Here is a 71,973-nt window from a genome sequence, read left to right on the forward strand (position 1 = left end):
AATTTCCCAGCCTGCTGGCATGTTTAATTTGAATTTGCGGTGCCATCTTGTCCTTGCGGCCATCGTGTGCATTAACAACCGCAAGAGAGATCCCATTTCTAAACACGAATATGGCGCCATGAATAAAGGGAACCTCCCTAAACGATAATGTTGTGGGATGCAGTACACTTGCACATTTGCAATTGTTCATCACAGTGAATGTGTATGGAAAGCATCCACGATCCTTGCAAATACAAAAAGCTAATCGTTATTGCAAATGTTATATTTTTATATATGCCACTGCCTTATCTATAAGTGGATTCAATGTAATTTTATTTAATGGATATGTGCATTAACATTTAATTAACGATTGAATTAAGTTCATCTGCTGAGGATAATTATTTAAAAGAATTACTGCTTAGTTGAATACAAAAAAAATATAGTTGCTACTTTTGACTAATTCTGCTAAATGGGTTTTGGTAGAGCCTATTTAAGCCTGAAAGCATTTGGGAAATATGGAGGGAAAAAAAACGATTTAACTAAATGACCTAAAATGAGCCTGGCACATATGTCCGTCTCTAATTGACCTCAAAAGCTCATCTAATTATACAAAAAATATATTAACATTTGAATCACTTGACCGTCCTCGGGTGTTCAGATACTATCCGGCAGATGTTATTGGCACACGAATTGCCTTAGTAAACAAGCCAGTGGAAATGCACTCAGAGAAGGCATAATAGATTTCATAATTAATTGTAAATAGAATAAAAAATTATTGTGATGTGGGCCAAAGCCACGCAATTTCGATGCACAAAAGAACATGTAATGTCGCCGTGAGACATCTTCATTGTTGTCACATTCTCATACAATCTAAGTTTATAGACCTACATGTGTATGCAATCCACAGCACTCCTTATTGAACCTGAGTATGTATATAATGTACGTATGTAAGCAGGCTGGAAGTGATATTATATTAGTCTTTCGGTAAAGTCACGTAGTCACGTAGATAGGTGTCTCGATAGGCTGGAAGTGGTAGTTTGATGGATAATACACTGCAATACTCTCAGAAATATCGGGTCAATACCTTTTACGGCTAGCTTGCGTCAGTCTAAAATGAGTAAGCAGTATTTATTTTAGTATCCATCTGATGAACAATATGTATTTCCATATGTAGACCAGGACCTGTTTAACATTGCCTATTGGCATGCAATATATTTGTTGCAACATTTTCAGTAAAAAAATATATACGGTATGTATTTAACCACATTTGGGAGTTGAAGCCACCTCTGTGGAACGAGCAATTCAGCGGCATGGAACCACGTGAGAAACATGGAAAAGTTCATGAAAATAACGTCAACTAATTGGACAAGCATCTGGCAACGTGGAAAGCCACTCGAGTAATCGACCCCCTCATCTTCAATGTGGCCATGTGATTTCAAGACTGCAGTGGATTGTTTGGTGTGACCCAGCCCAAAGTCTTACGGGAACAAGTGGGCAGATAATACGAAGTCCTTCACATTCTCAGGCATGCTCTCCATACAGCTTGTTAGGTAGCAGCAATAATATTCGAGTATATATGCTAAAACAAAAAAACAATGTTTTAAGAGGAATATGTCACGAGTTAAAATTGTAGTCACGGGTCAAGTCAGCGATTCTTTCCATTTTGGGGAATTGTGCAATCGTCAGGCTCCAAAAGAGGACTGGTTCCTGGAATAGCAGTAATGTGTCGTAAACCCACCTCCACCCGACACAGCCAATCAGTAAGGTTCGTCACGTGATCAAAAACTTGCCAATTAGTTTCTGCTTCGGTGTGTTGGAGAGTACACCCACAACATGTGAAGAGGAGTCGGAGACTGGTTTACGCACTGGTTTATTCACAGCCCCACTCGTTCCTCAAACCAACCCCCGAACATGCGTCTCGCAGCCCCTTTTAAACCCTCTATCCCCGCCCTCGTTCCCGATCTACAGCCTCCTGGTCTCGCACGCCGGGTCCGTGTGACGTCAGTGCCCTTTAACCCTTGACCCCCGTCTAATGTATTACCCGTGCGTGTGATTGGTGCGTGCTATGCTGAGTGTGGAGATTTCATGTCTGCGTGGTGCGAGTGCGTGAGTATGACTCGAAGATCCCTTACGCATGTATAGCATGAGCAGGGTGGAATTTGCATGACTCTCTCAGGATTATCATGATAAGAGAAGTGCATACAGGCATTTACACCAGGCCGTATAAATTTTGATATTGTGAAATATGAATTTTAATTGAAGATTGAGATATGTACTCCGTACTCCTAAATTAAATGAAACATTTTTTGTAAGCAGGTGTGATACTATCGATGCTCATTATATATTTGTCCAGGGGAACTTCTGAAACGGCAAATGTATATACGAGACAAAGAGGTGCACTTCAGTAATACCTTCACGAAATTACCAGGCAGCTGTAAGATTCAAACCTTTACCACCGTGTAAACTGGCTCCGTGGAAATAGTATGCACAAATGTCGCAATATGTTCATAAAGCTAGAGAAAATAAAGACGATGATAATGGAAAGAACGTTTGCCAAAAACAGAAATCAAGAATTGGACAGGATGAGAAAATAATGTAATGCAAATAGAATCATAATGTAATGAATGAGGATTGTAACAACAACAAAAAGTGACATTTAATACTGCAGTTACACGTGACCTTGAAAACCAAGGCTATTTTCTTTTTGCACTCATTTGTTTGTTCATGCAGGAAGCCATTCCCCATGCAAAATAAACTCATTATGCTGTTTAGTTGCTTTAGTTCCATTCACACTCTGTTGGAAATATTTGTTATAAGTGCCATGCAACTTTGCCGTTGTAATAAACAAACACAGCCATGTAACTCATCGGTGCGACACAAGAATCAGGGTACTCGTGTACAAATGCGTGCACGCGAATGCAAAGATGAACACCAATACTTGTTTATAAAAAAAAAATTCAGATAACCCCTGCAGCGTTTAAAACAGAATGTTGGGGCTAGTGACATTCGCAAACAAAGACGAAGATACCCCTATCGCCTTAACGTACTGTTGGGGCACACACACAGAGTCTCACATATACACTCTTAAATAAATAAATACACACGCACACCCGTGTATTCACACAAACTCGCACGTGCACTCACAGTGTGTGGGCAAAAATAAAACGTTACGTACCATTCATTTTGTTTCTTATCAGGGTTCAACAGACTGAGACTGGTCGCCAAGTCCTTTCTGCATTGGCAGGGGCCACATGGTTAGAGCTCCTGGTGGAGTATTGCTGCTAAGGCCTTGTTGTCATACAGGCTGGGTTTCGGGCATCAGTGACTTCACCGCAGCTTTCCTACCACACCTCCCGTCATGCCCGCGCTTGCGAAAGGCAACCGCGGAGCGCTGTGCTGATGTGTGCAAACGCTTCTCCGCGTGCGGTTCTCTTGATGCTGGAGGTCATGGGGTCATTAAAAATATATATATATACATACAGGGTGGCCCAAACGTCAGGACAGATAGGGGTAATTTAATTTTTGTTCAACCACCAGGCATATAAAAAAAAACATTTTAATTGTTTATTCTTTAAGGTGATATTTCATCAGAATGTCTAATGATACATGGCACCGAGCTCTAACCTTGAAATGACAAGCGTGATCATAAGTGACGCTAAAACAGCTCGATCACTGTCCAGTAAATAATATCTGCGTGTATCTTTTTCGTGTCTTTGTTTAACAAATCTGGTTTTACCACCCAGCTTATGAGTATTACCTGCTTTAAATTCCCTTGTGATGTACTCGTTATGGCGGACAAGGATAGCAAATTTAATGTGTTGGCCATGTCATACTGTCTTATCTTGTATGTACGTACGTTGAACTTTTTTCGCACCGTAGGTAGCCAGCAGCGCTAATCGGAGGTGCGGGGAAGGACAACAAACTAAACACAAAAAGCAGTTCTCACGAAATGAGTTTCCAATCTAGATGATTTCAAAGTTCATAGCTCCCGGTGGCTTCCTAATATCGGAAGGAAGAGCGTTCCAGACGGCCGCAGAGACGCATCTGAAAGCGCGCGAAGCGGCGACCGTCATTTGTCCGATGGTTATCCAAAAGCCGCTTTGAGAGTGACTGCAGTTCCCGCGATGATGGTTCATGCCCCTTGACGCGATATTCGTCTTCGTCATCTTACAGTGCATGCCACCGATTGGCTGCTATGCATGCGAATTCGGAATGCGTACCTGCGGGCGTGTGTCTAGAATGCAGTGGGTCCTTCAGTGAAATTGTCGCGCGAGCTGCAAACATAATCTTATACCTCGCCTCGATGGATCATGCAACGACGTACGCCTCTAGCAACGACGAAGATGTGTCAGGATGTTTGGTGGCAACGATCCGCTTCAGTCGAAAAGTGTTGCACTCGTTAAATCAACTTTTTATCATGCGTGGTCATACTCCCAACTGCACCACGTCAACTTGTAACTGCAACTAATTGCCTCGTTGTGATTGATATGCATTTTGTTATCCGTGTTCATCCATAGTTTACTTGTTTTTTTTTAACGAATAATTCTACGGTTAAGACCATCGATTGTATTATGAATGTTCCATCACTTTCAGGTCACCCCATGTAGCTATACGGGTGTTGGGATAATATGATGAATTTACTGCTTCTAGGAGACCACTTCAGGGTTACTCTCATGCGCACAAAGGCTCCGATAAAAGGAAGAATCATATTGCAGAAAATTGGATTCAGGGGGACCGATTGTCGTTATTTATCGGTCCCCCTGAATCATGGAGGGTGAAGAGAGCTGGGAGTGGAGGGGAATAAGTTGATTACTGTGTACACGACTATAGGAATGTTACACGGATAAACTTCCACCGCACTGCCTCAAGTAAAGAGGGAGTCTGCTAAGAAGCCTCCACTGATGACGTGCGGAATGAATGCGCCCACTAAAATAAATTACTTTGTGAACGACCGTGACCAATTGAGATCATCTTCAACATCACCAGCTGCATTGAAATGCATGTTTGGTTCGCGTGCATGAAAGGGCACTGTGGTTCATGGTAATTAAATACCAGGAAAAAATGTCTCCCACTAGTTTAGCACACACACAAACACACTTTCACACACACACACTTTCACAGACACACTCACTTTCTCCCAAAGAACATTTTGAACTATGTTTACTTTGCATAATGTTTGATGCCTCAGGGAAACAAAACACTGCACTTTATATTTAAAAAAAATTATTCGGTGGAGAGGATCCAAAATGTGAACATTGACAAAACCACTTACTTAGCTAGCTCTGTCCAATATTTTGTACTTTAAATTAATGTTGATTAATGTAGTTACTATGATCCTCAAATTAATCATTTGGCAGGACCCCGGGGTCCCGCAAAAATCAGGTCAATAATAATTATTATTTTTCAGTCCGCCCCCAATCGTGATCCCGACAGCAACGCGCCGCCCGCCCAGACTCGTGCCAACAAGCGCCAGCAGGCGGCGGTCAACACGATGGGCGCCACCCCACCGGCCAAACGCGAGCCCCGGGGGGCGTCCGCCGCAGTCGCGCGCGGCGACGACGCCCTCCGGTCAGCCGTCGATCCTCAGCTTCTTTGCCAAGGCGAGCCCCGCCCCCCCAGGCCGGTGAATTTAACGTGTTCATGTAATTTTTCAACTTTGTACGAAACTTAGTGCCCCGAGTAGCTCTCGACGAAGCCAATCGATTGACCACTAGTTTTGTTGTTGTCGGTAAGGCAACAAGACTCGTGTCGCTACGAGGTTTTTCCCACCCCGGGGCAGTGATGGGACCCCGGGCTCCCGCCAATTGCTTCAAATGTGCGATACTTTAATAAATTTAAGACTACTCCTGGTCTACGTGAAAATAATCTTAACCTCTTCTTCATGATACAACCAACATTTTAGCTATTCAGGTCACGTATTGAAATAATAGTCATAATACATACATGCACAGAGGTGCAGTATTGAGTCTATGGGCAGTGTTAATTTATCGGCATATGTATGTTGAACGTCTTTCGCACCGTATGTAGCCAACCATGCTAATTAGAGGTGCAGTGTTGAGTCGATGGGCAGTGTTAGTGCTTCACCGTTCCATCCCCATTTGCTTTTATCCGTATTGTTATTAGCCTATTTTTGTTTTGGGAGAAGGCCAGTTTCGAATTGATATTTGAGCATTGTGCTTTGTGGTTTTACAATGGATGTTGGTTGGACAGAATCCGTTTCTTTTGCACAAAAGGTGCAAAGGAAGAGGGGGCCCTTTGATTTGGCTTGAATAGTTATGTCACTGAAGGAAACGGTGATGGATGGATAACTTGGTGCTAAAAAATTACAATTGTTATAATAAGACTGTAATGAAATATTCTGTGTCCTGGGAGCCTGGCGCAATATGGAGCCCTATTGCTCTGAGTTGTAGTGTGTTGGCAATCGACTATGGAAACCGGGATTAGAGTAAGCTCTCAAACGCTGTTTCAAAAGTTATGGAAAACTGATATTGTGATCGTAATAGTATGAGAATGAATGTGGTATCATTTTGTGTAACTTTATTTGTTGCTGTTGTTACATGATCGATTCTACACAGGGATTACTTTAGCAAGCGCATTGTTTTCCGGGTGGCTGGTGGACCTGAGTAGGCATTGGGCTCATAGCAAACGCCTTATTGAGACTTAAAGCTTTCGTGACTGCAGGAATTCATATTCTTTGGGTCTTTTGGTAAAGTCACGTAGATAGGTTCAAAGAAAACAACAAAAAATACTACGACGTTTCGATCACAACAAACTAAAACATTTTTTTTTCCTGATGACGACCGCTTGTGTTGCGATCGAAACGTCGTAGCTTTTTGTTATATTGTTATTTTCTTTGATCCTATCTACGTGACTTCACCGACAGACCCAAATAATATGCCTTATTGAGAGTTATACTCAATGCGGTTTTGCTGGGTGTGGAAATATGTCCAGGTTGCAATTCTCTGGTTATACCCAACCTGTACTATTCGAGTCAAGGTATGAAGATAAAAAAGATGAGACTCCAGAACTTATAACCGTCAATAGAACGTCAAATCATATCAGGGAATGGTCTTTGAAGAGAGACATCAGAAGCACAACGCAACAGTGGTTCTTGCAGCCTCTGTTACCCAACACTTGACATTGCTCATTCACACTATATACATAATTGTTCACTGCATGTTAGTCATCTGACTTACAGGTTATATATTTAGAAATGTGTATTTCTCAGCATGAACATAAGCGAAAAAAATACAATTTACACTCTTTGAAATTTCACCGAATGCTGTAGTTGAGCATTTAGAGTAATGTTCTTAATAAATCAATTTCCATCATACACCTACACGTAAAACATATACTGTATATTTGTAGCCTATCAGCCTATGGGCCTTTAAGACTGATGCTAAGCAGGAGTGTTTGCTTAAACAGCAACATTCTAAACCAGTTTGGGAAACAAATACTTAGCATGCTCTACAAGAGCATGTGGCGAAGTTTGACACAGTGTTGGAGGATATTTTGTGCCCAGTGCCAATGACGCAGAGGAAGGGCACTTACCAATACTGTTTGGTATGGATTCCTGCAGAACCACAAGCTTCAAATCACTTACCAATACTCTTTGGTATGGATAACTGCAGAACCAAAAGCTTCAAATCACTTAGCAAAAGCGTCTGCTAAACCAACAGCAGTGCTTGCTGGCGAGACACAGATGGTATTAGCCGATTATCAATTATAGATTTAAAACAAATTCACGTGAATATACGGAAAGGAAGTTGATTTCTTTCAAACACTGTAACACTTTTATTCATATTAATTGAATTACTATATGAGGCCAAGCTGAAATCAGGGTAAGAACTTCCTGTACATAACTCCCTGACCGCATGGGTTTAAGCCGAAGATTGACAGGGATGCTGGCTCAATGCTCTCACACAAACATTAGCCAGCTGATTTATGCGGCTACCTCATGATATAATCTTAAACATAATGTTGGCTTCTGACACCACTTTAAGACAAAATACAACCTACTTTAGGTCTTTTAAAAGTACATTCTAAAAACATTCGAATAATTGTCTTTCAAGCTTTGACAAAATGTGTGATGGCTTAGTGATGCCATTTGCCACACACAAGCTTTACAAATATAATACGTTGACCTTGCGATGTGTTCTACTGATAGCAAAGTGTAAAAAAAAAACCCTGTAAAAAAAGTAATGAAAGAAGATATCGTATGCCGCCTACTATGGCTGCCTTGTTTTTAAAGCGCCGAACCGTAAATGTGTTTAAAACATAACCGAGAGGGATTTTAATGCTATGAAATACCACGCACATACACACACGGTATGTGCAGCATAAGAGGGATCACTCAGTACAACACCCTTGCATCTCAGGCCACCGAGGAGAGTGGTGTTGAGGAGGCCGTGGGCTGGAGTGTGGGGACACACACCACAACGTCCAGCTTACAAGGGAGTGTAGCCGCGATTGTGAGAGATGGGGAACAGATGATGTGTGGGTGAATAATTTACACATCACAATCCGGTAATTAACAGGCAGACGTAGTATGCTCTATTGACTGTCAGGCGTAACCGTATGATGTTTGTGATTTTTTGAGAAATATAAATGACTATAAGAGCCGAAGGTTATTTTTTTAACATGATGTGATAATGTCTGATGTCAAATTAATTATTAAGACCCTGGTACAACCGTGTACAAAAGTTCGTTACTTTGTACAGTTGTCATAGGCCAATAATCTGCATTGAAATTAATTATCGTAAAAAATATATTTGTGGTTGGATCGTAATAGTTACGTATGTCTTCACCGAAATATGAAGGTAATTAAAGTCGCTGAACTGCGACCATGTTAAATAGTGGACTTGGTGTGTTAAGAAACAGACCAAGCGGTCACACGGGTTGATTGCATCAGACCAAATGAAACAATTTCAAAAACAGCTCCTCCAAAAAGAGACAAGAAACACATCTTTAAGTCTATCACCAATGTAGCCCCAACGTTGTTATCCAAAAGCATGGGCCAAAGGAACGTCCTCCCAGAACTATTTCAAGTCAGCAGAGTCTTACATCTAGTCAGGGATTGGCCCTAGAAGATGACATCACACAACTAATGTACTTCTGGAGAAACCTCAAGAGGCCTCTCTCATCAAACATTTATACAGCACCCTTCTTTTATGCAATAAAAGTGTGGTTTGCAGCATTTCAATTATTTAATGTGGAAATTTACATTTTATCTCTCAGACTCTGGGATGCAACGAATGACACACACAAAAAAATATGCAAATGTGCACGATGGTTTCTGGGTAATGAATTAGTGGTTGGGCTGAATCTAAAAACCTCACAAACATTACCTATCTGGCTCAAACTATGGGGGCACTGCTTTCATTCGACCACAGCATCTCCAGGATCTGAAAGGCTCCAGTATTCTGACAAGAGCATTACTCCCCCTGAGCCACCAAGCCACCTCAAAGCCACCAAAGTCCTACAGATCGTGGGGTGGCGTACGTTCTCCCGCCACAGTACATCAGACAATCTTTGTGGTTCCAAGCCCTGCTTAACAATAATATGTTTAGCATTATGGGCTGCTTCGTCTGAATCAGCGCTGTTGCTTACACTGGTAGCGACTTGTGTTTTTCGCCTTTGCCCCTGTTCAGACATCACCGGTCAACTTCACTCGCGTTTTCAGACGGGAATTCGGTAGATTCGAAGCTTTCGTGACTGCAGGAATTACTCTTTGGTTCTTTCGGTAAAGTCTTGGTGTGTGTCTTTGCGTGTGTGTGTGTCTCTTTCTGCATGTGTGTCTGCCTGTGTTGTTCCGTGTCTGTGTTTCCTTGGTGTGTGTCACGCTCGGTGTGTCTCTGTGTGTGTGTCTCTCCGCACGCGTGTCTGACTGTTATTTCCGTGACCGTGTTTTATCATTCATTTTTACCTGATGATGGTTGCTTGTGTTGCAACCGAAACGTCGTATTCTATTATAATGTAATTTCATTTCTACGTGACTTTTCCCAATTAGCCAAAGAGGGGTTTCGTTAGTTGAATGGTTAAAGAATGTGACGGGACATTCTGAGATGGGCCACTCACGTATATTTTTCCTGTGCTTTCCCATGTGATAGACAGTAGATGTGGTATGGAGAGTGCTTGCGGCACCGCTCTCCGCTCACACCAACAGCACTCGCTATTCCCATTTCCACAGTTATCTTCCACACTATCGTCTCACCCATAATTCCAGCGTCTCATCAGCGCTGAATTAATTAGATTCAATTTAGCACTCCATATTACGTTCGATGCCACATTCGAAATGACTGTTTCGCTGTACGCGATCATTTTGTATTCATCCCATTATCGTTAAACGGGAAATCGCATTGGTCTATTTTTGTTTTAAAAGGCATTTTCCAAAATTATGACCATTACAGTTATGAAATTGTTTCGGCCTCCTAACAAAATCCATTTCTTCTGAGGTGGCTCGCAAAAAAAGTGATTGCCAGATGCCAAAAGTCAATTCTGGATTTTGTAAAAAAAATCTGTTGTACACGAGGCAGCGATATAATGGGATGCCACTGCCTCCTCGGGTAAACTAACTTCCACTCCTTTCCTCGTAGATTTTGTACCACCAATATATGTACATATGTGTGTTGGACTTTTATCGCACCGTACAAAGCCAACCATGCTAATCGGAGGTGCGGGGGAAGGTCAACAAACTAAACTAAAAAAAGCAGTTCTAAAGAAATTGGTTTTCAATCTGGAATTTTATGACCTGCAAATATAAATGTTGTGCAGAATTTAGTGGATTTAAAATATTGTACGTAATTGACAGAAATATACATAAATAAATACAATAATAATCTTACCAAGTTTGAAGAGCACATTTACCAAACCAAATGTTATTTTTTATTTTAAAAAAAATAACGCTTCACTGTTACACACAAATGTGTTAATTTTTTTGCATACATGCAAATTATTCATACTTACATTACCGCATTTGGGCAGTGAACATACTGCAGTTCTGTTGTTCCAGTTTTGGCAGAAGTGTTTGCAAAATTAACTATTTTGCAGAGTCTATTGTTTTTTGTTCAAGTTGGCACTGAGACCTGATGAATATATTTTGCGTCCGCTGAATCTGGTTCTGTTATTTTTTCATAGCTTTCCCTGTCAGATATAGACTGGGCGCAATGGGCTCTGAACTGGCAAAGAATCAATGTATTGTAATTAAATATATTATTATTCATATTGCCACAGTCCATCGTGCATTGATCAAGAAGGAAAGGTCACGTTGTGGAAGACTATGAAGGGTCCATTCGATTTTTTTCTCTCCAAGCAAAGCAAAAAAAAAACCCAGCGCAATCCTGCAATATGCAGCAACGTGTTAAACGTGCAATTAAATGTGAACGGAAAGCAATAGGGTGAAGAATAAGTTGACAGAATTCCGGCTTTTTCCGGTGACACCGCGTCTGAGATACTGCTGCTCAAAGGTGCTACTGTGTAGTGAAAGGGTCAAGGAAAGGGCAGGGAATAAAAAACCAGTGCAGAACTTGGGCTTTGGAACTCTCAGGCGACAACGTCCCTCAGATCCGGTAGAAATGCCCGGAGGTTTTGGAAGCAAAACGGAAGCAAATTTTTTAACGAGTCAAATTGACAGTACCATCAGGCCGTGTTCCAGACAAGACACGCGGCTGGGACAGATTGTGCAAGCGAACTTTTTTTGTTTGGTTTGCAAATGTGCAAGGGAATTACACTGAGCTGAAATTACATGCGTTTTCACTATTAAAATATTAATTCCCTCTTTCTGTTACGCTGAGTAATGCGGTCGTATGTTAACGTTGTGTGTGCGTGTGTGTTCGTATATGGCTTTGGCATAAGCGTCGTGGTGACGTCACCGCCACTTAGTGGCGAATGTTGTTGTTGTTGTTCGTATATAACATCACTACTAGGGAAACAAAGGCGTTCGGGCGTGGTGTTGATCACCCACCCACTAATGTATTGTGCTGGCCTCCATAGGCGCTCGCAAACAGCACTTGCTATACTTGCTATACGGGATGATCTTTGCTTGGTTGAGATTGTAAATCGACTAAAGAATCCAATGTTTTGTTAGCACTGCAGTGAAAGTGCCTCTAGTGGCTGCAGGGATCACGTAAAACTCATTACGTGCAATGTACTAGCCGCAGGATGGTGCCAGTGGAAACACTTGTGCCTCACAGCAAGAGCAATTGTTGCAGTGGTGCAATATTGTTGACAACACGAATCTCAACAATTTTTTTTCCTGAGTAATTTCAAGTGGAAGTACAGTACCTGTGGTAACTTGGGAGCCGTTGTGGTTTGTATTCAGAGACAGCCCTGCTGGGATCCTGGGCTGAAATGTTGGGCTCCCACCCAAATATGAAATAAAAACACAGTTAGGTTCACCGGTTCAAATAACTTAAGGGACTACATTAGCAGTGGTGTGCAAGCAACAGCAAAACACCGCACTGCCATCGCCATCATCATTAATGTGCCCAATTTGTGTGGGGAACCACTTAATATTTTTCAAAACATAAAACAATAATCTACCGTATGTGTGCGGTAGTAAGCTAATGTTTTGGGCAATGCCCTTCAGAGCGCAGATGGAAGTGAAGGATTTGTTTAGTGTGAAACATTTACACACCAACTTGACTTTGGAAATGTGTTTGTTGTTGTTTGCCACGTAATATCTGCTGGAGGAAAGTAATTCACGTGTCAGCTGTCTTCAAATGTCACCAGTGTTTCAGGGCACCATGCTGAAAATGCATTATTCCACTATATTTTCTCACGCTAAAAACGAATTGTTAAACTTTAAGTTAGGCTAGAGCTTCTGGTTTCCCTCTGCTCTGGAATAGAGCCATTCATAATAAAGGTTGTTGGGTTAGATCGCGTTTATTTATAAATGTGTCGTAACCCTCCACCACCCGACACGGCCAATCAGCAAAAAAAAGTGTCACGTTGACAAAATACAAATAATTCACTACTTCAGCCCACCGGTGTGTTGAAGAGTTAATCCACATTTACAGTTTGAGTACGACGTTTCGCTGGTAAATACATCCAGCATCATCAAGCAATTCGCCAGAATGGTAAAGCCCTCGCTTGCTCCCGGTTTTTATATATAAAAAGCCCTCGCTTGCTCCCGGTTTTTATATATAAAAACCGGGAGCAAGCGAGGGCTTTACCATTCTGGCGAATTGCTTGATGATGCTGGATGTATTTACCAGCGAAACTCAAACTGTAAATGTGGATTAACTCTTCAACACACCGGTGGGCTGAAGTAGTGAATTATTTGTATTTTGTCAACGTGACACTTTTTTTTTTGCTGATTGGCCGTGTCGGGTGGTGGAGGGTTACGACACATTTATAAATAAACGCGATCTAACCCAACAACCTTTATTATGAATAATATTGGTCGCGAAAGCCTACGTGTTAAATAGAGCCATTGTCCGAAACTGAAGCCCATTTTATCTTTAAAGGCACTGTTAATGTCAACAGTTGGTTACGTGATGTCAACAGGTCCACTGCAGTAAAAAAACGATAAGCCCCCATGTTTAAATGTTGCGTTCGCAACTTAATATAGTCAAGCCCCGCGAGAAGTACAAAGAGAAACAATCTCCCAGCTGTATAGTTGGAGAGCGTGATGTCTCATGGATGGGTAGGATATCCCCCTTAATGTCAGGTGAAGGTGTGTGTTATCACTCCAAGGTTGTTCCACAGTGGGTGTACCATTGTTTGGCGATCCTTGAATGAAATATACTTTGCTCTGCATATGAAGCTATAATTGTGGTGAAATGGCAAAAAAAAACATATTTTCAGTTCAATTACATTTCATTCCCGTTTGAACTCCTGCATAACCGCCACCCCCTTCTGTGAAACAGCAGTTACACGCTCTATTATTTATCACTCTTAGATATATATTTTAACATGTGTATGTATAGATGTACGTGAGTTGCAAATATATTATGCTTAGTCTAATCTGCATTCATTTCCACATAAATTAAACTTTAAAATATGAAAAAAGTGATATTGGAGCGCCAGGTTATTTACATTTTATATTCTGCTTGGATTATTATGAACATTGCCATTGAGGTTTCATGGACATATTCTTAGTTTTTTCGGTAAAGTCACGTTGAAGAGAAACAACAAAATAACAAAATATATATAAAACAATAAAAAATTCTCACGACGTTTCGACCATAACTCAAACGGTCATCATCAGGTGTGTCGGTTTGCATAAATTTATTTTGAAAACGGCATATTTATTTATATATATAAAAATAACGTTTGCGTCACGTGCAACGATGGCAGTTTGCCAGGACTAGTCCATCTATTTTTTGAAAAGAGGAGGGGGGAGACGAAATTTGTTTTTATGTATGCTGTCTGAAAGGCACTGTAAGCGTGAACAATCAATCAAGAACTGAAATGATTTATCAAATCTTTCCAATGATTGCTAAGATAGAATCCATCTTCTCGGTTGAAATTGTCTCTGTGTTTGTATATGTGGATAGCCTCATGAACGAATCTCTCATGGAAGCCAGATGGCTACTGTTATCATGGATAAAATAGAATACAACAACAAAATTAAAGAATTACTCGACGATGGTAGTTATACAAAAATAAAAAGAGATCCCACCAACAGCCTCGTCACACAAACCAACAAAATAATTTCTGATTCAACCGCATTAATTGATCAATCTAAACAGTTTTCGTTGAAACCTTCTGCTGCCAGGCCACCAAGATTATACGGCTTACCAAAAATACATAAAGTTGATACACCTCTTCGTCCCATAGTCTCTACTATCAGCTCCCCCACCTACAAACTAGCTCGTTTTTTGTCTGAAATCCTGCGTCCTTTCACTGGAAAGACCACCTCTGCGGTACAAAATTCTACTCACCTGGTATCAACAATCAAGGGTATTTCCCTGTCCCCAGACGACCTGCTTGTCAGTTTTGATGTAGTTTCCTTATTCACCAAGGTTCCTGTACCTGACACCATTGCAATCATTGAAGACTTGGTTCATCAAGGACTAAACACTGAGGTACCCCCCCTGGTGAGACACTGTTTAACCAATACATACTTCACTTGGAATGGAACTTTCTACAAACAAACTGAGGGCACCCCAATGGGCTCCCCCCTTTCTCCAGTTATAGCTAACATTTTCATGGAGAAATTTGAGACTGACGCCATCCAGACTGCCACTCTGCGCCCAACCTTATGGAAGAGGTACGTGGATGACACTTTTGTCATCTGGCCACATGGCCGGCCTGCTCTAGACAAATTCTTCGACCACATCAATTCCATACACCCAGCCATCAGATTTACCATGGAAGTCGAAATAGATGGCAAGATACCTTTTTTGGATGTCCTAATTAAAAAGAGACCTGATGGTTCAATGAGCCACTCTGTCTACAGGAAAGCTACCCATACGGATGCTTATCTGAAACCGGATTCCCACCACCATCCATCACAGAAGAATTCTCTCATCAAGACTCTGTATCATAGAGCCCAATGCATATCCGACCAGGAACACATAAGCAGTGAACTCAAGCACGTACACCAAGCTCTTAGGGCTAATGGTTACTCCGACTATACAATCCGCAAAGCTATCACTCAAACCATGAAGAAGAACCCTCTTGAGGAGCCTTTCAAAACCATCACTTTACCCTACATTGCTGGGATCACAAAAAAGATCTCCAAAATCTTGAATAAACACAAGATCCAGGTCCGTTTCAACACATTACATAAAATCCGTGATCTGGTTCCGTCTGTAAAAGATGTGATTCCGGACATACAATACCCTGGTGTCTACAAACTAAGTTGCCTCTGTGGTAGTAGTTACATTGGAGAAACCAAACGCCATATCTCGGACCGCATTCGTGAACATAAAGCAGACCTTAAACACGGTAGGACCAACACCTCGGCCGTAGCAGATCATTGTTCTAATTCAGTAGGCTCACATGCCATTGACTTTTCCAAGACGGAGGTTCTTTGTAAGCCATCTGGCTTCCATGAGAGATTCGTTCATGAGGCTATCCACATATACAAACACAGAGACAATTTCAACCGAGAAGATGGATTCTATCTTAGCAATCATTGGAAAGATTTGATAAATCATTTCAGTTCTTGATTGATTGTTCACGCTTACAGTGCCTTTCAGACAGCATACATAAAAACAAATTTCGTCTCCCCCCTCCTCTTTTCAAAAAATAGATGGACTAGTCCTGGCAAACTGCCATCGTTGCGCGTGACGCAAACGTTATTTTTATATATATAAATAAATATGCCGTTTTCAAAATAAATTTATGCAAACCGACACACCTGATGATGACCGTTTGAGTTATGGTCGAAACGTCGTGAGAATTTTTTATTGTTTTATATATATTTTGTTATTTTGTTGTTTCTCTTCAACGTGACTTTACCGAAAAAACTAAGAATATGAATTACTGCAGTCACGAAAGCTTTAAATCAAAGTTTCATGGACACTTTAGGTGGCCGAGCGGCTCAGAGGTTAACAGGGCTGAGTTCGCACCACCGAAAATATGCGTTTCGAATCCAGGCAGTCGCTCGTGATTAATTTAAGTTCTAAAATGTATCGAGCCGATTGTCCCAGTCTTATGAGAAATATATTCACGAACACTTGTTTTTGTTTTCACTTAATTGATAATATTATAGCTCTGAGGTATACAACTTTAGAATTAATTGCCTTGCGACAATCATCCTACAGAGCGTGCATGTATTCCATCGAAACAATGTTCAATAGAGGCCTATGAAGCGACTTCAGAAGTAGGCCTGTGATAAACCGTAAATAGCCAACCTTGCTAATCGAAGATGCGGGGGAAGGACAACAAAATAAAAAAAACAAAGAGCACTTCTAAATAAATAAATTTTTAAACATATATTCAAATGTGAATAGCTCCATTGGCTTCCTAATATCGGAAAGAAGAGCATTCCAGACGGCCGCAGAAGCACATCTGACAGCGCATGAATATGTGACCGTTTTTGTTTGTCCAGGTGGATAATGTTTGGCTTGGCATGACATTGATAGCTTGATTTGGATATAACTTTCCACAACTGTGGAAGAAAAAATGTGATTGATACTTATTTGGATCCCACTGGACACCATTACTATAACATTTCCCAAATCTTTTTCAACTAGGCTCCTTAATTCTGCATTTTTTATTTACTTTGAAGCTCATGCTAACAATTGGTATTTTATGTTGGTACACGTTTCAAGGTTGTCATATGTACTCTAGTGAAAAATCGTTCGCCGAGCCCCATAAGCTTTGATGAAAGGCTGAACACAGCTAGTTTGCATTTTCTCTCAGGAAAAATGATTTTTTTTCATGCAAATGGCCACACACTGCTGTTTATTTCTGTACAAGTGACGCACAGCCACACGAACAAAATTTAATTCTATTAAAATGCATTACTTGTCTCAATGCCCATTTGGTATTATTGCCGTGCTCAGAAATTGTAATGCACGGCGACAGGTACTGGCCTGACATTTTAAAACAACCACGAGAATGATTACAGTGACATTTTTTATTTGGGCCCCATTCCTTGCGCGCCGCTTTGCGGCCATGCGCAGCGGTTTAAATGCATAGAGTGGGTTCTCTCCCTTTGATGTTTCACGGAACAAAGAGCTCTGAGCCTCAGACACTTAAAGGATTACAGGTCGGGTGGAGGAAAAGTGCTCAGTTATTCCTTCCTGGTTTGAGCTCACGAGGTGGGGCGGTGGCGATGGGGGGGGGGGGGTCACTTTCAGTCTCCAAGCAGCGACTCACGTCCCGCTAATTTGCTGTTACTGTAGAATCCAGCAGGCTCACTTTAAAAACACAGCCAACATCCGAACCCAGTTTAAGACGTAGGCTATCGTGGCCAATGATCCTTCCCTTTGAGACCGGAACAGTAGGAGGATTTCTCCGCACAATTATGACCATCGCCATGATGAGACTGGTTGTAATTTAACCGGCGAAATGTCGTACTCGAATTGTAAATGTTGTGGGTTTACTCTCCAACACACCGGTGTGCTGAACTTATAGCTAATTGGGATGTTCTGTTTACGTAACGAACCTTACTAGTTGGCTGTGTCAGGTGGTGGCGGGTTTAACGACACAAAATCCTCTTTTATGGATCAGAACCCAAACATTGGTCCTTGCATCGTCGCGACTGCTCATGACGTTGACGTGAAGGCCACGGGACATCCCCACGGCATTTGTTTTCTTCCCAGATTAGGGATTTGGAACGTGATACTATACCAGCATGCTCTTGCAAATGATGTCACGCAGATCTTTAGCAGCCACTTGACTGCTAAGTGCAGTCTGTGTGTTTTGGTGAAGAGGATGGAAGATTTGTCCAATCGTTGGAAACTTACTATGGTGGCACGAAAGCTGAGTCAGTGTCTCCATGCTCAAACAAGTGTTAGGCTATGTACCACTAGAGGAATTTCCACAGTCTTGTGGCAGGGCCAGTTAGCCTTTAGTAGCATCATTATTGATATCAGAAAGTGACAAAATTGTGTCTATAGCTTGCGTTGTTCTCTGATACAAGTGTTCCTCTTTCTTTCTCTCAGAGTAATTGGCATATGAATTGGACACACACCATCGGCCTCTTGCAGATAATGCCACAGGGTTCTCAACGTGACTTGCTGAAAAAACGTGCTCAGTTGATATTGTCTTACAGCGTTGATCAACAAGCTGAAGGAAATGAACTGTCAATTCTGTACAAAAAAAACAGGATTTGTGCATCAGATTTGATAACATTCATTCTAATGCTCACGAAATAAGCTCATTGGCATGGAAACACATGAGGTGGAGTTTTGACCCAGTTACACTTCGTGGACGGGGGTTTTGGTGGGGCACCAAGCCACGTGCAGCCGGACCTCCACAGCATTATTGATGGCCCCCTTGGCGACGTGACAGGGCCCCCTTGGATATTCAACAGGGCCCCCTTGGATATTCAACAGGGCCCCCTTGGATATTCAACAGGGCCCCCTTGGATATTCAACAGGGCCCCCTTGGATATTCAACAGGGCCCCCTTGGCTATTCAACAGGGCCCGCTTGGATATTCAACAGGGCACCCTTGGCTATTCAACAGGGCCCGCTTGGATATTCAACAGGGCCCCCTTGGATATTCAACAGGGCCCCCTTGGCTACGCGACATGGGCCCCCTTGGTTATGCGACCTAGGCCCCATTGGCTACTCGGCATGGGCCCACGTTGGTCCTCGGTCCCACACAACTCTACATTTGTTCCAGGTCACGCTCAAGAGCCGACCTCTAGAGTAAAAACTATCCAACCGCCATCGCATTTTGCAAAAGTGTATGAAGACGATTGACATGGATAAAGCCACGTAAATTGCGATTCTAGGTCAGCTGATACCTCCGTGGGACATGGAAGGAGCCAGCAAAACTGCTTCACTGCCCGTAATTTTTTATTATGTGGAGGAAGTTTTAGTTCCACAACCTTGTGAAACGAATCAAAAAATGTCTTCAGTGTTGCACGTGTGTCCATTAAAATGAATGAAGCCCTAAAGTCATAGTTTTTTGCTGTGTATTTTAAAACCATCTGTTCATTGCACAGTTTCTGCCAATAAAGTGACATATTTAAATGTGGATTTATTTAAGGCCAGTAAATACCTCAGCTTGCTGATCAATAGCTTGTGGGACATTCATTTTTTCGTAGGTGTTATTTAATCTAATACCCTTGACTTAAGCCAAGACACACTGCAAATATCAAACACATAACACGCTCAAATTATTTTCCAATTCAATTCTGCAGTACACATGCATGCTATTAAAAATACAATACGGCGTGTGTTACGCACACATTTGTGTTGTGTACAGATAATAAATACTGTCGCTTACTTTAAAGAGTTTTTTTTACTGGTGCAAGTTGTCAATTTAATGTTTAAAATTTACAAATAAATTGAGAAAAAAAATGCATTTATATGCACAAAGGGTCTGGATTACATGGGAGGATGACGTTTTTGTTTGAAAAGTGCGATTTTGGCCCATGATACTGCCACATAATGTCCTACTCACGCAAACATTGATACAGGTTCTTTAATGTCCACTTCAAATCAGACAACACACTTTGGTAATTCCCATTAGAAATCACTGGGCAGCTGTGGTAATCAAACCGTTGAGATAGTACACACTGACTCGGTGTGATTGCTTTGCTTTTCAGTCGCCAATATATATTGAGGTGTCAGTCTAATATCGCGAGGCAGTGCTGTATTCTCATTATATGTAATAGCTGTGGGTTGAGTTTATTTTTCCAGGAAAAGAACCTGGTAAAATAAATAAAGTCTACTATATTTCCAATGCTCTATACGAAGACACTCATCTTCATTGCGTCTTACATTCTTTATATCGCGCAAGCTATTCCACATTAAGGAAGCATTACCTCCTCACACCGCCCTTGCATTATTAGCATGAGTACACAAATTTGTATTTAGCACTGGCACGTTACGCACTCATCGGAGTGCCCTTGCCAGGCACATGTGATTGGCCTCCATGCGTTATGCACCGTCGTGAATTGCAGATCGGAATTTATGACGGAGAAAATGTTATACAGCAGAAGCTGTTGTCGCTAGCATTAATTTGATGTAGTGTATTGAATCGTGGAGCTAATAAATCACGCCTTTGCCAAAATGCGGCTAATGTCCACGAGGCAACCACAGAAGAAGGAACTGGGGTCATGAGGACAAATCCTTTGCAGGTGCTTGCGAGCCTCCCCAACTGTTCAGTGGAACTGGTGTAAATTACAAAACCCAAAGGTCATCCCTTGCGCACGGTCCACGCCACTGTGTGCGCAGGGCTGCCTGACCGCTCTTGAAGGACATTCAGCATGTTCCTAAAGCACTGGGGCCACGCAGGTAGCAGTGGGTGGGTGGGTACTCATTCCAAACCATCGCAAGTGGCCTTGCTGGAGTTGGAACGATTTTACATCTTAATAAAACGTGAAGTGAGAAAGCATCACTGTACTCAAATGGGGATCAGTATGGCGTGCGTTATCTGTAGGCGACGCTGAGCCGGTGATGACAAATTTGCAGGACAACGACTGTGAATATAATTTGTCTCCCTCCAGGGGGATGATAGGGTGTGTAGACCTCCGATTGGGATTTTTACTCTTGGCCTTCCGAGTATTGAGAGCTTTGCCACAGCAACACCTGTCTGGATTTTTCCAAACCGTTGCTGGTAAAAAGCTGTACCGTTGGATCCTTATATTGTTGACATACTTTGGAAACCAGTTTTCTCTTACTGCTATGTAACACCCTTTTTATATGTTTCTTTTATTCATGACCAATTGTTACTATCCCAGTCGTAGGAGTCATTTGAGCTCTTTTATCCCTCCAGCATTGATAAAATGAGCACCACTATCATGCGAAGTTACTGGTAGCTTTCCGCTTCAGTACCTGTACCAAGGCCGTAATTATAATATATATTGGGGGGACACATCCCCCCAAGTATTCAAATATGCTCAAAATGTCCCCCCCCAATATATTGCTATAAAATAGATTTCTGTTTATTTGATTGTGATTATGGTTGTACTTTATTAATCCCTAATCTCTGCCATTACATACAATGAAACAAAAAAAGGTAAAAAAGAAAAAAAAAACAGAGCAATGTAATAAATACAATACACTATTAGACATTATGGTAAAAAATAAAGAAAAAGTCAATCCTTTGTGTTAGTGAATTTTTTTTTATATTTTACGCAGGAAATGGCAGGAAAATTCGTTTTCAAATTTAGATTTTTTTTGGGGGAGGGACCCCCAGACCCTCTGGAAGATTTGGTAACCCCCAATGTTGACTCCATGGCCACGGACTTGACCTGTACCCTGCCCTGGGAATGGGGAATGTCCACCGCTTTAGCTTAGGACCGTGAACAGAGGTGAGCACCACGCCACAAATGTGTTTTTGTGGCGGAATTGAGGAGCCTTTGTTGACAGTGGGGACATCCCCAAGGAGCACACGGATTTGAGGAGGTTCATTGTAATAAATAAATAAACAAATAAAATAGACAGATCATCAAGTCGAGTTTTTCGTCGAATAGTTTTCAAACAAAAAGCATAAACGGAGAAGAATAGCATAATAATAATACTAATCTGGAAAAATATGCATTTAAGATAACTCAGGCCTCAGAAGATCATGAGCGCTATGATAAGTTAGCAAGTATAGTGTTGGGAAGTAAAGACAGTGTTTCAGTTTAAATGCCATACAAATTTTTACTTTTTTCTTCAAATCACGGAAGCAATGTAAGAATTGTAGGCGTAATTTAACAATGATGCACTGCGTACAATGCTGCAATCATATCAGTATACATGAAGCACGCATTCCTTTTCAAGTTGTTTCCAACAAAGTCGCTTTGTAGAGTCACAGGACGCACCATCAATAATTTGTGTCCTGTTGTTCTTTCCAGCTCTAAAAGAAAGGCATCTCCAATGCAGCTTGAAGGGGGGACAATCTCCAAACTGAATTCAAGAAATCTTGGGGGTGTGGCAAGAACGTTGCATTTTAAACAGTTTCATTAACAACGCGCTGATACGGAACGCAGCCCAGAATGTATTAAAACGCCATTTCTTGTGATGCACTTTCACACGACGCAGCCAAAATAATGGATATCAGCAAATATAAAAATACCAGCAAATATTAAATTAGTTCATTAATTGGTCACCGAAGTTCCCGTGACATATCTGTACCGTGGGGTGCCACGGTGGCGAGATGTTAACTACCTCGCCTGGTATACAGGAGGTCGTGGATTCAATCCCGACTCTGACCCTGACGGCCTGTATATATGGAGTTCGCATGTTCTCTCCGTGGCCACGTGGATTTTTCCCCAAGTCCTCCGGGTTTTCCCTCCACATTTAGAAACATGCGTTTAAAGTATACATTTCCACATGATAGACAACTTCGTTGAGCAATCACGTGTGGCCAGGTCGCTTCTGAAAAAAAAGATAGCTCAGTGGACGTTACCTGGCAAGATAAATATAGTTTAGTTTAGACAGCGTTTCAGTTGGTTAAAGAGTGCTGAGATGCATCATTGCTGTCTGAGACTTTATAACGGGCACAGGTTGAGAAGGTTGAGGGGGGTGGTAATGTGACAGCTTGGCCAGGAGCCAGCAGAGCAGGTTTAACAGCTACTTCATTTTTTTGAGTGATTGCTGTCAAACACTCAAGCGTGCTGGTCACTATTACTGTTACGCTGACAGCGTGGACCGAATCACTCTCACAAAATTGCAACCCTTCATCAATCCACCGCTGGGCGAAGGCTCCCCGATGCCCCCGTCGGTCATTTGGGTTGCTCAACCATACTTCACCACACTGGTCAGTGCAGATTGGTTAGGAGTGCACCTGGGAATAGTTCAGAAGTCACTCGCCACTGATGCTAGCCGGGCTCGTAGTGCGGTGCGTGAACCGCTGTCCCACTGCTCCATCCTTTCGAGCGTATACTTTGCATGACATTAATTATAACTGAATTCAGCATGTGCTTCGCTCTCATGAGCGTGGGGCTGTGCAATGTCCTGTTTGCACACTTGGGCCAATTGAGTAAATTCCACATTCTTATGGAAAGAGAGTCGGACATAGGACAACCGCCAAGGATCAAGTCTCGATGTGCTGATTAGTTATAACCTTAAAACTAAAAAAAAAATAGGTATTCTTGCCAAGAGGTAAATAAAGTTTTGGTATATGTGCAGTTTACTGCTATAAATTAGTCGTCTTGTAACTATTATAGTTCAGTCCCCAAAGTGTTCACTTGCTTCCCCCCTTGTCTGCCAGTACCGTAAAGTAAGGATCATAAAGCATGGACATCGAAATACAGAATGGACGTCAGCTGAAGCAAATCGTGCAGAAGTGCACGCTTGTAATTACACTCAGAGAGGCAGGAAGAGGAACACACGGATTAGAGAACAGAGGCAAGTTAGAGACATTATATCGATTCTTATTGAAACCAATGCTGCTGATAAGACGTTGCTCCCAATAGGCCGTGCAGCCATTGAGTTGTGTCAACATTTTTATTTATTTATTGCGGAGAGACGTCTATACGTGGGGAAAGAGGCTTTATTTATTTGGTCATGAAAAGCGCAGAGGCTTGGGCAGAACACGGCACGAGAAGGGGATGACGGCCAGTGGTGTAAACTGAGGATGGAGTTCGAGCCTGGTGAGACTTCCACTGCAGCAAGGGAGCGATGAATTCGGCTTGGATGTAGGAGACAGACGGATTGTGTGCACGACAAATAATGTGAGAGATGGCAATAGCTTGGTGAGGCCCTCATGCACCAGTGGATTGATCATGACCGATGGTGATGATGACGATGATGTCGATGAATGCAGTCAATCATTTTTACAGAGGCCTTCCTCCATGTCAATGTCAGCGCGTGTGCTGCCCCTCTTCTCGAATGACTGAAGTTGGTTCCTCCTCCTCATCTTAATGATTGTCCTTTCGAACACACACAGTGGACGTCTCCAGGGCCACTGACGCTAACAAAAAAACGATTTCTTATCATACTATAAAACATTGTCTCGAGTTTCCTGATTGGCTGCTGGCTGGGCTCCTCTCCACACCAATACGAACTCTGTTGGTAGCTGCTGGCCTTTGCCACTGCAACTTTTTCTGTAGCTGGGTAACTGCTAACACGGGATTTTCATGTGTAACAAATAAACATTTCATTTAATTGAATTCAAATGGATAGTGACACGGAAGAGGTGGGAGTAACGAATACAGAAGGCTGACCACGGTTCATTTAAAATTGCTCAAACTTTTAAATGTGTGCTCCTATTAACGCAATTCATTGGCCACAGTGTTCTTTAAATCCTTGGAGAATATTATTTTGTTTTATATCACGATACATATTATCTGGGCATTTTATGACGTAAAAAGCAGTTTAATTTTAATGCTCCGTGTACAGAATGTGAGAACAGTATGAACACGACGGATTCTCGTATATATATTAAATAATCTCCAAAGGCACATTACAACTGAATTGTTTTATACAGGTAAAACTCTCTTTGAATTATCTTCATTCAAACATTGACTGGGCAATGATTGAAAGGTTAGACACTTGAATGAAACGATGGATGGAGACATTATTAATAAAGATGTATAAGTGGCGTATGGAGCTTGTCAGCATATGTAGAACTAGCTGTACTACCCGGCTTCGCCTTTGTCTCCCCAGTGGCGATGTTCACACACCACAGCAGTTACTCGTTTGAGGCTGAGTCGACTTAGGGGAGGCCCAGGACCAGTTGAAATAATCGTCACCGGTGGTGGCCGTGAGCGGCAATCGAACTCTGGTCGCCGGGTTCGTAGCGCAGTTACGTCAACCACTACACACACAGATTACACACACACACACAGATTACACACACACACACAGATTACACACACACACACAGATTACACACACACACAGCGTGCTAACCACTACACTACAATGCGTTACGCTTCCACATGCGCGGGTCACATGACAGATTTGACGTCACAGCTCACTTGCCGTGAAAAAAAAAATTCATGTCAAATTTCAAGTTTGTTGCATGTCGGGAAGTCCGCTAAACATTTTGAACAGACACACATAATCACAACTTTGCCTTTTATATACATGGAGATTGTAGATTTGGTAGACATAGACACAAACAAATCATATCGAGGCTCCCATCGTAAGTTGACGTGTGTGGTGGATTCCATGCTCTTAGCCCCGCTACCACCAATGTGATGTAATAAATGCACTTATTCGAATGATAAAGTCATGTTATATATATAGAACATTGCGCAAAACCACTCACCTATGTGCACATGCGATAGCCCAGTTCAGTGGTTGTTGTTATGAAGAGAGTCCTTCGATGGGTATTTGATAAAGGCAGGTGATATAATATCCAGCTTAACAGCTTACATTGCTTCTCTTGGTACATGAGGGAGGCAACTGCCGATTCGCACGGTTGGCTACGTACGGTGCGAAAGATTTTCAACATCCATAACTGCATACGAAGCAATCCAGGATCATGGATTTATATATTCGACTGTGTGGTTACAGTTCACATGAACCAGTCCCCAGAGAATGCCAACAATTTCACAAGAGAAACAACGATGTTTTCCTTCTCGCTCGCCCACACTGTTTCTCGTGTACGAGACCCACCCAATGCAATTTAATCTTTATAGGCTACAGTTTCATGTTAACCATTATCAGAGTACATGAGCACGATGTGAATCAACAGACGCCAGTGTTCCACAAAAAACAGCGCCTCATGGAAATCTATTTGTTCTTGTTTTGGACGAAAAAAAGAATTAAGATAGAGGACATCTTCATACTACAGTGAGGGGAAAAAGTATTTGATCCCCTGCTGATTTTGCACGTTTGCCCACTGACAAAGAAATGATCAGTCTATAATTTTAATGGTAGGTTTATTTGAACAGTGAGAGACAGAATAACAACAACAACAACATTATAAATTGATTTGCATTTTAATGAGGGAAATAAGTATTTGACCCCTCTGCAAAACATGACTTAGTACTTGGTGGCAAAACCCTTGTTGGCAATCACAGAGGTCAGACGTTTCTTGTAGTTGGCCACCAGGTTTGCACACATCTCAGGAGGGATTTTGTCCCACTCCTCTTTGCAGATCTTCTCCAAGTCATTAAGGTTTCGAGGCTGACGTTTGACAACTCGAACCTTCAGCTCCCTCCACAGATTTTCTATGGGATTAAGGTCTGGAGACTGGCTAGGCCACTCCAGGACCTTCATGTGCTTCTTCTTGAGCCACTCCTTTGTTGCCTTGGCCGTGTGTAATGGGTCATTGTCATGCTGGAATACCCATCCACGACCCATTTTCAATGCCCTGGCTGAGGGAAGGAGGTTCTCACCCAAGATTTGACAGAACATGGCCCCATCCATCGTCCCTTTGATGCGGTGAAGTTGTGCTGTCCCCTTAGCAGAAAAAAACACCCCCAAAGCATAATGTTTCCACCTCCATGTTTTACGGTGGGGATGGTGTTCTTGGGGTCATAGGCTGCATTCCTCCTCCTCCAAACACGGCGAGTTGAGTTGATGCCAAAGAGCTCCATTTTGGTCTCATCTGACCACAACACTTTCACCCAGTTGTCCTCTGAATCATTCAGATATTCATTGGCAAACTTCAGACGGGCATGTATATGTGCTTTCTTGAGCAGGGGGACCTTGCGGGCGCTGCAGGATTTCAGTTCTTCACGGCGTAGTGTGTTACCAATTGTTTTCTTGGTGACTATGGTCCCAGCTGCCTTGAGATCATTGACAAGATCCTCCCGTGTAGTTCTGGGCTGATTCCTCACCGTTCTCATGATCATTGCAACTCCACGAGGTGAGATCTTGTATGGAGCCCCAGGCTGAGGGAGATTGACAGTTCTTTTGTGTTCCATTTGGGAATAATCGTACCAACTGTTGTCACCTTCTCACCAAGCTGCTTGGCAATGGTCTTGTAGCCCATTCCAGCCTTGTGTAGGTCTAAAATCTTGTCCCTGACATCATTGGAGAGCTCTTTGGTCTTGGCCATGGTGGAGAGTTTGGAATCTTATTGATTGATTGCTTCTGTGGACAGGTGTCTTTTATACAGGTAACAAGCTGAGATTAGGAGCACTCCCTTTAACAGTGTGCTCCTAATCTCAGCTCATTACCTGTATAAAAGACACCTGGGAGCCAGAAATCGTTCTGATTGAGAGGGGGTCAAATACTTATTTCCCTCATTAAAATGCAAATCAATTTATAACATTTTTGACATGCGTTTTTCTGGATTTTCTTGTTGTTATTCTGTCTCTCACTGTTCAAATAAACCTTCCATTAAAATTATAGACTGATCATTTCTTTGTCAGTGGGCAAACGTACAAAATCAGCAGGGGATCAAATACTTTTTTCCCTCACTGTATATAAAGTAATAATGCAATAAATAACTTTGTAACTCTGCAGTTATCACGAGTCAAAATAACATCTTTGATAATCTTGAAAGTACTGTATGTGTATTAACGCGTGGGTATAAGGTATTTGACTCGGTTTTCAAACGATGGGTGTGTTTAACTTGGTTCAGCTGTGGAGCCTGTGGATAAGATTTGGATCTCTTCCCATAATGCACCGTGGGCCTTGCTCGGGTGACATTGCTGGGTCACCATTCATAATGCCGCTTGGTATACGGATGACATCATTTGCTATGACTCACAAGCCTGTACAAGGATGTTTTCACGCAGCAAAATTATGTAATGGACTATTTCAATACCGTTACATCACACAGACTGAGCTTACTGAATAGGTTCATGATTTAAATACAAAATAAGTGCTACATTTATATTTGTTTATGTGATATATCTATATTCAACTACAGTTTTAAAGCGCAAAAATAGGCAATATTCCTACATTCTTGGCAAAGTAATTGGGCTGCGTGTTTAGCTTGTTTTTGGTCTTAATCAAATTGTGAAAATTACACATTTGTATGGTCAGAACCGGTCTCTCCGTGGGACAAGCCCTGCTAGCGAGCTCAGCCTCATCAAGCCTTCTACCAAATTTACCCTCCCCCGAGAGATGATGGGCTAAGGGTTTGAACAAAAACAATGTGCGATAGTGAGTCTGATACAAATCTGCTTAAAATGACAATAACGCACAACATTTAAAGGAAAAAGTATACAAACTACAGTGATAATCCAAAGATCTGCCACCAAAAATATCATGAATCATAACATTTGTGGTGTCCCATGTGATACACAGCAATGGCGATAGTCTGGAGGTGTGGAAAATTTCCAAATTATTTGCGTATTTTTGTAGACAAGCGGCTCACTCTGCCCAAGATTTGCAAGCCACTACCATGGTAGTACCTGTGATGGTGTCTGCGATAGTGATGATGTCTTTGATACATTTATCTGTCTTTCTACAGGGTAAGTCCCTGATGGCAACGCACATCTTATTTATTTTGGTTTATCTTTACGGGCGTTACCATGACCCCAGGGCAGAGATAATATAGCAACACTTTAAACCTTAGTTTTAAACCATAAACAATGTCAAAGTGTTCTTAGTTTTTTCGGTAAAGTCACGTTGAAGGGAAACAACAAAATAATAAAATATATATACATTTTATAAAATATATTTTATTATTTTGTTTTATATATTTTATAAAATATATATTTTATTATTTTGTTGTTTCCCTTCAACGTGACTTTACCGAAAAAAACTAAGAATATGAATTACTGCAGTCACGAAAGCTTTAAATCAAAATTTAATGTCAAAGTGGTTTCCAGCTAAATATGCATGGGATAGTGTTTACCTCCTGTTACATTCCTCATCAACAACTAACTCACAGCAGCAACTTGCTTTTATTTTTTGTTAATATTTCAAACAGCTATAAATAGTATAAAAAAAAGAACATCTCTCTCACTGCGTAGAATTGTCTACGTTTATGTGAGTGCAGTATTAACGTGATGGCCCTTCGGGTGGCAGATTTGTGCCAGACATGTGCCGCGTGTTAAATTGTTGCATTGTTGTCAAATTGTCGACCCGCCCCTTACTGGTCATTGTGAAAAAAGAGCTTCAGGATGAATAACGATCCTGATTCTGATTGAGCAAAAACAAATATATGACGTTGACTAATTCTGTGGTGTTCGTTTTCTACATTCGTATGGCAGGGGCCAGGATCACCACTTTTGTCCTTTCGATGCAAACCATTAGCAGGATATCACCGTACGTATAGACAGCAGGGAGGTGTGCGAAGGTTGGGAGAGACAGAAGCAGCAGCAGCAGCAGCCTTTCAGCAGGTCATTTATTTATCTAATTTCTGTGCACCCGACCTGCCTTGACATTTCCTTTGAAAATTTCAATACTTTGACATTTAGGGGCTCTGTGGCCTCTCTGTCTGGGTTGGGGTCCTGCAGTCACATCAGAATAAGCATGTTTGTTGCAAACAAGACAATATTAAGGTCATTCCTGTGTCCCGCAGTGCCTTCATTTTAACATATGGACACATAAATGGATTACATATCGAGCTCAAATGCTTTCATTGACAACATTATATTGTTTCTTTTGACTGACGTCCCACCGTAATTACTCTTGAACATTCTGGTGAAATCGGTCAGACTTGAACTGCTTTAGATTTTTTTTTTTCTTTCAAAATGACATTCGAAAACGAATTGAGAAATTTTCAACGCTTGTCCAGTGGCTGCTCACCCAACGTGTCAAATAGGAATCCGAGGTGCCAATTTCAAATTCGTCTCAAAGATAAATAAGGAGTGGGTTGTTAGATTCCACGTGCTGTCGGTGTGACAGCGTGATGGGGTTTGGCCGAAGCAATGATATGACATCTGTCTGCAGCATGAAGAGATGTGTGCGAGCACGCGTATCACAGCGAGGAGCGGCGGCACAGTGGATAGCGCGCCGCTCCGCAACTACGACGCAACGTAGGAACCTAAGTTTGATTCCCGGCGGTTGTGAAGATCAGTGGTGAGTGATATCTGATCCGGCCCAGGGCCTCAACTATGTTGTGCATTAAAATAAACGCCTGATGCGGTGTGTGAACATCAGGATTGGAAAGGCAATGGTGGTCAGGCGAAATGGTGGCCACACCACCACCATCATGCACTGTGCTTTTCTTAATAGGGGCTCGCGAACAGCACTTGTCTAACACGGTCTACAAAGACTCTTTCCGTTGATCTTTGCCTTTTGTGTGTCGTGCTGGGTAAAAGTGGTGCGGTGGTTCGCGCATGGAGTTCGACACATGTACATGCAGTACATTGTGCTGTGGATTTAATGACCTGCGTCCAATCCTGGCCATGAGTGTGTGAATCTGCCCTTGGCCTCCCTTAGGCATAGCCAACTTAAAATAAGCACAGTGCGTTCTCCTATAACACGGTAGTAGTTGCGTTCCTGAAGAACGCTGCACTCTGGAAAAACTCACGGTACAATAAATAATACAATATAGGGTAAAGGACAGTCCACGATAACACTGTGAGATGCGTACGCAGGCTGAACAAAGACTGAGACGCGCGGGTAGCAGCTAGAAGCATCCAGCAGCATCCCACTTCCTTGTGTGATGCCACGCCGAGGCAGCCGCTACGACTGCTTATTCCTAATCACGCCGCGTAGTTTTGTTCACTCTATCACGTTATATCCAAATTGTAAAAAAATTAATGTGTTCCCTAATACATTCATCGCGTTAAATCCAATTCGTGTTGTAACAACATGCAGCGTTATCGCAGAAATGACTGCACAGTGAAACTACTCTCATCTGCCCTGGTAGCCTGTCTTCCTGTGTTTAAGAAAACACTGTGCAGTCAGAGCTGCTTATTATACTGCGATTATTCTGCCGATCTTCATCCTCTCCGTACATTCATCCGTATTATTGTTATTATTATTATTATCATCGTCCAAATTTAAAGTGCGGATAAGAGGGTTAACCCAGTTGTTGCGGAAATTGCCTCCTCTTATCCGTGCTTATCCGCTGGTGTGAACCGGACGTGGGGTCCCAGAAGCACGCCATCGTTATGACTCCCATGAAACAGGAGGAATGCATTGCAGGTGGCACAACGCGTCTCCCGTTATGCCACTGTTGTCTGTGCTTCTTCACACAGACGAAACAAAGTTAATTGGGTAGATAATGGCAGATAATTTAATCAACCAAAAACACCCGCTCACCCGCAAAAAAGAGGAGTTTTACTCAGTAAAGTGCATAAGCATCAACGCTTACTCGTCAAGTGACCCATTTGAGCTCCACCAAAGTCCACTTGTTTCTCGATTGCTGCGTTTAATTGCAAAAAGGCACCTGAATATATCTATATTTTTAACAGGCATAAGATGTACATCTGTAAACGTGTCTAATATGTTAACATTGTGTTCGTTGTTTTGCATTTCCTGCGGTGGATTAGAAGGTCTCAGCCAGTGGTGGAACTGAGTACAATGCAGCTGTAGGCTGCTGGCCGTGAGTTGGGACCCCAAGGTGTTTCTGGACGGCCGTTGTAGTAGATCACCAGGCCACCCCAGCGGAATTGTTTACAATTCCACACTGTGCCTGGAGGGGTGGCGTAGTGGTCAGTGACCTGCGGCGTGAGCCCGCATTAACCTTGTTTCGATTCCTAGCCACGGCTCAGATCGGGGGCGAATGATATCTAACAGAGTGATGCCCTACCCCCACCCCCCATTTCACCAACCCACACTTAGCAGCATGGTCAAGTATGGTCGAGCAACACCTACTAACGACAGAGCTGTAACTTATTTACTGACCACACTCTGCTGATGAGGCTCAGAGACATTTAAAACCATCCTCACTTCGCCTCGTTCAAACAACTGCTCAACAAACGTAAATGTTATTTTGTTGTTTCTCTTCAACGTGACTTTAACGAAAAAACTAAGAATATAAACGTAAATGTGTTTACATCATGAGGCCTCCTTTGCCAGTACCAAAATATACGAATAGGGGTTTTCCCCTTTTTTCTGGCAACAAAACTGACACCTTTTGCAAGGAATCATGATGACGCCAAAAGGCGCATTTGTTCGAACACCATATGAGTCTAGGGTCTAAGAAAAGCTGTCTCTGGTGTGGACCAATCCGTTTCAAGGACAATACATACATGATCAGAGTATTGTTTTTTGTTTGCATTTGACTGCAAGTATTGTGGTTAATGTTAACATGATTCCTTGCAAACGGTGTCAGTTTTGTTGCCATAAAAAAGGGGGAAACCCCTATTAGTAAGCGTAAATGTGGTTTTATTTTGCTGCGTACAGCACTCACCTACGAGCTCCGTTAGTGAGGACAGAACATTTTCCTGTGCTCGTTCCAGGGTTCAGATTTTTCTCATTTCATTTCAAAAAAACATCCCCGTTTATATCAGACGTGGACTTCCACGCAAGCCATGCGTGCGGTTCATCGCTTTATATCAGAATTTTACAAACGTGTGTTGTCGTGCCGCCCATGTCTATCGGTTGTTATTTTTTTAACCAATGTTTTTTCATCAACAAATTACATAGTGTGCACAATTTTAAAGCTCAACTATATATTGTATTTATATATAAAACGACACCTCGGTAGCTGTGTATTAAGCACATTTGCCGCTGTACGCATTTGTGCAATGACTTTGATGGTTCGAAATCTGCCATCACCCCGTATTGCTTTGTTAGATTATCAAAGCAGCATTCCGTTTATTTTAAAGCAGGCATTAAAGACTCGACGTGTTATGTTAAGGCCCACATCCCAAACCTAAACATTATTCACGAACCAAAATAATAATAATCAGTGCCCCTTTTATTGCACCGAGGTCTCCGTTACAGAAATTGTATTTCATCTTGATAGCCATTCACCTGGCTCAATATGAAAGAAATGATTGATTGGTAGAGCCCTATCTTTCTACAGCCAGTGTGAATGGACAGGCCACATCTCTCCTCCGAGTTCCCCTGTGAAATGAACACGAGCACAAATGTTTGCGAGCGCACATTAATTGATAGCGTCGACAGCTGCAGCCAGGGTGCGCGGTAATTGAAAATAATTTTGCACTCTCTCTTGCATTTGTCGCTATGCCGACAGCCAATCCAAATTGCAGCCATCGCAGGAATGGGAGTTTTTAATTCATACCATTGGCAATTGTGATGGGGAAAACCCGCAATGTAGACAGCTTGGAATTATGCGGGTTCTCGGCAGGATACACGAAGGCGTACGGTAAGGAGATCTATGTTAATGTGATTTCACCGATTTGCACTGGTCCAATGGAATTACATTTTTATTTAATATTGTTGAATACTCCCTTTGAATAATTGCATACCCCTGATGCCGCATTATCCGATGCACATTGCTATAAATCATAATTGGTTACATTGGGACAAATCTGAAGCAGGGAGAAATAATGCTATCCAGCACAAACAACAACGATATATCGTACCAACGTTTTTTCCCAGTATATACATTATCTAAAAAAAAACATGTACCACGTGCATGGGTGGGGTGTATACTCTAGAACTACATCTTGTGTGTGCATAGAGAGGATTTCAGGGGTATCTCCTATGCTGCACTACAATCCTGGCATATCTGGGTTCCAAACGAGTCTGGGTCTCCTCTAGGTCAATTCAATCTTAAATAATTGCCTTGTGATGTGTGCGAATGTCAGCACTGGAGCGACAAATGTGTGAGGGCATGGTGCGGGCAACTTCTACTGTTTCATCTACTGCGTCAGTACTAATGGGTAATAGTTTACAGAACTTGCCCATGTGGTCTTTAGGACTAAATTGAGGAACCGTTATTTTATAACCACAGCAATCTATATGGTCACGAGTGAACGAGCGCATGACTGATGATAAGACCCTTGATGCGAGATTGTCTTCTGCAATAATGTTGATATTTAACAAATATAATCAAGTCCCCACTTATAGTAGGAAACAAACGAAAGCCAACCTTTTTAAAAATCAAATTGTGCCTCTCAATTTTTGGTTTGTTTTGCTTTTTACCAATGACAGTTTGAATTTGGAGGTTGAGACAGGGGTGCTTTAATCAAAATACCACATCAGATGTTAAATTATAGGCAATCATAATACAGTATATTAAATCTGGGCGCCGAAGTGGCGATATGTTAGCTGCCTCGCCTGATATTCAAGAGGTTGTAGGTCCGATCCCGATCCCGACCCTGACACTTGTATATTTGGAGTTTGCATGTTCTACCCTTGTGTTCTTGCGAATTTTTCACTGCATCCTCCTGTTTTTCCCCTCCACATTTCGAATCAACATAGAGCATTTGGCTGCTACAATGTACAAATGATAAGCCACTTCGTTGAGCTATTATTTACGTGTACAGTATACATGTTGAACTTTGCACCTAGCCAACTGTGCTAATTAGAAGTGTGACGAGGTCGCCTCTGAAAAAAGAGCGAAATGAAAATAGTGATAGTTGTTTTGTTGTTAACTGTAAACTACACATCATCCCTGCAATAGTACACGGGAGCGCAATGTTTCATCACGAGGAGAGGTTGACAAAGGAGGCAGTGTTTTTAGTTGGGAGGCAGCAGGGGGGAGAGAATGGGGCAAAGGAGGTAGACTTGAACGGAGACACGAGGGATTTTGAGACGATAAGCAAGACTTTGTAGTTGATGCGAAGGACTGAATCATCGGTGCAAGCTGGTCACATTTGTGGGTTTTTGTAGCCTTTTCTAAGTTTTTTTATTTTTAAATTATGGGGTTTGGGAGTTGATGATAGAGAAGAGAATTGCAATGATCAAGGCAGGTTGTAATAAAGGGTTGACTGAGGCTTTCAGCTGTGGAGGAGTCGAGCTATTGGTGTAGAATGGAGATATTGAGAAGGTGATGATGTGAAGCTCTGCAGGGCTGGAAAGGCACTGCTCTTTTTGAGAATAAATACATTAGTAACGGAGGGGGGGGGGGGAGGGGAGGCGGCGTAGACCAGTTATGATAAGAGAATCTGTGTGAACTGAGCGGAGCAGATTAAATATTGTTGATGTACACATGGCATTTGTACGTGCCATATGTGGAGCCCACTCGAAGCACTGTCTTGACTCACTGCCAAGATTGGTGGGCGAGGCGATCAAGGATAGTGAAAACAAACTTACATTCTCATGTTAAAATTTAATGTAAAATAGGCATATATTTTTACTCGTGTGTTTATTTGAGATCCGTTATTAGGGATTGGTGGCTCAGTGGTTATTGCACTGCGCTATGGACCCAGTGACCTGAGTTTGAGTGCCAGCCATGGTGAACAGCAGTGGCAAGTCATATCAGTACAGGTCTGGGTCTTGCCTGCCCTCCCTCCCCTAGGTTGACTCGGCATTCAATGAGCCTGGTGCTTTGTGTAAACATCATCACTGGGAGAGACAAAGGTGGGCAGGTATAGATTTGGTGACACCGCCCCTCATGTGCCATACAGCCCTTTGATAGGTGTTCACTAACGGCTCTTACTCTAATGGTCTAAAAATGCCACGTTAGGGCATCTTTGTGTGAACCCAATAAACATCGCTGTCTGTCCTGTGACCTCTTGCCAGAAAATCTTAGCCACGCTACATTGCATCACAGTAGACCTAGCCTGGCACAAGTGCCATCAACATTGCACTCCTTATTAGCGAACAACAGCTGTTATTGATGTGTGTATGTGTGTAACAATATACTTAAAAATAGACCAGTAATTATAATAACACTATGGAACACAATTTTTGTCCCTGGGTAGTGAGTGATATTTTTTTATTGCTTATGACTAAAAAGTATAGAAAATAGCTATTATTCCCCACAAACTTTGCTTTTGTGACTAGGACAGTGATAAATTTCGATTTAAAGCTTTCGCGACTGCAAGGATTCATCTTCTTTGGTTCTTTCGGTAAAGTCACGTAGAATGAGAATAAAATAATAAATTGATAAAATAAAATAACAATAATATTCTCACGACGTTCCGGCCACAACACAAGCGGCCTTCATCAGGTGAAGGGATGAGACTGTCTGGTAGGACAGCGCTGGAGTGAAAAAGCCACGCTCAGATCACGACCTTTAAGCTGTGTGAGAAGAAACAAAGCGCCTTGACAAAGGAATTAGCATATAATTTAGCATTGAAATGGCTGAGTGATTAGCTTGTGACTCGTCACAGAAATGGCTATGTTAAAGTTAAAGCATACACATCCGCAGAGGCACCCCTTGACAAAGGAATTAGCATAGAATTTAGCATTGAAATAGCTAAATTAAAGCATACACATCCGCAGAGGTACCCCTTGACAAAGGAATTAGCATAGAATTTAGCACTGAAATAGCTGAGTGATTAGCTTGTAACTGGTCACAGAAATATCTATGTTAAAGTCAGAGCATACACATTCACCGAGGCACCTAGGACAAATCAAACAGGAGAATTTAGCATTGAAATTACTAGGCGAATTTAGCATTGAAATAACTGAGTGATTAGCTAGTGACTGGTCACAGAAATGGCTATGTTGAAGTCAAGGCCTACACATCTGAGCTATTCACAGTAACTGGGTATACAATACAATATATAATGAATACTATATAGTGAACCAATAAAAAACTAAAATATAAATTACCTTAATGTTATCAATAAACTCTATATTCTCCAATCAGCTAAGCTACCAACAATATGTCGTTATATATCACAATGCTATATGGCGAAAAAATGGGTGGATTCTTACCCTCAACTTTAGCAACACGGATAGCTACGGGCCCCGTTCAGACGGACGGGTTCATCCATGGTCGAAACAGAGGAGGGAGAGAGAGACAGCTGCGAGGCGCTATTATACTCCATGTTGTAAACCATACCATTAACCGTGGTGTGAGAGGTATTAAGAGTCAATGCTGGCGAAAGAGCTGCGGTCTGAAGGTCATCATAAAATACAATTAATTAAGAACGGAAATGGTTTAAAACATCTTTCCAATGGTTACTAAGCCAGAATCCATCTTCTCGGTTGAAATTGTCTCTGTGCTTGTATATGTGAATGGCCTCATGAACGAATCTCTCATGGTAGCCGGTTGGTTTGCAAAGAACCTCCGTCTTGAAGAAGTCAATGTCATGTGAGCCCACTGAATTATAACAGTGATCTGCCACGGCAGAGGAGTTCGTTCTAACGTGTTTCAAGTCTGCTTTATGTTCGCGGATGCGGTCCGAGATATGTCGTTTGGTTTCTCCAATGTAGCTACTACCACAGAGGCACTTTAGTTTGTAAACGCCCGGGTATTGTATGTCTGGAACAGCATCTTTTACAGATGGAACTAAATCACGGATTTTATGTACTGTGTTGAATCGGACCTGGATCTTGTGTTTATTCAGGATTTTGGAGATCTTTTTAGTGACCCCTGCAATGTAGGGTAAGGTGATGGTTTTGAGTGGCTCCACAAGAGGATCCTTCTTCATGACTGGAGTGATGGCTTTGCGGATTGTGTAGTCGGAGTAACCATTAGCCCTGAGAGCCTGGTGTACGTGCTTGAGTTCACTGGTAATGTGTTCCTGGTCGGAAGTGCATTGGGCTCTATGGTATAAAGTCTTGATGAGGGAGTTCTTCTGGGATGGATGGTGGTGGCAATCCGGTTTCAAGTAAGCATCTGTAGGGTAGCTTTCCTGTAGACAGAGTGGCTCATTGAACCATCATGTCTCCTTTTAATTAAGACATCCAAAAAGGGTAGTTTGCCATCTTTTTCGAGCTCCATGGTAAATCTGATGGCTGGGTGTATGGAATTGATGTGGTCGCGGAAATGGTCTAGAGCAGGCTGGCCATGTGGCTAGATGAGAAAGGTGTCATCCACGTACCTCTTCCATAAGGTCGGGCGTAGAGTGGCAGTCTGGATGGCGTCAGTTTCAGATTTTTCCATGAATACGTTGGCTACAACCGGAGATAGGGGGAGCCCATTGGGGTGCCCTCAGTTTGTTTGTAGAAAGTTCCATTCCAGGTGAAGTATGTGTTGGTTAGAATTTAGTACCGCAGAGGTGGTTTTTCCAGTGAAAGGTCGCAGTATATCAGCAAGAAAACGTGCCAGTTTATAGGTGGGGAAGTTGATAGTAGAGACGGTGGGACGAAGGGGTGTATCAACGATGGCAGCTATACAAAAATAAAAAGAGATCCCACCAACAGCCTGGTTACCAAAACGAACAAAATCATCTCTGATTCAACAGCATTAATTGATGAGATCAAACAGTTCTCGTTGAAACCCTCTGCTGCCAGACTACCAAGATTATATGGCCTTCCAAAGATACACAAAGAAGATACACCCCTTCGTCCCATCGTTTCTACTATCAACTCCCCCACCTATAAACTGGCACGTTTTCTTGCTGATATACTGCGACCTTTCACTGGAAAAACCACCTCTGCGGTACTAAATTCTACTCACCTGGTATTGACAATCAAAGGCATTTCCCTGTCCCCAGACGACCTGCTTGTCAGTTTTGATGTGGTGTCCTTGTTCACCAAAGTCCCGGTACCTGACACCATCGCTATCATTGAAGATCTGGTTCATCAAGGACTGCATACTGATGTACTCCCCCTGGTGAGACATTGTTTAACCAACACATACTTCACCTGGAATGGAACTTTCTACAAACAAACTGAGGGCACCCCAATGGGCTCCCCCCTATCTCCGGTTGTAGCCAACGTATTCATGGAAAAATCTGAAACTGACGCCATCCAGACTGCCACTCTACGCCCGACTTTATGGAAGAGGTATGTGGATGACACCTTTGTCATCTAGCCACATGGCCAGCCTGCTCTAGACCATTTCCGCGACCACATCAATTCCATACACCTAGCCATCAGATTTACCATGGAGGTCGAAAAAGATGGCAAACTACCCTTTTTGGATGTCTTAATTAAAAGGAGACATGATGGTTCAATGAGCCACTCTGTCTACAGGAAGCTACCCATACAGATGCTTACTTGAAACCGGATTCCCACCACCATCCATTCCAGAAGAACTCCCTCATTAAGACTCTATACCATAGAGCCCAATGCATTTCCGACCAGGAACACATTACCAGTGAACTCAAGCACGTACACCAGGCTCTCAGGGCTAATGGTTACTCCGACTACACAATCCGCAAAGCCATCACTCCAGTCATGAAGAAGGATCCTCTTGTGGAGCCACTCAAAACCATCACCTTACCCTACATTGCAGGGGTCACTAAAACGATCTCCAAAATCCTGAATAAACACAAGATACAGGTCCGATTCAACACAGTACATAAAATCCGTGATTTAGTTCCATCTGTAAAAGATGCTGTTCCAGACATACAGTACCCGGGCGTTTACAAACTAAAGTGCCTCTGTGGTAGTAGCTACATTGAAGAAACCAAACGACATATCTCGGACCGCATCCGCGAACATAAAGCAGACTTGAAACACGGTAGAACGAACTCCTCTGCCGTGGCAGATCACTGTTATAATTCAGTGGGCTCACATGACATTGACTTCTCCAAGACGGAGGTTCTTTGCAAACCAACCGGCTACCATGAGAGATTCGTTCATGAGGCCATTCACATATACAAGCACAGAGACAATTTCAACCGAGAAGATGGATTCTGGCTTAGTAACCATTGGAAAGATGTTTTAAACCATTTCCGTTCTTAATTAATTGTATTTTACGATGACCTTCAGACCGCAGCTCTTTCGCCAGCATTGACTCTTAATACTTCTCACACCACGGTTAATAGTATGGTTTACAACATGGAGTATAATAGCGCCTCGCAGCTGTCTCTCTCCCCCTCCTCTGTTCCGACCATGGATGAAGTCGTCCGTCTGAACGGGGCCCGTAGCTATCCGTGTTGCTAAAGTTGAGGGTAAGAATCCACCCATTTTTTCGCCATATAGCATTGTGATATATAACGACTTATTGTTGGTAGCTTAGCTGATTGGAGAATATAGAGTTTATTGATAACATTAAGGTAATTTATATTTTAGTTTTTTATTGGTTCACAATATAGTATTCATTATATATTGTATTGTATACCCAGTTACTGTGAATAGCTCAGATGTGTAGGCCTTGACTTCAACATAGCCATTTCTGTGACCAGTCACTAGCTAATCACTCAGTTATTTCGATGCTAAATTCGCCTAATTATTTCAATGCTAAATTATCCTGTTTGATTTGTACTAGGTGCCTCGGTGAATGTGTATGCTCTGACTTTAACATAGCTATTTCTGTGACCAGTTACAAGCTAATCACTCAGCTATTTCAGTGCTAAATTCTATGCTGATTCCTTTGTCAAGGGGTGCCTGTGCGGATGTGTATGCTTTAATTTAGCTATTTCAATGCTAAATTTTATGCTAATTCCTTTGTCAAGGGGTGCCTCTGTGGATGTGTATGCTTTAACTTTAACATAGCCATTTCTGTGACCAGTCACAAGCTAATCACTCAGCCATTTCAATGCTAAATTATATGCTAATTCCTTTGTCAAGGCGCTTTGTTTCTTCTCACACAGCTTAAAGGTCGTGATCTGAGCATGGCTTTTTCACTCCAGCACTGTCCTACCAGACAGTCTCGTCCCTTCACCTGATGAAGGCCGCTTGTGTTGTGGCCGAAACGTCGTGAGAATATTATTGTTATTTTATTTTATCAATTTGTTATTTAGTCTCATTCTACGTGACTTTACCGAAAGAACCAAAGAAGAGGACAGTGATATTTTAAAATTTACCCATTTGCAATGAGAAACGGGCGTATTTGTGTCTTTTCGTTCATATAAAGTAAAAAAACAACATATTAATCGAAATTAGCATGTATTTATACTAAAGTAATACAAAAATGACTACAAAAGATTTAGAAGTGAGTAGTTTTTCGAGATTTAATATTATCTGTAAATCACTTTCACGAATAAGCCCCCAAATGTAGTCTCCCATCATGTTCTCGTTATACCGTCCTTGGTAGCGGGCGTTCAAAGTCTCAGTATATCCTGGTGGAAGCACTCGCCTTGCTCCTCCTAGTACGCTCCCATGTTCTCCTTGAATTTATCAAGATGAGCACCAAGGATATGGACTTTGAGGGACATCCTACAGCCCAATGTGCCGTAGTTCTTCACAAGAGTCTCAACCAGCTCCACATAGTTTTCGGCCTTGTGATTGCCCAGGAAGCCACGAACCACTGCGACAAAGCTGTTCCAAGCCGCTTTCTCCTTACTAGTGAGCTTCTTGGGGAATTGATTGCACACCAGGATCTTCTTTACATGTGGTCCAACGAAGACACCGGCTTTGACCTTTGCCTCAGAAAGCTTAGGGAAGTAGTTTTGAAGGTACAGTACTTGAAGACTCCTTATCTACATCTCTGACACATTGTTTCATAAGGCCCAATTTGATGTGCAGTGGTGGCATCAGCACCTTCCGGGGGTCCACCAGTGGCTCCCACTTGACGTTGTTCCTCCCCACAGAGAACTCGGTCCGCTGTGGCCAGTCCCGCCTGTGGTAGTGCGCCTTGGTGTCCCTGCTGTCCCAAAGGCAAAGATAGCAGGGCAACTTGGTAAAACCGCCTTGGAGACCCATCAGGAATGCCACCATTTTTAAGTCTCCGATGACCTCGCAGCCACTCATCATACATCAAGGCGTCCAACAAGGTCTTGATGCTGTTGTAATCCTCTGAGGTGCACCGAGTGAGCCAGGGGAAGAGACGGGTACTTGTTACCATTATGGAGCAGCATGGCTGCTACTCTATCATCAGTCTTGACCACCGGCTATCATGCCGAATGAATGTCACTCAATAATGGGATGTAGCGCGTTTGTAGGCATGTGCGTAAGCACGTGTGTGTTGGCCACCCAACGCCCTCATGTGCCACTGTGCCGGCCTTCATAGGTGCTTGCTAACAGCGCTCACCCCGACAGTCTCTTAAGACTATATGGGGATCTTTGTCTTTTGTTGGGTGTACACCAGCGCGTTTTAATGTAAGTGATAATATTAATGCAAAACAGATGTCTTAACTGCAGAACATACTGTAGCATGAATCCCTCCATGCATTGCATGGTGAGATGACACTCATGTACCCATTCTACACGTAGCCTCGTCAAGGAGCTGATAATGCTGCATATTCTTATTTAAAGAGCACAATGACAAATAAGCAACCATATGCTAGTTCGATTCTCGATGGGACTCATCAGTCGTGCCATGGCCATCATTGCCCATTGCTGCCATTGGTGCCCGAGAGACTTTGTGTTGAGAGCCCCCTCTTCTTATGACCATGGAGGCAAATTCAGCCCATCCTGAGAGCCACGGCGAGGATTGTAGTAAGTGCGCGCCGTTGACAACAGTTAGGGCTCCATGCCCACCAGCTGGAACCGTCCCACGACTAGCACTCGCGACCTCTCCCGACCCTTTCCAATCCCCCTACCGACCTCCAGCCTTTGCCCTCTGCTCTCTGTCAAGCCAAACAAAAGTGTAAAGTAAAAAAAAAGAAAATTGGCACCCACCAACACTGAGACCATCCCTCTCTCCCTGCCATCCAGGCAGTGTCTGTACCGCCCTGCTCAACACGCTGCTGACGCCACGGCCCTCGCCAGGACTAGCGGACTGAGAAACGAGCAAACGAACAACACGTCAAAAAAATAATGTTAAGGCGAAGTCCTCGACTGCCCTTCCTGTCCCGTTGACAGGGTGGGGGGGGGAGAGGCCTGAGGATGGCCGGGAGAACGGCACGGTGACGGCGCTTTACGATGCCAGCCCCACTTCCCCTCACTGTGCTGTGCGGTTACAACACAAAAAAACCCTGCAAAATTACGACGAAGATCAGGACCCAATGTACCGTAACTGCAGCGCCGATTCATCCATCTCCTCCGTCAAGCGTGGGCGGTTTCTTCTCCTAGAACGCGGCGGCAGTTGCGTTCCTTGAAAACACCGCGTTATGGAAAAATCGCGTTTTAATAAATAATATATAATGTAGGGGTAAAGCACAGTCCGCGATAACACTGCGAGATGCGTACGCAGGCTGAACAAATACTGAAGCGTGTCGGTAGCGTCTTGAAGCATCCAGCAGCATCCCACTGCCTTGCCACTGCCTTGTGCGATGCCACGCCGAGGCAGCCGTACGACCGCTTACTCCTACTCGCGCGACGTACTTCTGTTCACTCGATCGCGTTATAATCCAATTCGCATCCGCGTTATAAAGAATGTGTTGCCTAATACATTCATCACGTTGTATCCAATTAGCATTATGAAAACACGCAGCGTTGGAGGAGACAAGGCTGAAAACTATCGATATGCCACCACTCCAACGTTCAAGCGAAGATACACACATAGGAAGACCACACTGTTAATGTGTGCACGGGGATAGGCACGTGAGAGTGAGCGGTGGTGCAGCGGTTTACGCCCTGTACTTTGAACCTGGTGAGCCGAGTTTGATTCCTGGCCATGGCTAACATCAGTGGTGACCGAAATATGAACCGGTCCTCCTCCTTCCTCACCTCCAACAAGCCACACTGACCAGCTTGGTGAAGTATGGTCAAACAACGCACCTGGCTGACACAGCATGCAGAGGCCTTCATCCAGCTGTGTGAACAAAGGGCTCTTACACAAGAGCGGAGCCAGGATCTCGACTTTGGGGGGGCTGACTTCAATATTCTGAGATATCCAGTGAATGTTTTCCAGTGGGCGCCACAAATGTATAAAACAAATTTTATTGGATTTGAACGCGGAGTTTATTAATAGGTCGGAGCCGCTGATGTGGCTAATAAGTTCGATAAGTTCAAAAGGCTGCCGCTCAAGCAGCCTGCAGGGCAGCACACAAGGTGGTAGCCTGCAGGGCAGCACACAAGGTGGCAGCCTGCAGGGCAGCACACAAGGTGACAGCCTGCAGGGCAGCACAAGGTGGTAGCCTGCAGGGCAGCACGAGGTGACAGCCTGCAGGGCAGCACAAGGTGGCAGCCTGCAGGGCAGCACACAAGGTAGCAGCCTGCAGGGCAGCACGAGGTGACAGCCTGCAGGGCAGCACACAAGGTGGCAGCCTGCAGGGCAGCACACGAGGTGGCAGCCTGCAGGGCAGTACGAGTTGGCAGCCTGCAGCATTTTGCAGCAGCCAGATATCCGGTTATCCCGATTACCGACTTTCCCAAAATTTGAGGGGGGCTGAGCCACCCCCAGCCCCCCCTGTGGCTCCGCCCCTGCTCTTACATTTTATATATATACGTGTGTTGAACATCTCTCACACCATACGTAGCCAACCGTGCTAATCGGGGGTGTGGGGAGAAGGACAACATACTAAACACAAAAAAGCAGTTCTAAAGAAATGAGTTTTCAATCTCAATGAATTAAAAGTGCAGAGCTCCATTGGCTTCCTAATATGGGAAGGAAGAGCGTTCCAGACGGCCGCAAAGACACATCAGAAAGCACCCGCGATGTAGTGACCGTCTTTGTTCGATGGCGAGCCGAAAACGGCATCCAGTTAGAATGGTATCGTATGTTATTGTTTTTTTTATCGAGGCACGCGATGATTCACACTCTCAGCAAGATAATTATTTGTAAAGATTCTGGATTACAATTCGACTCAAGTATTGATGTTTTTTCGTCTCATTTTTTCCCCCATCTCACTTGTATTTGGTTTTCTTAATTTTTTTCTCTCTCAAGTTTGTATGATTGTGTTTGCTTCATTCTTCGCGTTAGCATTCGAATATGATTTCCATATTGTATAAATAATACATACTAATACACACGAGCCCATGCGCATATCATGAGCATCAGGATCAATGTTTAGCAATGAATCATTGCATCGTGGCATGTCTATAATGCATTCAAAATAAATAAACAAGCAGGACAATACTCCCCCTTTCCATGTCTGTCCCGTCACACAAAAATAAAGGCACATTCAACACATGGCTTCAGCCATGCGGCCTTCTGCAAGCATGTAATTCCATCAGCATTGATTCAACACAAGCAACCTCTGGACATTTGTTTGATATCCAGTGGCTCACTAGCAGTCCGGTTTTCTTGAATCTGTGCTGGTGAACTGCCAGATTATTATAGACAAGGACCCTTTCTGACTGGGTGATTAATTCAAAGGAATAGTATACAATACATAACGTACAATAATATAATCAGCGTAGTTGTTTTCTGTTCAAATACATAAATATTTAATTTATAATAATAAGGTTTTTTCCCTTTTTTCTGGCAACAAAACTGAAACCTTTTTACAAGGATTCATGTCTACATTAACCACAATGCCTGCAGTCAAAATTTAAAAAAAACATACTATGATAATATATGTGGCATTGTCCTTGAAACGGATTAGTCCACACCAATGGACGGCTTTCTTTTGAGCCTCGACCCAATTGGTGCTCAACCAGATGACGCCAAAAGGCATTTTGACTGCAGGTATTGTGGTTAATGCAGACATGAATCCTTGTAAAAAGGTTTCAGTTTTGTTGCCAGAAAAAAACGGGAAAAACCCTATTATTACATTTTGGTACTGGCTAAGGAGGTCTAATGATTTAATTTATACATTCATATTTAGCAGTGCGCCTTTTGGATTAATTTTCTCATAATTACTCCAAGTGGCTTAAATTTCATGATGTTGGTAATCAGGAATTGAAGCGTATACACAGCGCAGTGTGCCTTTAAACGTGTACCAGACGTTGTGCAATTAGACGTGTGTCATGCATTGCCGACGCTGGAGATGACGACGACGACGATGATATTTACGCACATGCAGCGGTGTAAATGTGCCAGCATACGCCGGTACACCACGCTGACACGTGAAACGACGCACTGCTACTTCTCAGAACGGTTCCTAATGCCACGCAACGCGAGTGGCACTCTGTCAACTGAGTCGCTACCGCATTGAAGGAAAAAAAATAAATTAATGCACCCAGGCACGTTGGACACAGCAAAACTAAAAAAATTGTCTACCAAGCGTAAACACGAAGACAAACCGGTGGTTGAATGCACGGAAAACGGCGTTGCTGTTCGTCATCTTCTTCACGTGTTTGTCGTTTTATGTGCGTTGTTTTTTTTTTGGAAACATCTGCTGCCTACACATTAGGAAATGAGAAGTGGGACCGACTGCGTGCACCTTAAACTACGTCTGAGCGAGGAAACGGGGATCATAACTGATGAGAACAATGCATTTATTGCTTCGATATGTTGGACAGCTGGCACTTGCCAAGTCAAATATAGGGGTAAGCATAATAATAAAAAAAAGTCTCACCGGGCAGTATGCCTCGAAAGTTATTCGAAGTTTTTATTTTATTTTTCCAGCTGTTTATTATTATTTATTGTGTCATCATTCTATGCATAGTGGTTTTGATTGCATGCGGCATGTGACTCCGTCATTATCTGTCTTGCAAGAGTCTCAGCCGCTAACGTTGTTTTTCTATGAATATGCTGTGTACACATGGAGTAAAGCACGTTTTATTTTTTCCTGCTGTAATTACATCCATGTGCGAAGTTTATGCTTCGTGCTTTGAGCAAAACATGCAAATATAAGAAATGTTTTTTTTCTAGTCTAAATGTCAGTGCTGTCAATCAACCGTCTGATTTTACAACCTTTGATTATGAAAGAACTTAAGCGTAACCTAATCCAGTCAGAGTGATTATTGGCAGACTTGTGTTTCCACCGACAATTATAATACAACTGATGTCGGCATCGCGCCAAACAGCGGAGAGTTTTTTTTTATTTTTCATGCTGCGTGAAAATGATTGCCTCGTGGCAATGACACCAAAATCTGTAAACCTTAGGGTTGGATTTGCCGTCAAAGGTCACCAAGCTGCTGTGACTTTTCCCCCAATCGCCACGAGACAATTAATTTATTCTGATTTCTCACAGATAAGTGCAACCCTCCGTGTCAGTGTATGGCCCACGGAAGGTGGTGTCACATAGAGCTACCTCCAAGATCCCTCCAAGTGACCTAAAGCCCACATCACAGGGGGCATCTCCTTCCTGGGTGTCCTGCCACAAAAAAAATACCGTTCTCCACACGACAGTCAAACCGATGTTTTTGATTCTCGAAGCTGAAATGTTGCCAAATCAACTACAGAAACACATTTAATGCAATGTTCTACATATCACCAGCAGGCCGATGCTCATATCTTCTTCAAAAATGAAAAATTATATACAAGCCACAGCGCCACTGTGGCCAAGCAACACGAATTATGGACCATAAAGTACACCACTGTAGTCTGCGATCCTTCAACGAAGGAGGAATAGTAAAACCACACCAACTCTCTCCTGAAGCTCTCTCGTGGCTATCAGACCTCGACATTGGCAGTTTGCCATATGCAAAGAATAGAATGCGATGTTATTTTTGTGCAATCATTGGTGACCGGGCTGAGAATATCAATTCACTTCACTCGAGAACCATTTTTTATATCATGAGTAATATTTGCATACCAACTCAGAAATGTGTAACTCATTCTAGAGTTGTGCAGTAATGATCGGCATTGAATGGCCCAGAGCATTAGGTTCTGGGCAAGTTCTGGTTTCCTCGTAACTTGTGAAAGCGTAGACAATGCACCTTTAAACCCACTTCTCTAAACACAAATGATAACCCTGAGGCAACATCGAGATTTGACATCCTGGAAATAATTTTCGTTAAATTATGTTTAAGTGACAGCATTACAATAGCACGCATACCGAGATAATAGTACAATTTTGGCAATACAATGTAATCTCTTTGTGTAAAACTTGACAAATTATATTTAAATTTTTACCTTCATTATCAGTAATTGCACATTAAGAACATAGGGTATAAATTAAGTCCAAAGACAATTTTGAGCCTAAATTACCCCAATTGCCTACAATTATTGTAATTGAAAATAAGCAAACATGCTTTTATTACTCATCAGTGAAATCAGCTGAAAATGCAAGGCCGATGTTGTTGAGGGTTTGGATGAAGGGACCGTGAGGAGAGGGAACCAAAGGGGTGTGGAGTGAGGGTGGTCTTGAGCTGTGTGTTGTTGTTGTTGTTTTTGAATGACCCCTCTGCAAAGAATGGTACTTCCGGGTGCAAATAGCCCTCACCTGGACAGTAAACAACGAGGTAGCTGAAGCAGATGTGGGTGGGGGTATTTAACGCGTACATGTTTCCTCCGGGAGGGGGGGGGAGTTATAAGATGTTTAAAATACATCTGGTCAATCTTTGTTGCAAAGTAAATACGAGTTAAAAGTCACGTGCAGCCTCATAAAGGTCAAGTGAGTTGAAATTTGCAAAGTCTTGAGAGGAATTTGTTTTTGTGTTTTCACGCAGACGTTTGGCACAGCCTCATTTTGCGTGTCTAGCAATGTACCCTTGCAGGCTCAAGATAAATAATTTTCACTTTTCAGAGTCAACTGTCTGCTCCGGATTGTGCTCAAAGTCTAAGTGTGAGCAAACAAATATTTTCGGGGTAAATTTCGGCCTTCGCAAAATGCTGCTGTTTCACGGTGTTTTTGTTCACACAATACACTTAAGAAATAACAACTATTCGGCCTCATTTCATTGTGAGCATCATCATAAACAACCATGATCTGTCAACTGCTGGATATAGCCATCCCTCATGATCACGATCCCGTCATGCACACCAGCTGACCTCATCACTTCACCTCCACGGTTATCATCCTCCCAGATACATTTACTCCTTTGATTAACCATTGCACCTTCGGTCTCACGGATTGGACATCTCCCTATCTATCGATGTGTCATGCCCAATACCACTTCTTCCTTAAGAGTCACCATGATGTCCATAATTTACATTTGTTCTCTGATCCATGCTCCTATTTCTGTCTCTCAGTGTGATGCCCAATAAGCATCTCTCCGTGCTATTTTAAAGTATTTTCAGATTGTTTTATCTTCTTTGTCAAGTGTCCATATTCCTGATCCATAAGTCATAGAAGGGAATTTGCAATGATTAAAAGCATTCCTTTTTTGCGTAATCGTTTGTTGCTTTTTGTAAATTAAATTCAGTGTCAAAGCTCTACTAAATACAATAATAGTTTGTTTTAATCATATCCTAGTCACGTTTGTAAAAAAAAAAGAATGTTAAATGAAGAATAAAGATACAAAGATTTGCACTTTTCTCCAAAGGGCCTCCGGTTCGTTGCTTTGCTCTCGTGGCTCAGACACAGACTTGGTGGTGCGTGCCACATGTGACGGAGACAGGGACTCTCTGTGCCCGAAGTAAAAATAAGGCGGCCCGCACTGAGCACAGAATCACATCAGAATAATATTGAATTCTACTGCAGGAATCCGATGAGCTATGAAGCTCTTCTTCACAGATGTCCAGTAGCGGCGGGTAAGAACGTAAACAACAAACAATAAACAAACACCATCGGAGTGCAAAGTACAAAGAAGGTCAACAAATCACCCAGGTTAACACGTAGGGGGCTTTCACGACCAATATCATCCACAATATATATTTTTTAGTTAGATCGCGTAAATATAAATGTGTCGTTAAAACCCTCCACCACCCGACACAGCCAACGAGTAAGGGTTGTCACGTGAACAGAACGTGGCCAATTCGTCACTAGTACAGCACACCGGTGTGTTGGAGAGCCAAGCCACAACATTTACAATCTGAGTACGACGTTTCGCCAGTAATTACAACTAGCTTCATCACTCAAACACATACAAATATAAAGCTAAACCATCCTGGTCCTACCAGACAAAGCCTGCTGAGCTATACACTTCGTTTTCAAAAGCGACCTGGCTTTCAAATGATAGGTCAACAAAGTGGCTTATCATTTGGACATTTATAGCAGCAAAATTATCTGAATTGTCAAGATAATCTAAACAGTAAAACTAAGCTAAATAGTCAAAATAATCTAAATAGTCAAAATAATCTAAATAGTCCAAATGATCTAAATGTTCCGTGGCCGAGATGTCGGATTGGTCTGGGTGGCGCCTTCTGCTTTATTCGTGACTGTGGTATTGCTTTTTCATGTCAAATGTCCCGTGTGTGTCACGGTAAGCTCTGGGCCATGGGGTGGTGTGTAGCCTGGCTTTCCTCGTGACGCTTCAGAAGTTTCGTTCGGAGCACAATGACAGCTGAAATTATACATTACTGTCATTTCAATCTTGTCAATAATTTAGCATATTACTTTGATACTGGCGATGTTTATTCGCAATGTGTGTGTGTGTGTTTGATATAAACATGTGTTTTATCCACACATGTACAACCAGATTCTACTGTTAATTATACACAATTATGTTGTATTTGCACTCACATTTGAATGACGATTTGCCCCAATATTATTTTTTAAGTCAAACTGTACTTTTAAACATTTACAATCATGTCCATAAAGGGCCATGCTCAAGTGAGAATTGGAGCAGCATTGGATCTGTGTTGGCAGCTTTAAGCCAGTGGTGGGAATGACAGTGTATCCCAAAAGACAATTACAGTACCACAAAGTACCACTCAGTTTGTCAAACCCAAAGGCATCACGGGTAGCATTGACTCCCAACCGAGATCCGAACTTGTAACTTCCCCCATATGTCCAGTGCTTTTGCCGTGGCACATTTATACTGTGTGTAGCATACACATTGCAATTAGATTTAAACTAAAACTAAACCTTTTTTTTACCAGATAAGGCCCACTGAGCTATGTACTGTAGCTCTTTTTCAGAAGCAACCTGGCCACAAATTATATCTCAAAGAAGTGGCTTATCATGGAAATGTATAAGGGGCCAAATACTTAAAACGCATGATTCTAAATTTGGAGGGAAAAACTGGAGGACCTGGAGAAAAACCCTCACAACCATGGATAAAACATGGGAACTCCAAATATACAGGCGTCAGGGTCGGGATCGAACCCACCACCTCTTGTATACCAGGCGAGGTAATTAACATTTCGCCATATTTTACGTGCAGCATTATGAAGGCAGAAAAAAAGACTATGTGTGTGAACAAAGTACTATTGTATAAGTATGCTAATTCTGATAGGTATTCAGCTTTCTAAAAAAAAATTAAATTATTTTTTTTAAATAAAAGCTGTCAGCCCGACCATTCACGCTTCCTGCCTGTGCAAGTGTCAGCATCTTTCACTTGTGGCAGAGCTTTCGTCGATTCGAATCTGGCGGCCACCCTCATTAATACTGCGGTTTTAATAAACGCACTGTCTGCTTCACAGCGGACGTTAAAGAGTAGGCCATTATGCTTATGTTGTCGGCCCTTTAAATGTTATTCCCCCACGCCTCCGATTAGCACGGTTGGCTACGTATGGTGCGAAAGAAGTTCAACATACATACAATCATAGATTCACACAGAGACCCATAGTTTGTTGTCCTTCCCCCACGCCTCCGATTAGCACGGTTGGCTACGTATGGTGCGAAAGAAGTTCAACGTACATACGTGAAAATGGGTACGCAAAAGATGCATTTTGCCTTTGTCAGAATTTGTTTTCCATCAACTCAGTCTCAAAGCGTATTGATCCCTTCACATGTGCAAATGGGAAAACCGCATTACCGAATGTAATCTGCGCGCTGAGCTGGCGACGGGAAATTAAAATTTAACCTGTCTATTTTTTTTTCTGCCCGGGCAATGTGAATGAAAATAAAAATACGTGTGTGGCTTCAGACAGAAGCCACCGTGCTTTGGGGAGCCGGCTCTTAGCCCGACACGGAGGGGGGTGGTGGGTAGGGGGCCCGGGGGGTGGCTGGCACTTGGGAGCACAGATTAGTCCGTCTCGCTGTACAAAACGCATTATCAGCCATCCCCCAGGCCCGGTCTCCATGGCTACAGCCTAAGTCTATCTGACTTGCCACGGCAGCCAGAACACAGCTAGCCATATCTGCCAGCCTGTCTTATCGCCCACGGCCAACAACTCTGCGCAGCTTTTTCCCCCCCAAAAAACGTATTTGCGCTGCATTACAATGCATTCTGCTAACTGGCCTGGATAGGATCCTGCCACTTCTTTAACTTTGTGTGTGTGTGCCTGTCCTGTAGCCCTTTCTGGCTTTCTGTCATTCCTGCGTTTGCTCATTCATGCCGCTCCCTGCCCCCACAACGTCTTCAAAACCCTCATCACGGCTCCTCCTCGCCCTCTCTCCCACTCTCCAACTCTCTCGCCTTTCATAGCAGCACCCACCCCCCCCCATCTCTCGTCCCACTCTCCCTCTCTTATATTGGCATGGTTGTGTTATCTATCAATGCTGCGCTTTCGCTGTTTATTTACGGATGTGCATAGAAAGAGCCGTCAGCTTTTGCCCGTTCATTTATACAAGAGCAAACAAAACATGAGCAAAGGTATGTCGGTGTTCCAACCACTTTCGGTGTCTCTGTACTTTAGTATCCTTATATCGACCTTTTTCATCCATTCGTCCTGTTGTTCCAACTCAATTTGTGTGTATGTTAAACTTCTTTTGCACCGTACGTTGCCAACCATGCTAATCGGAGGCGCGGAATTTGGTCTTCTCTTCCTCCATACACTCCGTTCTCTTGCTTTATCTCTCACGATGCCACGCCACTGCTACCCCCCACCATCACCCGCTGTGTGTTTTCTCTCTTTCACTCACCATTGCTAACGTTCGGCATCTCGCTCTTAACTCTCCACAACCCCACTTTCCCTCTCTTAGCCTCTTAACATTCCCCGCACTACACCCGCGAAACCAGAGGCCACACGATCAACTTTTCGCACCACCGCCAGCCGCACATGGACCAAGCACTATCACGGGAACGAAGTTTGCTTGGCATTAAGAAGCCGTGCACCCCAACACGCAGTGGGGCAATGGATCATGTTTTCCCTTATTCGTGTTTAATTAAAATATCGACTATTTGCAAGGGCAATTCACAAGTTGATTTTTGTTTCCTTAAAAACACAGAATTGATTACGGGACAATCGTGCAAACGACACTTTGGCACACAAAGGCTGACCACCGTTATCTCGGAACCCTTCACAAATGGCAGAAAACGCATTTCACCGTTGCAAAACACGGACATAAATCACTAAAAATGACTCAACTTTGTTCAGTCACGTGAGACCCAGCGAGGCACAAGTCTCTCTTGCGAGGGAGATCTGAGGCACAAACAGAGAGAGGGAACGTTCATTGCGGGGGTGGGGGGGGGGCATTCTAATCTAAAATAAAAGTTTGCCAAAATTGAGCAAACAATATAATTCTAGACAAAGTAACACATTAGAGAGGTATTATGTTACGATGTTCAACAACAGGAAATACATTGCAATTGAGACGATGTCAATATTTATAATGTATTATTTCGTTTGCCATTTTGGGGATTGCAACAGATTTCAAATTGATGTCGAGATTTGATATCCATTCGACTGCTGCAGGAGGAGCCACGTGGATTTGTTTCAGATCGCCGTTGAATGATCTGATTGGGCAGTCGTTCAGGATTTGTGAACCAACAGCCGGCACTAGTGTAACACTTATTTTTATTTATTATAATATTCCTAGGAAAGCCCAGCTGATTCTCGAGGCTCTTGGTATGGACAGTCCTACCAAGTTCTATTATAAAGAAGAAAAAAAAAAACTTGCCAAAATATCATGCAATGTTAAACAGTTTGGTGTAGCTGCTATAATCTTGTGTGTACAGTAATGACATCTTGATGTCCTCCTCGGGCCTATCTGAAAGAATAAATGTACTGCATTCTGCAACCGTGGTGCCTTATTTGCATGCGTTTCCACTCTCACTAGCTGTGCAAGCCAGTGAGAGCTTCTCCCTGCCTATGACATTAGTCCTCGGACCCTCATTGCACAAAGTTAAACTACGAGCCCAAATTTGAATGCGGTTCCATGTTTAGTCATTTGGTAACCGAGATGTGAGCGGAACATTATCTGCATTACAGCCTCGTCCAGTCTCGGTTCAGGACCTCGATTCAAACCGATGTGCTAAGCAACGCTGCTGTGCTGCAGGAATACAATTAGGCAACAGGTGTCTAACTGACTCTGAGTTGACAATGTTGAGTACTGATATAATCCATTATCTGGGTACCATTATATTCATTAGCTATCCATTAGCATCTATTCAATAGCCATATTCACAAGTACTGTCCACATTCGTATTCGTGTTTTTTTATACTCTAATTAAAAGAGATTAGTAGGCTTTGCAGAATACAGAAATCTGGCCCATAAGCAAAAAAAAACACGGATTCATCTCTAATTGTAAAACCATTTCATGTCAATTGCCTCGGCAACGTGAGCACGTCTTATTTGGCAAAGACACGAGATGAGAAAACATATGTCTACACCTGTGCAGTTCATAGATCCCACGCATATTTCACACCGATTGTTTGAAAACAGAAGCCTCGCAGTGCCCGCTCAGACATGAGTGACTAAAATCTGGGAAATTGCCAAGAATTAGAGGCAGCGTTTGGTAGCAGAGAGGCGACTTATCCATCCCACTCCCCCTCCCCTATGCAAGGTGGTGGCACTTAGAACCGTTGATGCACTGCGTAGGGGTTCATACAATCAATAAATCATATCCCTAGAATTAGGTGAAAATCCATCGAGATGCAATACTGCATATTGCCTGTGCAAGAGGCGTGGGGAGGGGGAGGGAGTAAACATTTCAGGAATATTACGATTACAAAGGTGGTGCCAGACAGAATTGAGGGCTTCCGTATTGATATCCCTGCGGATCTTCTCAAAGTGCATCTAATAATACTCGCACCACCCCGGCAGCTTACTGCACACAAAACAATTTGGTTTCATGAAGAGTCAAGCATGAAGGTATGCCTAAGGTGATATATATACAGTGCAGTCGTGACAGAGCAGTACACAGGAAGATAGGTCAGGGTGTGGTAAGGAGTATGCAGACATAAACACGAGCGTGTTTGAAATTGCATGAATTTTAAGATATATAATGTTGTACATGTACAGAATACATAAACACGGACAAGTGTATATGGTACACGTACATACACACGAAATTTACTTGTATGCTGTAGATTTGTTTTTGGGTGGGGGGTGTTTGCAAGCGCCTATACGGCTACCATGGAATACAAGGAGGTGGCGTGCTCAGGCAGAATATTTCGCCACCTTTGTCTCTCCATTTCTACGATGCTGTCCCATCCCCACACGAGACATTTATTGTAGCTTGAGCTGACTTTGAGGAGACCCAAACCGGAATTATATTTCAATTTGCAGGCCGTGTTGTGTGCATCACAGAGAATGCAACCTGGAATAATCTTGATTTGAAGTTTTCGTGACTGCAAGGAATCCATACTCGTTGGTTCTTTCGGTAAGGTCACGTGGGTAGAAAAATAAATAATAAATCACGCCGTTTCGATCGCAACAGAAGCAATCGTCATCAGGTAGAAAGATTCAGCGGTAGAACTGCTGAACAAGAAAGGGCTATTGCAACAAGAGGTTTTATGTATATAGGTTTGAGGTGGGCGTTACCCAAGGGTAAGTAGGCGGGGTTAACGCAGCTGTTGTGCGTGCGTGCGGCAACGGGACTCCTTTCCATCTCTGACCCCGCCTACTTACCCTTGGGTGACGCCCACCTCAAACCTATATACATAAAACCTCTTGTTGCAACAGCCCCTTCTTTTTCAGCAGTTCTACCGCTGAATCTTTCTACCTGATGACGATTGCTTGTGTTTCTGATCGAAACGGCGTGATTTATTATTTATTTTTTCTACCTACGTGACTTTACCGAAATAACCAAAGAGTAATGAAACCTGGGTCAAACACAAATGCACTCACAAATGCATCTTCTAATAACATATGGACAATCGTAATCACAAGTGGTCGTCATCAGGCGCCTGATGACGACCGCTTGTGTTGCAATCGAAACGTCGTGAGTTTTTGTTGTTGTTTTTTTCTACTTTTATTATTTTATTTCCTATCTACATGACTTTACCGCAAGAACCATAGACAAGAAAATGTAATGTCATGGAGAGTTTGGGTGGGGGTGAGGCGGGGGGAGGGGGTGATTGTGTGTAGTCATTGGCTACTGGGCTGAGATCATCAACTCGCTCACCTTGAGAGTCAGGTTCAATCACGAGTGGCTATCCGCGGTTTCAACACAAGTCAACGGACGTGCAGCAGCGCCTTGCCAGTATTCGTGAGCGGTCTGGCTGGGCTGTGCCAGGGGCACGGAGGGCCACCATCGACACGGAAAACAATGTGCTGATCTCTCTGCTGTTGTAATTAAGCAACATCAACTGCGCAAAAAAATTGCTAATGTTTCAGAGAGCAGCACTAAGCTGGTGATTGGCTGGATGTTTATTACAAGCAATTACTGCATGTTAGTCGTAGGCAGTTGGCTGAATCCCACTTGCTTGCATCCAATTAATCATATTTTACGTGGCTTAACTGGTGCACATATATATTATGCTGAGCCAATAAACAAATCATACAAGAGCCACGCTTCCTTTGAAATAGCAAATAAAATATGGGGTTGGGCACACCTAAAACTGAACAACAGCTACGTGTCACGTGGTTGCCTATGCCAATTAGTAGTAAATCAAAGTATACAAAAATGTGGAAATATGTTTCTAAGATTTCGATAAAAGAACAATGGCTGCAATTAAGGGCTATTGCCATTGCAATCGCTACACTTTTGACCACACTTTGTTTACGGCTGAGCACAGGAACCTGTGGCAAGGGTCGACGCATCCCCATCAGACATCGAGGCACGTCGAAAGCAAGAACCCCAAGGCATGCGCGATAAACATCCACACCTGCGTACTCGTCGCACTGGACAGACCCGATTTGAAGAGACCTGTGCCCTCATGCTGCACCACAGTCCGCTGAACTTATTTCGCACCGTACGTAGCCGACCGTGCTCATCGGAGGATGTGCCAAACTCTTGAGGAGTGGCCGTGCGTGAGACCTCTGCAGGAGGGAAGAGCGGTGTCGCGAGGCGGCCGCTTTAAACTCTGCCCCCCCCCACGCACGCCAGCCCGCCCGTGCGCCCCCCACAACGATGACTGCACTTGCAAGATTACGTAACCACATTTGTGGGTCTGGGATCGGACTCCTAGTCTCCCGTGCGAGAAGCCATAAAACACACTAACAAAAAAAATAAAGTAACAGCAGAATGCACGCCAACGATAGCCGAGCGCTCATCCATCAGAATTAGAATAAGTAATGCTATTGAAGGAATCTGATGAGCTATTAAGCTCTTTTCACAGATTTCCAGTAGACGGGAGACACAATAAAACCACGCAGCCCCCCTCAATGTCCCTCTGACACCAGCGCTGGCGTGAGCTCTGGCAAGCCCCCCCCCCCCCCCACCAACGCATCGAGGGAACTTTGGCCTCCTCTTACACGCTGGCCAGACATCCTGGAAGCAATGGAGAGGAGCCACACTTTATCCCACCAAACGTGACCTGCCGATCGACGAACTGTGATACTGCCGGGCAGACAGAGGCGGGGCGTGTTTATGAAGCTTGTCCTTTGTCTCTAGTGCCGCGCCTGGAGATTGAAATTGGTGACCTCTGGATTGCATGCCCGGTGTGCTCACCATCACACCGCGACAGCACTTGTAACGGCACTTCGGTTGAGCGGATACATATATCGGATAAACATTCGAAATGTAAATATGAATGTTGACTCAATGCACCACTTAAATTGTGAGACGTGAATGCTTTTGGCGTGACACGTGAAGCAACAATCGTCATTGTGACACCGCGGCTCTGGCAGTGTTGAGTAGCTACAGAGTATGCGCGTAAGCTTGAGAAAACATCTGGTTCGGTCAAATATAATCTATACAGTTTAGATTTGAAAAATAAATAAATTCCCGAAGGGTCCTGGTTTATAATATATCACATACACTTGTAATGTTTTGTAAGCGATGCATTCGTGTAATCAGAGTGCCAACGATAGGTTCTGTAATCTTGCACTAATACTCACAGTGTAAAATCATATGAATCATTTGGCGGGACCCCGGGGTCCCGCAAAAATCAGGTCAATAATAATAATAATAATTATTATTATTATTTTTCAGTCCCCCCCCACTCGTGACCCCGACAGCAACGCGCCGCCCGCCCAGACTCGCACCAACAAGCGCCAGCAGCAGCAGCAGGTGGCGATCGACACGATGGGCGCCACCCCCACCGGCCAAACGCGAGCCCTGGGGGGGGCGACGACGCCCTCCGGTCAGCCGTCGATCCTCAGCTTCTTTGCCAAGGCGAGCCCCGCCGCCACCCCCAGGCGGTGAATTTAACGTGTTCATGTAATTTTTCAACTTTGTACGAAACTTAGTGTCCCCGAGTAGCTCTCGACGAGGGCCAATCGATTGACCACTAGTTTTGTTGTCGGTAAGGCAGCAAGACTCGTGTCGCTACGAGGTTTTTCCCACCCCGGGGCACTGATGGGAGCCCGGGGTCCCGCCAATTGCTTCATATATCCATTAGTATGTACAGTAATGGCTATATTTAGCAGAACAGTAATCTATATTTTTCATGATTCAAAATTATTCCACAGAAAACAATAATAAGGGAGAATTATCAAACTAGTGGCTTTGGCGAATGAGAGGACACCACCAGCCAATGTACATCGACCACTCTGTCACGTCTACAGCCACAGCACAGTGCTGTTGTATATTTCCAAGGTTGAAACAGTACTGAGACGACGCTTTGTGTTCAGTTGTGTATTAATAGCTTGTCATCAGCATGATCAGCATTTATGTCATTATGTTAAAGGAAAGACGAATCCGAATATTTATTGACACTGGAGGAATCCGATGAGCTATAAAGCTCTTTTTTCACAGATGTCCCGGATTGCAGACTCAGATGCTGTAATTTTTGTTTTACAATGTTGTGGGTGTCTCTTAGACATATCTAAAAATATTGGAGGTGTCCGAACACCCCCAACAGCCACGATGACTGCACCCCTGCTGTTCACAGCAATATATTCTGCCAATAAGTGGAGAGGGAAGACAACATCTACATTTGGGTCAAGTTACAGGGAAACGGGGAATAGTAAACTTCAAGAGTTTGTATTTTATTTCCTCCCCATCTCAAGCATTCGAATGCTGCTCCTGCACTTGGACTCGGCCCCTTGCCTGCTCTGGATGGAACCCAGGAGGCTCAAGCCCAGATCAATCACTTTCCTCATCACATTCTCAATCAAACCATCTGCTCTCCAGCAAACAGTGAGCTAATCTCCGCAGGCGCAAGGCAATAAACCGGCTGTTAAACCCGGCATTGGCCTGGGCTTGCATGCACATGCGAGCACACACACACGCGCACGCGCACCCACGCGTGCACATGCACATGTTCACCGCGCCACGCCTATTAAAACCGCACAGCAGCTGTTGGCTGGTAAAGAGGAGCTATATTATGCAGCCAGGTTAAGAGGCACCGCAATAATAGGCGCACATTTATAACCAGGTGAGCTTCAATGGATACGGCGCGCGCGCGCGTGTGTGTGTGTGTGCTCTATTCAAGGGAGACCCGGGTCAGGGTTGAATTGGTGGTGTATTGAAGAGAGTAGATTATTTACAAGAATAAAAAGAGGGATTTTTTTTAAAGCAACACATTAAACATTGTTATTCTATTTCAGGCTATAAATAAATAAATATATTTTCATGATTATTGTTTCAGGTTTACATTGTTAACGTATTGGTATTCCCTGAATGGACACTGGTAAAACAATGCACGAAGACAACAGTCAGCTGCTTAGCACTCGGCATGTTCACCGGTTAAGCGGACGCGTTGACGAGGCTTACAGAGGAGCATTATCTCGTGGACAAACAAAAAGTAGTGATTCATTTGGCCTGGAGAGTGGCTAGGGATTTTTAGTTTTTAGAAAAGCTATGGCCTGTATGATAGGACTCCCCCCCCGCCCCCCACGAGTACTGGTAACTGATTAACTAGCTAAAAAAACGATGGTGTTTAGTGGCAAAATAATTACGTGTGGAACCACCGCTTTGAGCACGATAATCTGTGTGGGACCAGGTGTTGAGAGTAATGTGGCCCTGTGTCCATGCTCTTTTGCGAAGTCACCCCGCGGATAGCACAATTATGCGCATACATTTGTATTCTCTCCCATTGACTGAATGAATGAATACATTTAACGCTCATATATGTGTTTTTGAAAATTGACATATGGCCACTTTGTACGAAAGGGAGCAAAAGTGCTAACTTTGGCACGTCACCATTAGCCGGGAGGTCAGCTTAACGAGACGCATAGAGAGTCCACAGGCAAATGGAGGTAAACTAAGAAACAGGAACCAAGAAATGAAGTTACAAACAGCGAGAGAGCTGTAGAGAGAGAGAGAGAGGACAGAGTGAAGAGTGGAAGGGGGGTGAGAGAGACGGAGAGAAAGACAGACAGAGAGGGAGAGCGAGAGAGAGATGCTAATCTAGCCCTGACAGATTTCAAAAGTGTCCTTCGACCCCAAAACGAGGCCTGCCCCCACAGCTGCCCCACTAATCGAAATCACAACACACCAGGCTGTTTTGAGGAGTTGGGGGCATGTAATGAAGGGAGGAATCGCCCTTCTTCCCTTGCCATTTCCCTTGCACTGACCCCCACCCCCTATAATTTTGTGCTGGGGACAGTCGTCCAGTGTCCTCACCAGCGTGGGGTGCCACGGTGGCGAGATGCTATCTCCCTCGCCTTGTCTACAGAACGGTCGTGGATTCGATCTCCACCATGACGCCTGTATATTCGGAGTTTGTATGTTCTCGCCGTGGTCGCGTTAATTTATATTTCTCTGGGTCTTCCGGGTTTTTACCTCCACATTTAGAAACGTGCGTTTCGAGTATTTGGCTGCTATAAGTTGACACGTGATGAGCCACTTTATTGAGCTATCATTTGTGGCCAGGTCGTTTCCGAAAAATAGCTATATAGCTAGGTGGGTCTTTCCTGGAAAAATAAAAAAAATAGTTTAGTTTATATGTCCCTCACATGGCAGAAACACCTTTGAAATGAAAGATTTGTGAACAGGTTATATGTTTTTTTTCCACCCCCACCGCTCCCACCCCGCCACAACATAAATTCTGATGCACTTGAGCAGAACGTGATTTACACCTGTGGAAGAGTGCCGCACTTTTCTTTGACCAGCGCGTCGGAGCAGGTCGTTGAGCATTCGTAAGGGGATATTAAAGAAAAATACATTGAGCACAGTTTATGCCACAGCACTTAGTAAAGCCCACGTTACCATTAAATATAAGATCGACTAGTTGTTTCTGTCTCCATCGGATGTTACTCTTGTGAAATGCTTAATACACTTACCTTGCAATCCAGAGATCACCGATTTGATCTTCTGTCGCGAGCACGTTTCTTAAATGCCCCCTCTGTTCACCCAGCGGTTGAAATGAGTCTGCCACAGTTAGTCAATCGACAATCCAACACGTGGTGGTTTAAAGTGTGAGTACTGCCACGTCTTCAAAAACACATCTGGCCAACATGGCAGGCCGACAGCGGCATGAGCAGGAAATTGCAGGGCGGCACCTTTATCTGTAACTTCATCTCCATGAGCCCTGCAGCCATTTTAGACGACTTCCGTTGCCAACCCCATGAGGGCCAGTGACTGAACCTGGTCAGACGGTAATTTCTCTGTTAAAATCTATAAAGGTCAGAGACAGGCCAAAACAAATCTATTTGTAGACTTTTTTTACAGTATAGTTTTCACGTGTTTTTTTTTTTATTGTCCACCCACTCACTGCTGGATGAGGGTTTTGCCATGTTCTGTTCACGTGACAAACCTTACTAATTGGCTGGGCCGAGTGGTGGCGGGTCTTACGACACATTTATATTTACACGATCTAACCCCCCTCCTTTCCGGATATTGATCGCGAAAGCCTGACGCCTACGTGTGGAACCGGATGATCGTGTATCCACTCCGTGTTGTTTTGACACCGCCGTGAGCACGCTAACGGCACGGTTGCGCACAGAATGGGGGCTTACTGTGGGAGACAAATGGATCGTTTCCACCACCAGATCGAGCCGTGCTGTGGCTGGCCTGGGGCGGAGGGAGCCACACAGCAGGACACTTTTGCGAACCGTGCAACCACACAAATCAGTTCACTCGGGGCCTCATTTCGACTCTATTTTACCCCCCCCCCCCCCTTCTAGACCTGGGTCGACCTCAACAGCAGCTGTGACATCACGGGATCGCATTGTTCGTGAGGCATTCTCACTGCAATCACATATCACGCTGGGTGCGTGACACACACACACACACGTGTACAGTATTGGAGACATCTAATGCTCACACTAAAACTCGCTCAACTTTTAGAATAATCCGAATCTTTACTTCTCCTGGGGAAATCCGATGAGCCGAGAAGCAATTTTTTTTTTCACCGAAGTCCATTAGGTGAAACCAGCCCCGCTCAGACACGCAGTTCTCAGAGATCCCCGCTCGCACGCACGCAAACACAACCTCATTCTCGTGCAACCACCGATCCGATGATTCGCTTCTCGCCGCCTCGCTCGCCTCGAGCGATGGACAACGTGAACCTATCGATACATCGGTGACATCGATGATTTTTAGGTCGGGACTCATCGATGTCTTTGACATTGACGTTGATCCCTCCAGTAACATCGGGACGGCGTTGATTTCCGATGTTCAGATTTTTGACGTGGTGTTTTTTTCACGCTGACAAAAAAAGGGGCTGATGTTTTGTTTTTCAAATCTCTTTGATGGAAACAACAAAAAACAACGGATCCCTCTCCAACCGTCCCGAACTGCCGGTAGATTTGAAGTTAATATGGTGGAAGTAGACGTTAGTTTGCTGTTGACTGACCGTTGCTCATACCACAAAGTGCCCTGTTGTTTTTGTATATATATACACACATGAAGTACTTATAGTTTATGTATTACACATCGTTCAGTTTGGACAAATTGTGTGATGTAACTTGAGTTTGTGCTGAGCATTTGACTCTGCAACGAAAGCCTTCTGCCATTTGATGATTCGTTTTTTTATTGTCGTTGCTATTTTTTATGATTATTAAATGTAGTTGATAAACAACATTGATCCAATATATGAACATATATCTTTCTTGTATATAGTTGATTTAAAAAAAAAACATCATAAGCATTAAAAAGTCATCAATGGTTGAATTCCGATATATTTTTTATAGTGCTCATCGAAGCTCTCATTAGAAACATACGAGTGTTGGATATATCGATGTTTTTTTTTTCTCCACTTGCCCACAGCTTGCTCGCCTATATCACCTCCCACCCCGTGTTGGGTTTGTACGATTCGCTTGCGAGGCTTACCAGCTGCTGCCACTAGGGGCGTCATCTGTTCAAGTCTCACGCATTTCCCGAAACTAAAGCAGGCAGGCAAAACAATCCCCGTCACGGTTCACATCAACTCGCCTCTTGGTTCAGCCGTCTGGCATTGGTAGTCTTAAAGCTACAACGGTTGGAGATCTGGTCTTCTATGTACGTACTTTTATTTTTTATGTCACTTCACCACCCAGGTGTGTGCCTTCCTGGGCTTGGTCGACAGGGCTGCAGTGGTTCGCAGTTGGGTTGCATGGGCATTGTGGCCAATTCTTGGGGCACAGCAAAAAGAGAATTATCACGTGAAGAAGCATATCTGCCTGTGCCAGAAGAGGGAAGGACGACGTGTAACATTCACTCCCTGAGTGATGTATACTCCACAAGCTGTTAATGTCCTGGGGAAGACAAAGATTTCCCAGGAAAAGGAGGATCCTGGTAGCACTGCCAGAGAGGTCGTGTGGCTGATGTGGATGTGAAAGAATTTTTTTTTTTACATTTCATATTATATCGGAAGGACAGTTGGCAACCAGCTTGCAGGGTGGAGAGAGGATCGAGTGGGAACGATGAAGCTTAAGAACTGAGTCTTTGGAGCCTAATTTGCATGAGGACTGCGGGTGCTGACAACCCGGACGTAGAGCAGAGCAGAGCACATTTGCAAAGTGTTCGTGGAAAGGAAGCAAGGAAGGAGAAACTCTGTCAATATCTACAACCCCAGACTGGTTCGGGTACAAGTCTGGAAATTAAGCATTTTCGGTAGCCTGGACTTGTTTACAAATTCATGGAAGTGGGCCAGTTCAGTTACTAATCCAGACCAGCCCTGTTCCAGCTAAAGTTTGAAAAAAAAAAAGGCTGCTCATGGAAATGAGGCATGAGACCAGCTCTGCCGAGCCTAAATAAGGGACATCCCCCCTCCCGCTCGCCCGTCTCCCTTTTGCCAAAAGTAAACTCATGAATACGTCAACTTATTGTGAGCTTATCAAGCATGCACAAACGCATGCAGCATGCAGGCGCAGACGCACACGCAAGCGCATACACACATGACCGCCATATAGAAGCGCACATGCGCTGCCATCTGCCCTGCTTTGAGGAGCAGGCTGACGTCTACGGTCAATGGAAGCTCCATTTGCCGTTCCTGCTTCCCATTAAACATCACGATATCTCGGCGCTTTAACGAAAATGAACGTGTGTCAGCGCATTTGCATATCAATTTCGGTAGATTTCCGTGCCTTGTGTCATAATCAGACACTACAAATTGTAACACACAACATATGTTTCTAATGAGAGTAAAGAATTGCCCGTGTTTATTTAAACGGCTATGATTTTTAACTACGAGAAGTGATTTCATTAAATTAAATATTTTGATTCAAATGTGCCCTACATACAATCCGTGCATACTTTCAAGTATAATATGTGTATTAGAATGTTTTAAGTACATATATAATGAAACCTTTACCAAGGAAAGACCTCACCGAGTACGTTTTGATCACGTCTTCCTAAAGGTGTCGTCCCTTAATCAGTCTAATAGAGAAAAATCCCCTAAACCCTCACACTCCCTCGATTAATGCTGTGGATGCATGAACCGTTATGTATATATAAAGAAAAACTATCCGCGCCGTCTGCCTCAAAGTGGCCGCGAAGAGGAGGCCATCGTGTGCTGACGTCACGGTACAAATTTGCCACATTTGAAAAAAATAACACCGCAAATGACTAAATTGGAATATAGACGATGAGCTTCGCCCCGTGCTGCGAAAATCTGTGCGGGACCCTCTTGAAAAGACTCACGAGGCTCAGCGAGGTATTCCTGGGCAAACAATTGTAATGATAATAATAATAAGATGACGATAAAAAATCAAAACCCACACAGATACGACTGAAACCTACTTGCTGTTCTGCCCCGATAGGCAGCCTCTTACCATACGGGCATGTATCTTGGTCACGTGATAGCCCCAGCGTCACTGCAGTCCAGCTGTAGTCGACCACACTTTATACAAATTACAGTTTCCTCACATATCCAGGAAAGTCACATTCAGTCATACGACTCTTTTTTTTTGCAGAGTCTTGGGTTGTTGTTGTTTTTTTTATTTAAACGTTCTCATCCAATGAAAGATTAATAATAATTATTATACAAGTCGGAGGAAACCGGCGCACCCATTGAAAACCCACACCTTGCGCGAGCGGGAAATACGACATCCCCATACAGATGGAAACAGATGGCGATTAGTCCACTTGCTGCACTGCCTTCTCCTGGCGAGCCAGGGTCTCGCACCTCCTCTGACGCCCACGGGAAGGGAGTTTCACAACATCTGCGTGATCCACCATCCCTCGGCTCCGCATCGCTGGATTATAGGCCACGCGCATAGAGACGTGGCACAAGTGCTGAAGTGCCAACCCTAAATACGATCATATTGTGTGCATCTGTATGTATACGTATACATTTGTAAGCATGCAACATTGAAAATAATGCTGTGCAATTAAAAGCCATTATTGAGAAGGTTCAGCCAGCATTGCAACCATTGATCCAGCCTGTTTTGATAACTTATGTGGGTAGATTCAAAAGTGCATACACAGTAATAAAGTAATTTACTTGCAAGTGCATAATGTACTAAGAATTTGATAATTATACAAAGTAATATTAACAGGTTGTAAGTGTACGTATTGGAAAAATCAAATCAGGGTGAGTTATAATTAACTGGCCTCTCATATTATAATTTAAATGGGTTTGTGAAGTCTTGTGAAAAAAAATGTTGGGTCTCAATAAACTCTCACCTGGACCTCTATAAGAGTTTGAAAGAAAGCCTCAATGAATGGGCAAGGGATGGAGAAGATGGCGAGGTGAACAATGGCAATACAATCGGGGACACGGCTCTTTCATTAAAAAAAAGGCAGTGGAACATAATGGCTGTTAAACCTCCATAGACGGCAATTTACAACTTACTCACAAAAGGCTGCTTCTTACCATTCCTCTATGAACCGCTTTATAATGTGAACGAACCTCTTAGTTTTTTTTAAGAAGAGCAATTTTAGATCTTTTCTTGTTTTTCATAGGGGCTTTTTTTTGGTCTACCTTTTTATTCTTTCTTTATTTCCAAATGTTTTACAGCGCTCTAAATCCTAATAAGTCTCGGCTGCTGCTAATTGCAAAGCTTCTTGCCACTTGTCCTGAATGAAAACATTACCAAGACAAGGACCTTTTCAGCGTTTGATGGAGGAAAAAAATGTTGTAAAAGGTTGGTCCCAGAGTGCACCGCGATTTAAAAGGCAAGGGTATGATTTGGACCAAGCAGGTGGGTCTGAAAGAGCTTTTCACATCAGCCATTTACATGCAATTACAGGCTAATGGGAGAAACACAATAGGCTCCGTAAAGTAAGTGATAATACAGCGAGCGAGACCTGCGAATCGCACCGGAGCACATCTGCATAAATTGGGAGCCACCCGAAGAGCTTTACACGGATATTAATGTCCTCAGTGCGAGCACGCTCCAGTCAGAGTGACAGTCCATCCCGTAGCCGATCGTCGCGCGCGCGCTTTGAGGCTCCACCACTTATACAACAACAACAATAAAGATGATGATGATGGTGATGGTGGTGATAGAACATCAACAAAAAAACCCTACAAAATCACAATCAAGAAATGAATTTCAGCTGACGCTCAGTGCGTAGATTAAAGTGTTCGTTGCGTTCGTACCCTTACACTGGCTACATTGTGAAAGAGAAAATGAACAACTTACAGTATCTACATGGAGTGTAGCTGAAGATATGTATTTGGATACATGTAGGAAAACGGTAATTTTATACTGAATGGGAAAAACATGCACGGGAACCCACCATGCGTTTGCCAAAGTGTTCTGAGAATTTGTAATGTCATGGCATCCTCGTTGTTACGTTTGTTTGGAATCCCAATCTAAACATGTTAATCACATATAAAGTAATGTAAAATATAAAACTGGCCGTTCAGGAGCAAATCTCTACAGTTAGAACAAAACCTTTTTTTATATATTACCAGGTAAGGCCCACTAAGCTATATAGTTATTTTTTTCAGAAGCGACCTGGCCACAAATGACAGCTCAACAAAGTGGCTTATTGCGTGGAAATTAATCGCAGCCAAATACTCTCAACGCATGTTTCTAAATGTGGAGGGACAAACCGGAGGACCCGGAGAAGATTTCATGCGGCCAGAGAGAGAGAGAGAGACACGCAAACTCCAAATATACAGCAGCAGGTGTCAGGGTCGGGATTGAGCCCACGACCACCTGTATACCGGGTGAGGTAGTTAACATCTCCTAGCCACCGTGATGATGATGATGAGAGAGATAGACACGCAAACTCCAAATATACAGCAGCAGGCATCAGGGTCGGGATTGAGCCCACGACCACCTGTATACCAGGTCAGGTAGTTAACATCTCGCCACAGGGAGAGAGAGAGACACGCAAACTCCAAATATACAGCAGCAGGTGTCAGGGTCCGGATTGAGCCCACGACCACCTGTATACCAGGTGAGGTAGTTAACATCTCACCACAGAGAGAGAGAGAGACACGCAAACTCCAAATATACAGCAGCAGGCGTCAAAGTCGGGATTGAGCCCACGACCACCTGTATACCAGGTGAGATAGTTAACATCTCGCCACAGGGAGAGAGACACGCAAACTCCAAATATACAGCAGCAGGCGTCAGGGTCGGGATTGAGCCCACGACCACCTGTATACCCGGTAAGATAGTTAACATCTCACCAGAGAGAGAGAGAGACACGCAAACTCCAAATATACAGCAGCAGGCGTCAGGGTCGGGATTGAGCCCACGACCTCCTGTATACCAGGTGAGGTAGTTAACATCTCACCACAGGGAGAGAGACACGCAAACTCCAAATATACAGCAGCAGGCGTCAGGGTCGGGATTGAGCCCACGACCACCTGTATACCAGGTGAGGTAGTTAACATCTCGCCACAGGGAGAGAGACACGCAAACTCCAAATATACAGCAGCAGGCGTCAGGGTCGGGATTGAGCCCACGACCACCTGTATACCCGGTGAGATAGTTAACATCTCACCAGAGAGAGAGAGAGAGACACGCAAACTCCAAATATACAGCAGCAGGCGTCAGGGTCGGGATTGAGCCCACGACCTCCTGTATACCAGGTGAGGTAGTTAACATCTCACCACAGGGAGAGAGACACGCAAACTCCAAATATACAGCAGCAGGCGTCAGGGTCGGGATTGAGCCCACGACCACCTGTATACCAGGTGAGGTAGTTAACATCTCACCACAGAGAGACACGCAACCTCCAAATATACAGCAGCAGGCATCAGGGTCGGGATTGAACCCACGACCACCTGTATACCAGGTGAGGTAGTTAACATCTCGCCACAGGGAGAGAGACACGCAAACTCCAAATATACAGCAGCCGGCGTCAGGGTCGGGATTGAGCCCACGACCACCTGTATACCCGGTGAGATAGTTAACATCTCACCAGAGAGAGAGAGAGAGACACGCAAACTCCAAATATACAGCAGCAGGCGTCAGGGTCGGGATTGAGCCCACGACCTCCTGTATACCAGGTGAGGTAGTTAACATCTCACCACAGGGAGAGAGACACGCAAACTCCAAATATACAGCAGCAGGCGTCAGGGTCGGGATTGAGCCCACGACCACCTGTATACCAGGTGAGGTAGTTAACATCTCACCACAGAGAGAGAGAGAGACACGCAACCTCCAAATATACAGCAGCAGGCATCAGGGTCGGGATTGAGCCCACGACCACCTGTATACCAGGTGAGGTAGTTAACATCTCGCCACAGGGAGAGAGACACGCAAACTCCAAATATACAGCAGCCGGCGTCAGGGTCGGGATTGAGCCCACGACCACCTGTATACCCGGTGAGATAGTTAACATCTCACCAGAGAGAGAGAGACACGCAAACTCCAAATATACAGCAGCCGGCGTCAGGGTCGGGATTGAGCCCACGACCTCCTGTATACCAGGTGAGGTAGTTAACATCTCACCACAGAGAGAGAGAGACACGCAAACTCCAAATATACAGCAGCAGGCGTCAGGGTCGGGATTGAGCCCACGACCACCTGTATACCAGGTGAGGTAGTTAACATCTCCTAGGCACCGTGGCTCCCCGAGGGGGCAGATGCTCTCCTCTGTTGACGGCCTTGCCCCCATCAGTGCACATTCCACATTCCACATTCCTATGATGATGGGGGGGGACAGCATTTACACAAAAAGACCAACTGGAGAGATTTACCTCTGACTGGCATTTGAACTTTATCAAACACTTTTAATTGCGTATGAGGTACTCCGCACGCATGACCATTTGGTTAGACGTATTGTACTAATCAATATTGTCAATGTATTGAGGTGTTTGCATATTTTAAAGTACATTTAAAAAGAGTAAATATATGATAATAACACAGATGTGAAAATGTTCAGACACCCAATTATTGCCAGAAAGTCTAAAGCCTATTCTCCTTATTCATCATTTGGACACTTGTAAAAAAAAATGTCCCATCGATAAATATATAGGGTACCTAGATTATTCCAACAGTGACTTTCGCAACGACGCGTCTCACCGTATAATTTGTATGTATGTAGAATGTAAGTGCAACTACATCTCAGGATGCTTCACAGAGGTGTGGGTATATGTACCGAAAGAAAGAGACAATCAGAGGCAGAGGAAGACGCACACATTCCTATTCGCGGGTGCGCAAATGTGTGTGAGACTAATTCCGTCTTATTCTTCGAGTCCGTTTGTTTTTTGGGCCACTGGGCATGACCGTTTCCTTGACTGGTATCTCCATGCGGTGTTATTTCTGCTTATCTCTGTCATGCGCAGAGTATTTCAACTGAGACGGCTTGTGAAAGACTACACATGTGAAATGTTACCCAATCTTCTATGAAACATTCGTCATTCTAACACTTTTTTAGGGAATGATGGACAAAATAGCTGCATGGATCAGGCCCCTTGTGTTTTCTTGCGTGTATTTCTGCATGCGTCAGTCTCTGTGCGTGCATGCAGGGAGTGGTAGTGGTGGGGAGCGGTAGTGGTGGGGAGCGGTTGTGTAGTGGTTAGCGCTTCGCTGCGCTAGGAGCGACCCGAGTTAGATTCCTGCTCACGGGCAACAGCAGTGACGATTATCTGAACCGGTCCTGGGTCTCACCGAGGTCGACTCAGCTTCAAATGAGTACCTGGTGTGGTGTGTAAACATCGCCACTGGGGAGACAAAGGCGGCCCGGCGTGGTCTTGGCCGTGCCGGCCTACATTCGGTGTTCGCTTACAGCACTTGCCCCTACAGCCGATTCAGCCTATACGGGAGATTTTTATCTTTGTCTTGCATGCGTGCATGTTAAGCGTGCCGCTCACAGCTAATATCGTCAGCTATTGATATTAGAATGGTAGATGAACTCAGCTTGAAATGAGTAGCAGGTGTTCCGTGTCCATGTCAAGAATGGGGAGAAAGCCAGCCAGCCATCGGAGATGCTCGCCAACAGCAATTAACCCAACAGCCCAGTGGAGGCTACACTTCGAATCTTTGCACAATTGTGTGTCAGTGCCGTGTGTATTTGTACGTGTGCGTGCGTGCGTGTATCTTTGTGTGGAGAGTCGCGGTGTCGTGGTTCAGCGCGTTGCGCCACAAACTCAGCAGCCCCCAGTTCGATTCTTGATCACGGCCAATAACATTGGCGAATATCCTCCTCTAGGTCGACTCAGCATTAAATAGTTGAGTACCTGCTGCGCTCTGTGAACATCAGCACTGGAGAAACAAAGACGGTCGGGCAAGGTGTTGCCCCCCCTCGTGTGGCGTGCTGGACGTCATCGGCGCTTGCTAACAGCATTGCCCCAACAGTCTGTTCAATGCTGTACTCGGGATCTTTGAGGTTTTTTGTTATATCTATGCATATGCAGTACATTGTGTTCGTGTCTTTTAGTGTGCATATTTATCTCTGTGTCTCTATGCGTCCGTGTCTGTGTCCGTGTGTGTGTGTGAGAGGAGCAGTAGCGTAGCGAGTTGGATTTCCGATCACGGCCAATATCAGTGATGATTATCCGAACCGGTGCTGGGCCTCCCCTAGGTCTACTCAGTCTCAAATGAGGACCTGGTGCAATGTGTAAAAAAAAACCGTCGCTACCGGGGAGACAAAGGCGGTCGGGCGTGATGCTGGCCATCCCACCCCCATCGTGTACCGGGCCAGCCTTCATCGGTGCTCACTAACAGCACTTGCCCCTAACAGTCTGGTAAAGGCTATGCGGGGGGGGGGGGGTCTGTGTCTTTGTGAGAAGAGGAGGTGCTTTTGAAGCACGCTGCTAATCAGCGCAGTGCACAGTGAATAGAAGGCACACGCTTGATGCAGGTGCCCAGCCCCAGCAGAGGATGCTAATTGTCGTCTCATCCGTTACTCTTAATAATTCATGATTTCTGTCACCGAAACCCCCAAGATATTCCCCGTCGGGGATTAAAAATCAAAGAAAACCTCTCCTTTAATCAATCACGTCGTTTCACGTG

At 43.6% G+C, this 71,973-nt stretch overlaps 1 long non-coding RNA gene across 2 annotated transcripts; it reads right to left on the reverse strand.

Annotated features, from left to right (window-relative positions):
* Positions 1-19,756: 19,756 nt before the first annotated feature.
* On the reverse strand, positions 19,757-46,216 carry LOC142929239 (uncharacterized). Of its 2 annotated transcripts, none has more exons than XR_012945457.1 (3): positions 43,823-46,216; positions 43,165-43,246; positions 19,757-25,301 (listed from the first exon to the last, which is right to left on the reverse strand). It is a non-coding gene; the product is annotated as an uncharacterized LOC142929239 (long non-coding RNA). The 2 variants fall into 2 exon arrangements; XR_012945458.1 differs by lacking the exon at positions 19,757-25,301 and adding an exon at positions 40,712-42,932.
* Positions 46,217-71,973: the final 25,757 nt, after the last annotated feature.

The sequence above is a fragment of the Petromyzon marinus genome, chromosome 27, assembly GCF_048934315.1.
Source record: "Petromyzon marinus isolate PM22_M1 ecotype Great Lakes invasive population chromosome 27, UKy_Petmar_22M1.pri1.0, whole genome shotgun sequence".
Lineage (NCBI taxonomy): Eukaryota > Metazoa > Chordata > Hyperoartia > Petromyzontiformes > Petromyzontidae > Petromyzon > Petromyzon marinus.